General features: G+C 47.8%; 4 protein-coding genes across 7 annotated transcripts; 1 reads left to right on the top strand and 3 right to left on the bottom strand.

Moving 5' to 3' along the window:
- Positions 1 to 30,295: 30,295 nt before the first annotated feature.
- LOC542053 (potassium channel 4) lies at positions 30,296 to 33,865 on the bottom strand. The gene is given in 11 exon segments (NM_001111691.1): positions 30,296 to 30,408; positions 31,013 to 31,532; positions 31,627 to 31,812; positions 31,887 to 31,919; positions 32,012 to 32,110; positions 32,211 to 32,450; positions 32,669 to 32,986; positions 33,080 to 33,137; positions 33,206 to 33,361; positions 33,453 to 33,668; positions 33,750 to 33,865. Coding segments are annotated over 11 exon segments (2,055 nt in total).
- On the top strand, positions 31,811 to 42,368 carry LOC100272783 (uncharacterized). 4 transcript variants are annotated; one of them, XM_035965720.1, is made up of 9 exons: positions 31,811 to 36,063; positions 36,159 to 36,739; positions 38,841 to 38,918; positions 39,008 to 39,222; positions 40,499 to 40,806; positions 40,902 to 40,966; positions 41,046 to 41,239; positions 41,630 to 41,838; positions 42,047 to 42,368. In XM_035965720.1, the coding sequence occupies exons 5-9, from the start codon at positions 40,615 to 40,617 to the stop codon at positions 42,227 to 42,229; spliced, it is 843 nt and encodes a 280-aa protein (XP_035821613.1). In that variant the 5' UTR covers positions 31,811 to 36,063; positions 36,159 to 36,739; positions 38,841 to 38,918; positions 39,008 to 39,222; positions 40,499 to 40,614; the 3' UTR covers positions 42,230 to 42,368. The 4 variants fall into 4 exon arrangements, with proteins under 4 accessions (XP_035821613.1, XP_035821612.1, NP_001140708.1 ...); XM_035965719.1 differs by having other exon boundaries at positions 33,657 to 36,063; positions 40,356 to 40,806; NM_001147236.1 differs by lacking the exons at positions 31,811 to 36,063; positions 36,159 to 36,739 and adding an exon at positions 38,263 to 38,393 and having other exon boundaries at positions 42,047 to 42,366.
- Positions 42,369 to 45,257: 2,889 nt separating this feature from the next.
- On the bottom strand, positions 45,258 to 47,289 carry LOC107305676 (Cytochrome P450 710A1). The gene has a single exon (NM_001320794.1). The coding sequence runs from the start codon at positions 46,907 to 46,909 to the stop codon at positions 45,359 to 45,361; it is 1,551 nt and encodes a 516-aa protein (NP_001307723.1). The 5' UTR covers positions 46,910 to 47,289; the 3' UTR covers positions 45,258 to 45,358.
- A 7,715-nt stretch (positions 47,290 to 55,004) lies between these two features.
- LOC100194309 (uncharacterized) lies at positions 55,005 to 56,834 on the bottom strand. The gene is made up of 4 exons (NM_001317240.1): positions 56,099 to 56,834; positions 55,916 to 56,006; positions 55,674 to 55,800; positions 55,005 to 55,519 (listed from the first exon to the last, which is right to left on the bottom strand). Exons 1-4 carry the CDS (start codon positions 56,584 to 56,586, stop codon positions 55,359 to 55,361), a joined length of 867 nt encoding a protein of 288 aa, NP_001304169.1. The 5' UTR covers positions 56,587 to 56,834; the 3' UTR covers positions 55,005 to 55,358.
- Positions 56,835 to 70,942: the final 14,108 nt, after the last annotated feature.

The following is a 70,942-nucleotide window of genomic DNA, read 5'->3' as shown; positions in this document are numbered from 1 at the left end:
TCGAACTTGTTGAGGTCGTTGTAGATCCGCGGCTTGAGTCCTTGCAGAATCATGCCGTTGGCACGCTCTACTTGCCCATTCGTCATGGGGTGAGCTACGGCGGCCCAGTCCACCCGGATGTGGTGATCCTCGCAGAAGTCCAGGAACTTTCTGCCGGTGAACTGGGTGCCGTTGTCGGTGATGATGGAGTCCGGGACCCCAAAGCGATGGATGATGTTGGTGAAGAACGTCACTGCCTGTTCGGACCTGATGCTGTTTAGGGGTCGAACCTCGATCCACTTGGAGAATTTGTTGATGGCGGCGACCAGCAGGTGCGTGTAGCCCCCGGGTGCCTTCTGTAAGGGACCGACGAGGTCCAGACCCCACACAGCAAACGACCAGGTGATGGGTATTGTTTGCAGAGCCTGAGCGGGCAGGTGTGTCTGCCTTGCGTAGAATTGACATCCTTGGCAGGTGCGTACAATCCTAGTGGCGTCGGCCACCGCGGTTGGCCAGTAGAAACCCTATCGGAAGGCATTTCCAATGAGGGCTCGAGGTGCTGCGTGGTGATCGCAAGCCCCCGAGTGTATTTCTTGTAATAACTACTGACCTTCGGCGATGGATATGCATCGCTGGAGGACGCCTGAGGGGCTGCGATGGTAGAGCTCCTTCCCGTCACCCAGCAAGACGAACGACTTGGCGCGCCGCGCCAGTCGCCGAGCTTCGACTCTGTCGAGGGGTAGCTCTCCTCGGTGGAGATATTGCAGGTACGGGGTCTGCCAGTTTCGATTAGGCGTGACCCCCTTCCGCTCTTCCTCGACGCGCAGTGCCTCACCCTCGGGGGTCGAGGGTACCTCGGGCTGAGCCGAGGGCGCCTCGGGCAGGGCCGAGGCCTTCTCGGGCTCGGGCGTGTTGTCGGTCTTGACTGAGGGTTGATGTAGGTCTCAGGAGAAGACGTCCGGGGGAACCGTTGTCCACCCGAGGCTATCTTAGCCAGCTCGTCTGCAGTCTCGTTGTATCGTCGGGCGATGTGGTTGAGTTCGAGCCCGAAGAACTTGTCCTCCACGCACCGAACCTCATCGCAGTAGGCTTCCATCTTCAGGTCGCGGCAATGGGAGTTCTTCATGACTTGGTCGATGACAAGCTGCGAGTCGCCACGAGCGTCGAGGCGTCGGACCCCTAGCTCGATGGCGATGCGCAACCCGTTAACCAGAGCCTCGTACTCGGCCATGTTGTTGGACGCTGGGAAATGGAGGCGCAACACGTAGCGGAGGTGCTTCCCGAGGGGTGAGATGAAGAGCAGGCCCGCGCCCGCTCCTGTTTTCATCAACGACCCGTCAAAAAACATTGTCCAGAGTTCCGGTTGGATCGGAGCTGCTGGAAGCTGGGTGTCGACCCATTCAGCCACAAAGTCCGCCAAGACTTGGGACTTGATGGCCTTCCGAGGGGCGAACGAGATTGTCTCGCCCATGATCTCCACCGCCCACTTTGCGATCCTACCCAAGGCCTCTCGGCACTGGATGATCTCTCTCAAGGGGAAGGATGACACCACAGTCACCGGATGAGACTCAAAGTAGTGTCACAACTTTCGCCGCGTCAGAATTACCACGTACAGTAGCTTCTGGATTTGCGGCTAGCGGATTTTGGTCTCGGACAGTACTTCACTGATGAAGTAGACCGGCCTCTGGACGGGCAATGCGTGCCCCTCTTCTCGTCTCTCGACCACGATCGCGACGTTGACCACCTGAGTGGTAGCGGCGACGTAGATCAAGAGGGCTTCTCCGGCAGCGGGGGGCACCAAGATGGGTGCGCTTGTGAGGAGCGCCTTTAGGTTCCCGAGGGCTTCCTCGGCCTCGGGGGTCCAAGTGAAGCGCTCGGTCTTCCTCAAGAGGCGGTACAGAGGTAGGCCTCTTTCGCCGAGGTGTGAGATGAACGGCTCAGAGCCGCAAGGCATCCCATGACCCTCTGTACTCCTTTCAAGTCCTAGATGGGGCCCATGTTGGTGATGGCCGCGATTTTCTCCGGCTTGGCCTCGATGCCCCGCTCGGAGACGATGAACCCCAGGATCATGCCTCGGGGGACTCCGAAGACACACTTCTCGGGATTGAGTTTTACGCCTTTCGCCTTGAGACACTTGAATGTCGTTTCAAGGTCAGAGAGGAGGTCAGAAGCTTTCCTCGTCTTGACTACGATGTCATCGACGTAAGCCTCGACCATTCGACCAATGTGTTCTCCGAACACGTGGTTCATGCACCTTTGGTATGTCGCACCCGCATTCCTCAAACCGAATGGCATAGTAACGTAGCAGTACATGCCAAAGGGCGTGATGAAAGAAGTCGCGAGCTGGTCAGACTCTTTCATCCTGATTTGGTGATACCCTGAGTAGGCATCGAGGAAAGGCAGGGTTTCGCACCCAGCAGTGGAATCTACGATTTGATCGATGCGAGGCAGAGGGTAGGGAACCTTCGGACATGCTTTGTTTAGACCAGTATAGTCTACACACATCCGCCATTTCCCTCCTTTCTTTCTCACAAGCACAGGGTTGGCAAGCCATTCGGGATGGAATACCTCTTTGATGAACCCTGCAGCCATCAGCTTGTGGATCTCCTCGCCTATGGCTCTGCGTTTTTCTTCGTCGAATCGGCGCAGAGGCTGCTTCACGGGTCGGGCTCCAGCTCGGATATCCAGCGAGTGCTCGACGACATCCCTCGGTATGCCAGACATGTTCGAGGGACTCCACACAAAAACTTTGGCGTTCGCGCGGAGAAAGTCGACGAGCACTGCTTCCTATTTGGGGTCGAGCTCGGAGCCGATCCGGATCTGCTTGGAGGTGTCGTTGCTGGGGTCGAGAGGGATGGACTTAACCGTCTCAGCTGGCTCGAAGTTGCCGGCGTGGTGCTTCGCATCTGGCGCCTCCTTGGAGAGGCTCTCCAGGTCGGCGATGAGGGCCTCGGATTCGGCGAGGGCCTCAGCATACTCCACGCACTCCACGTCGCATTCGTACGCGTGTCGGTATGTGGAGCCGACGGTGATGACCCCGTTGGGGCCCGACATCTTGAGCTTGATGTAGGTGTAGTTGGGGACGGCCATGAACTTGGCGTAGCATGGTCTCCCTAGTACCGTGTGGTAGGTTCCTCTGAACCCGACTACCTCGAACGTGAGGGTTTCCTTTCGGAAGTTGGAGGGAGTCCCGAAGCAAACGGGCAGATCGAGTTGTCCGAGGGGTTGGACGCGTTTCCCGGGGATGATCCCGTGAAAGGGCGCCGCGCCGGCCCGGATCGAGGACAGATCGATCTGCATGAGCCCGAGGGTCTCATCGTAGATGATGTTGAGGCTGCTGCCTCCGTCCATGAGGACCTTGGTAAGCCTGATGTTGCCGATGACGGGATCGACAACGAGCGGGTACTTTCCTGGGCTCGGCACGCGGTCGGGGTGGTTGCCCTGGTCGAAGGTGATGGGCTTGTCGGACCAGTCTAGGTAGACTGGCGCCGCCACCTTTACCGAGCAGACCTCCCGGCGCTCTTGCTTGCGGTGCCGAGCCGAGGCGTTCGCCACATGCCCACCGTAGATCATGAAGCAGTCGTGGACCTCGGGGAACTCCTCTGCCTTGTGATCCTCCTTCTTGTCGTTGTTGTGGGCTCTGCCACCTTCCGCTGGTGGCCCGGCCTTGTGGAAGTAGCGCCGAAGCATGACGCATTCCTCAAGGGTGTGCTTGACAGGACCCTGATGATAGGGGCATGACTCCTTGAGCATCTTGTCGAACAGGTTGGCGCCTCCGGGAGGTTTCCGAGGGTTCATGTGCTCGGCGGCGGCGACAAGGTCCGCGTCGGCGGCGTCGCGTTTCGCTTGCGACTTCTTCTTGCCCTTCTTCCTCGCGCTGCGCTGAGCGGACGCCTCGGGGACGTCTTCCGGCTGGCGCCCCTGAGGCTGCTTGTCCTTCCGGAAGATGGCCTCGACCGCCTCCTGACCAGAGTCGAACTTGGTGGCGATGTCCATCAGCTCGCTCGCCCTGGTGGGAGTCTTGCGACCCAGCTTGCTCACCAGGTCGTGGCAAGTGGTGTCGGCGAGGAAAGCGCCAATGACATCCGAGTCGGTGATGTTGGGCAGCTCGGTGCGCTGCTTCGAAAATCGCCGGATGTAGTCCCGGAGGGATTCTCCCGGCTGCTGGCGGTAGCTTCGGAGATCCTAGGAGTTCCTAGGGCGCATGTATGTGCCCTGGAAGTTGCCGGTGAAAGCTTTGACCAGGCCGTCCCAGTTGGAGATCTGCGTAGGAGGCAGATGCTCCAGCAAGGCTTGGGCAGCGTCGGAGAGGAATAGGGGAAGGTTGCGGATGATGAGGTTGTCATCGTCCGTCCCACCCAGCTGGCAGGCCAGTCGGTAGTCCGTGAGCCACAGCTCCGGCTTTGACTCCCCCGAGTACTTGGTGATGGTAGTCGGGGTTCGGAACCGGGTCGAGAACGGCGCCCGTCGTATGGCCCGGCTGAAAGCTTGCGGACCGGGTGGTTCAGGTGAGGGGCTCCGATCCTCCCCGCTGTCGTAGCGTCCCCCACGCCTGGGGTGGTAGCCTCGGCGCACCTTCTCGTCGAGGTGGGCTCGACGGTCGCGGTGGTGGTGCTCGTTGCCGAGGCGACCCGGGGCCACGGGCGCTGAGTTCCGCGTTCGCCCGGTGTGGACCGAGGCTTCTCACATGAATCGGGAAGTCGCGGCGCGATGCTCCGGGGGGTAACCCTGCCTTCGGGAGGCAGAGCTCTCGGCCCATCGGACCGCGGCATCTTCTAGGAGATTCTTGAGCTCTCCCTGGATACGCCACCCTCGGTGGTGGATGGTTCTGGCATCGGTCGGAGTAGTATCGCTGCTGCAGCCAGGTTCTGACCGACCCCACTGGAAGCCGGGGGCAGCCTTGCCCTGTCATCGTCAGCGATGCGATGCTGGACGTTCTGGGCCAGATGACGCGCTTCTCCGGCCGGTGCTCGGCCTACCCACTCCTGCCCGATATTTTGCCGAAGCTGCACAAGTTGTCCTGCTTCCTTGTCGAGCCTGGCCTGTACCTCGCGGATTTGCTCAAGCTGTGCGTCCTAACCCCCCGCAGGGACTGAGACCACAACTAGCTCCCGAAGGATGTCAACGCGAGGCGCAGGCCTAGGGGGATCACCGTCCTCCGGCATACCAAGATGGTTGCCTTCGTCGAGACCCCCTAGATCGACGTGGAAGCATTCGCGACTTGGGCCACAGTCCTCGTCGTCGAGGCTATGGCTGCTATCGGAGCAATCAGAGAGGCAGTAGTCACATGCGGACACGAAGTCCCGCATGGCACTGGGGTTCTCGAGTCCGGAGAAATCCCAACCAGAGTCGGGCTCATCATCTTCCTCGGAACCCAGGGGCCCGTTGAAAGGGAATTAGGCTTACACCTAGTTCCTATATAATTTTGGTGGTTGAATTGCCCAACACAAATCTTTGGACTAACTAGTTTGCCCAAGTATATAGATTTTACAGGTGTTAAAGGTTCACTTTCAGTCAATAAAAAGACCAAGTATTGGATTCAACAAAGGAGCAATGAGGCAACCGAAGGCACCTCTGGCTGAAGGCACCGGACTGTCCGGTGTGCACCGGACAGTGTCCGGTGCACCCAGAGGACATCAACTCAAACTCTTCGCCCTCGGGAATTCTTGGAAGCCGGCGCACTATAATTCACCGGACTGTCCGGTGTGCACCGGACATGTCCGGTGCTCCAAGGAAGCGCGGTCTTCGGAACTCGTCAGCCTCGGGTTCGCGCGGCAGCCGCTCCGCTAAAATTCACCGGACTGTCCGGTGTGCACCGGACTGTCCGGTGTGCCAGTGGAGCAACGGCTCCCTGCGGCGCCAACGGCTCCCTGCGGTGTATTTAATGCGCGCGCAGCGCGCGCAGACGTCAGGCACGCCCATACCGGTGCACCGGACATCAAACAGTACATGTCCGGTGTGCACCGGACACCCAGGAGGGCCCACAAGTCAGAAGCTCCAACGGCTAGAATCCAACGGCAGTGATGACGTGGCAGGGGGCACCGGACTGTCCGGTGTGCACCGGACTGTCCGGTGCGCCATCGAACAGACAGGTTCCCAACGGCCACATTTGGTGGTTGGGGCTATAAATACCCCAACCACCCCACCATTCATTGCATCCAAGTTTTCCCACTTCTCAACCACTTACAAGAGCTAGGCATTCAATTCTAGACACATTCAAAGAGATCAAATCCTCTCCAATTCCACACAAAACCCTAGTGACTAGCGAGAGTGATTTGCCGTGTTCATTTGAGCTCTTGCGCTTGGATTGCTTCTTTTCTTTCTCACTTGTGATCAAAACTCCATTGTAATCAAGGCAAGAGGCACCAATTGTGTGGTGGCCCTTGCGGGGAAGTTTTGTTCCCGGCTTTGATTTGAGAAGAGAAGCTCACTCGGTCCGAGGGACCGTTTGAGAGAGGGAAGGGTTGAAAGAGACCCGGCCTTTGTGGCCTCCTCAACGGGGAGTAGGTTTGAGAGAACCGAACCTCGGTAAAACAAATCCGTGTGTCACACTTCATTATTTGCTCGCAATTTGTTTTGCGCCCTCTCTTGCGGACTCGTTTATATTTCTAACGCTAACCCAGCTTGTAGTTGTGTTTATATTTGTAAGTTTCAGTTTCGCCCTATTCACCCCCCTCTAGGCGACTATCAATTGGTATCAGAGCCCGGTGCTTCATTAGAGCCTAACCGCTCGAAGTGATGTCGGGAGATCACGCCAAGAAGGAGATGGAGATCGGCGAAAAGCCCACTACAAGCCACGGGAGCACTTCATCGGAAGAGTCCCGCACCAAAAGGAGGGAGAAGAAGAAGAGCTCCTCCAACAAAGGGAAGGAGAAGAAATCTTCTTCTCACCACAAAGAGAAGAAGGAAAAATCTTCTTCCCACAAGCCGCATCGGAAAGGCGACAAGCACAAGAGGATGAGGAAGGTGGTCTACTACGAGACCGACACTTCATCAACTTCTACCTCCGACTCCGATGCGTCCTCCGTCACTTCTAAGCGCCAAGAGCGCAAGAAGTATAGTAAGATCCCCCTACGCTACCCTCGCATTTCCAAACATACACCTTTACTTTCAGTCCCATTAGGCAAACCACCAACTTTTGATGGTGAAGATTACGCTAGGTGGAGCGATTTAATGCGATTTCATCTAACCTCGCTCCACAAAAGCATATGGGATGTTGTTGAGTTTGGCGCGCAGGTACCATCCGTAGGGGATGAGGACTATGATGAGGATGAGGTGGCCCAAATCGAGCACTTCAACTCTCAAGCAACAACAATACTCCTCGCCTCTCTAAGTAAAGAGGAGTATAACAAAGTACAAGGGTTGAAGAGCGCCAAGGAGATTTGGGATGTACTCAAAACCGCGCACGAGGGAGACGAGCTCACCAAGATCACCAAGCGGGAAACGATCGAGGGGGAGCTCGGTCGGTTCCGACTTCACAAAGGAGAGGAGCCACAACACATGTACAACCGGCTCAAGACTTTGGTGAACCAAGTGCGCAACCTCGGGAGCAAGAAGTGGGACGATCACGAAGTGGTAAATGTTATTTTAAGATCTCTCATTTTTCTTAATCCCACTCAAGTTCAATTGATTCGTGGTAATCCTAGATATACTAAAATGACCCCCGAGGAAGTTATCGGGCATTTTGTAAGTTTTGAGTGCATGATAGAAGGCTCGAGGAAAATCAACGAGCTTGGCGACTCATCCGAAGCCCAACCCGTTGCATTCAAGGCAACAGAGGAGAAGAAGGAGGAGGCTACACCAAGTCGACAACCAATCGACGCCTCCAAGCTCGACAATGAGGAAATGGCGCTCGTCATCAAGAGCTTCCGCCAAATCCTCAAACAAAGGAGGGGGAAAGACTACAAGTCCCGCTCCAAGAAGGTTTGCTACAAGTGTGGTAAGCCCGGTCATTTTATTGCTAAATGTCCTATATCTAGTGACAGTGACCGAGACGACGACAAGAAGGGGAGAAGAAAGGAAAAGAAGAGGTACTACAAGAAGAAGGGCGGCGATGCCCATGTTTGTCGCGAGTGGGACTCCGACGAGAGCTCAAGCGACTCCTCCGACGACGAGGACGCCGCCAACATCGCCGTCACCAAGGGACTTCTCTTCCCCAACGTCGGCCACAAGTGCCTCATGGCAAAGGACGGCAAAAAGAAGGTTAAATCTAAATCCTCCACTAAATATGAATCCTCTAGTGATGACAATGCTAGTGATGAGGAAGATAATTTGCGTTCCCTTTTTGCCAACCTTAACATAGCTCAAAAAGAAAAATTGAATGAATTGGTTAGTGCTATTCATGAAAAGGATGACCTTTTGGATTCCCAAGAGGATTGTCTAATTAAAGAAAACAAAAAACATGTTAAGGTTAAAAAGGCTTATGCTCTTGAAATTGAAAAATGTGAAAAGTTATCTAGTGAGCTAAGCACTTGCCGTGAAATGATTGACAACCTTAGACATGAAAATGCTAGTTTAAATGCTAAGGTTGATTCTCATGTTTGTGATGTTTCAATTTCCACTCCTAGAGATAATAATGATGATTTGCTTGCTAGGATTGAAGAATTGAACATTTCTCTTGCTAGCCTTAGAGTAGAAAATGAAAAGTTGATTACTAAGGCTAAAGAACTAGATGTTTGCAATGTTACAATTTCTGACCTTAGAACTAAAAATGATATGTTGCATGCTAAGGTTGTAGAATTAAAATCTTGCAAACCCTCTACATCTATTGTTGAGCATGTATCTATTTGTACTAGATGTAGAAATATTGATATTGATGCTATTCATGATCACATGATTTTAATTAAGCAACAAAATGATCATATAGCTAAACTAAATGCTAAAATTGCCGAGCACAACTTAGAAAATGAGAAATTTAAATTTGCTCGTAGCATGCTTTATAATGGGAGACGTCCTGGCATCAAGGATGGCATTGGCTTCCAAAGGGGAGACAATGTCAAACTTAATGCCCCTGCTAAGAACTTGTCTAACTTTGTTAAGTGCAAAGCTCCCATGCCTCAGGATAACGAGGGTTACATTTTATACCCTGCCGGCTATCCTGAGAGCAAAATTAGGAAGATTCATTCTAGGAAGTCTCACTCTGGCCCTAATCATGCTTTTATGTATAAGGGTGAGACATCTAGTTCTAGGCAACCAACCCATGCTAAGTTGCCTAAGAAGAAAATTCCTAATGCATCAAATGATCATGCCATTTCATTTAAAACTTTTGATGCATCTTATGTGCTTACTAGCAAATCCGGCAAGGTAGTTGCCAAGTTTGTTGGGGGCAAACACAAGGGCTCCAAGACTTGTGTTTGGGTACCCAAAGTTCTTGTTTCTAATGCCAAAGGACCCAAAACCGTTTGGGTACCTAAAGTCAAGAACTAAAATTGTTTTGTAGGTTTATGCATCCGGGGGCTCAAGTTGGATACTCGACAGCGGGTGCACAAACCACATGACCGGGGAGAAAAGGATGTTCTCCTCATATGAGAAAAACCAAGATCCCCAACGAGCTATCACATTCGGGGATGGAAATCAAGGTTTGGTCAAAGGACTTGGTAAAATTGCTATATCTCCTGACCATTCTATTTCCAATGTTTTTCTTGTTGATTCTTTAGATTACAACTTGCTTTCTGTTTCCCAATTATGTCAAATGGGCTACAACTGTCTTTTTACTGATATAGGTGTCACTGTCTTTAGAAGAAGTGATGATTCAATAGCATTTAAGGGTGTGTTAGAGGGTCAGCTATACTTAGTAGATTTTGATAGAGCTGAACTTGACACATGCTTAATTGCTAAGACTAACATGGGTTGGCTCTGGCACCGCCGACTAGCCCATGTCGGGATGAAGAATCTTCATAAGCTTCTAAAGGGAGAGCACATTTTAGGATTAACAAATGTTCATTTTGAGAAAGACAGGATTTGTAGCGCATGCCAGGCAGGGAAGCAAGTTGGAGTCCAACATCCACACAAGAACATCATGACGACCGACAGGCCGCTTGAGCTACTCCACATGGATCTATTCGGCCCGATTGCTTACATAAGCATCGGCGGGAGTAAGTATTGTCTTGTTATTGTGGATGATTATTCTCGCTTCACTTGGGTATTCTTTTTACAGGAAAAATCTCAAACCCAAGAGACCTTAAAGGGATTCTTGAGACGGGCTCAAAATGAGTTCGGCTTAAGGATCAAGAAGATAAGAAGCGACAACGGGACGGAGTTCAAGAACTCACAAATTGAAGGCTTCCTTGAGGAGGAGGGCATCAAGCATGAGTTCTCCTCTCCCTACACGCCACAACAGAATGGTGTAGTGGAGAGAAAGAATCGAACTCTATTGGACATGGCAAGAACCATGCTTGATGAGTACAAGACACCGGACCGGTTTTGGGCCGAAGCGGTCAACACCGCTTGCTACGCCATCAACCGGTTATATCTACACCGAATCCTCAAGAAGACATCATATGAACTCCTAACCGGTAAAAAGCCCAACATTTCATATTTTAGAGTTTTTGGTAGCAAATGCTTTATTCTTGTCAAAAGAGGTAGAAAATCTAAATTTGCTCCTAAAACTGTAGAAGGCTTTTTACTTGGTTATGACTCAAACACAAGGGCATATAGGGTCTTTAACAAGTCCACTGGACTAGTTGAAGTCTCATGTGACGTTGTGTTTGATGAAACTAACGGCTCTCAAGTAGAGCAAGTTGATCTTGATGAAATAGGTGAAGAACAGGCTCCATGCATCGCGCTAAGGAACATGTCCATTGGGGATGTGTGTCCTAAGGAATCCAAAGAGCCTACAAATGCACAAGATCAACCATCCTCCTCCATACAAGCATCTCCACCAACACAAAATGAGGATGAAGCTCAAGTTGATGAAGAAGAAGATCAATCAAATGAGCCACCTCAAGATGACGGCAATAATCAAGGGGGAGATACAAATGAGGAAGATAAGGAGGATGAAGAGCAAAGACCGCCACACCCAAGAGTCCACCAAGCAATCCAACGAGATCACCCCGTCGACACCATCCTCGGCGACATTTATAAGGGGGTAACTACTCGATCTCGGATTGCACATTTTTGTGAGCATTACTCTTTTGTTTCCTCTATTGAGCCACACAGGGTGGAGGAAGCACTTCAAGATTCGGATTGGGTGATGGCGATGCAAGAGGAGCTCAACAACTTCACTAGAAATGAGGTATGGCATTTAGTTCCACGTCCTAACCAAAATGTTGTAGGAACCAAATGGGTCTTCCGCAACAAGCAAGATGAGCATGGTGTGGTGACAAGGAACAAAGCTCGACTCGTGGCCAAAGGGTATTCACAAGTCGAAGGTTTGGATTTCGGTGAAACCTATGCACCCGTAGCTAGGCTTGAGTCAATTCGCATATTATTGGCCTATGCTACTTACCATGGCTTTAAGCTCTATCAAATGGACGTGAAAAGTGCCTTCCTCAACGGACCGATCAAGGAAGAGGTCTATGTTGAGCAACCTCCCGGCTTTGAAGACAGTGAGTACCCTAACCATGTCTATAGGCTCTCTAAGGCGCTTTATGGGCTCAAGCAAGCCCCAAGAGCATGGTATGAATGCCTTAGAGATTTCCTTATTGCTAATGGCTTCAAAGTCGGCAAGGCCGATCCTACACTCTTTACTAAAACTCTTGAAAGTGACTTGTTTGTATGCCAAATTTATGTTGATGATATTATATTTGGGTCTACTAACGAGTCTACATGTGAAGAGTTTAGTAGGATCATGACACAGAAATTCGAGATGTCTATGATGGGGGAGTTGAAGTATTTTCTAGGATTTCAAGTGAAGCAACTCCAAGAGGGCACCTTCATCAGCCAAACAAAGTACACTCAAGACATCCTAAGCAAGTTTGGAATGAAGGATGCCAAGCCCATCAAAACACCCATGGGAACAAATGGGCATCTCGACCTCGACACGGGAGGTAAGTCCGTGGATCAAAAGGTATACCGGTCGATGATTGGTTCATTGCTTTATTTATGTGCATCTCGACCGGACATTATGCTTTCCGTTTGCATGTGTGCAAGATTCCAATCCGACCCTAAGGAATCCCACCTTACGGCCGTAAAACGAATCTTGAGATATTTGGCTTATACACCTAAGTTTGGGCTTTGGTACCCTCGGGGATCCACGTTTGATTTGATTGGTTATTCGGATGCCGATTGGGCGGGGTGTAAAATTAATAGGAAGAGCACATCAGGGACTTGCCAGTTTTTGGGAAGATCCTTGGTGTCATGGGCTTCAAAGAAGCAAAATTCAGTCGCTCTTTCCACCGCCGAAGCCGAGTACATTGCCGCAGGACATTGTTGCGCGCAATTGCTCTGGATGAGGCAAACCCTGCGGGACTATGGTTACAAATTAACCAAAGTCCCTTTGCTATGTGATAATGAGAGTGCAATCAAAATGGTCGACAATCCCGTCGAGCATAGCCGCACTAAGCACATAGCCATTCGGTATCATTTTCTTAGGGATCACCAACAAAAGGGGGATATCGAGATCTCTTACATCAATACTAAAGATCAATTAGCCGATATCTTTACCAAGCCACTTGATGAACAATCTTTTACCCGACTTAGGCATGAGCTCAATATTCTTGATTCTAGAAATTTCTTTTGCTAGCTTGCACACATAGCTCACAAATGTACCTTTGATCGTGTCTCTTTTATATGCTATGACTAATGTGTTTTCAAGTCCATTTCAAAACAAGTCATAGGTATATTGAAAGGGAATTGGAGTCTTCGGCGAAGACAAAGGCTTCCACTCCGTAACTCATCCTTCGCCATCACTCCAACCATCTCTCTATTCTTTGGGGGAGAAATGAGCATCAAAGAAAAGGACTTCGTCTTTGGTATAATCTTAACTCATTTACTTATGACCAAAGGGGAAGAAATTACTTCGAGGGCTCTAATGATTCCGTTTTTGGCGATTCATGCCAAAAAGGGGGAGAAATGACCCCAAAGCAAAAGGACCGCACCACCACCAAATTCAAAAACTTAGTGCTTTCCAAAAGTATTTATCAATGGGTATCCTATTGTGTTCAAAAGGGGGAGAAAGTAGTATTTCAAAAATAGTATATAAAAACCCTCTTGAACACTAAGAGGTGGATCTCTTTTAGGGGGAGTTTTGTTTAGTCAAAGGAAAAGCATTTGAAACAGGGGGAGAAAATTTCAAATCTTGAAAATGCTTTTGCAAACTCTTATTCATTTACCTTTGACTATTTGCAAAAGATCTTTGAAATGGATTTACAAAAGGATTTGCAAAAACAAAACATGTGGTGCAAACGTGGTCCAAAATGTTAAATAAGAAAGAAACATTCCATGCATATCTTGTAAGAAATTTTATTGGCTCAATTCCAAGCAACCTTTACACTTACATTATGCAAACTAGTTCAATTATGCATCTCTATATTTGCTTTGGTTTGTGTTGGCATCAATCACCAAAAAGGGGGAGATTGAAAGGGAATTAGGCTTACACCTAGTTCCTATATAATTTTGGTGGTTGAATTGCCCAACACAAATCTTTGGACTAACTAGTTTGCCCAAGTATATAGATTTTACAGGTGTTAAAGGTTCACTTTCAGTCAATAAAAAGACCAAGTATTGGATTCAACAAAGGAGCAATGAGGCAACCGAAGGCACCTCTGGCTGAAGGCACCGGACTGTCCGGTGTGCACCGGACAGTGTCCGGTGCACCCAGAGGACATCAACTCAAACTCTTCGCCCTCGGGAATTCTTGGAAGCCGGCGCACTATAATTCACCGGACTGTCCGGTGTGCACCGGACATGTCCGGTGCTCCAAGGAAGCGCGGTCTTCGGAACTCGTCAGCCTCGGGTTCGCGCGGCAGCCGCTCCGCTAAAATTCACCGGACTGTCCGGTGTGCACCAGACTGTCCGGTGTGCCAGCGGAGCAACGGCTCCCTGCGGCGGCAACGGCTCCCTGCGGTGTATTTAATGCGCGCGCAGCGCGCGCAGACGTCAGGCACGCCCATACCGGTGCACCGGACATCAAACAGTACATGTCCGGTGTGCACCGGACACCCAGGAGGGCCCACAAGTCAGAAGCTCCAACGGCTAGAATCCAACGGCAGTGATGACGTGGCAGGGGGCACCGGACTGTCCGGTGTGCACCGGACTGTCCGGTGCGCCATCGAACAGACAGGTTCCCAACGGCCACATTTGGTGGTTGGGGCTATAAATACCCCAACCACCCCACCATTCATTGCATCCAAGTTTTCCCACTTCTCAACCACTTACAAGAGCTAGGCATTCAATTCTAGACACATTCAAAGAGATCAAATCCTCTCCAATTCCACACAAAACCCTAGTGACTAGTGAGAGTGATTTGCCGTGTTCATTTGAGCTCTTGCGCTTGGATTGCTTCTTTTCTTTCTCACTTGTGATCAAAACTCCATTGTAATCAAGGCAAGAGGCACCAATTGTGTGGTGGCCCTTGCGGGGAAGTTTTGTTCCCGGCTTTGATTTGAGAAGAGAAGCTCACTCGGTCCGAGGGACCGTTTGAGAGAGGGAAGGGTTGAAAGAGACCCGGCCTTTGTGGCCTCCTCAACGGGGAGTAGGTTTGAGAGAACCGAACCTCGGTAAAACAAATCCGTGTGTCACACTTCATTATTTGCTCGCGATTTGTTTTGCGCCCTCTCTTGCGGACTCGTTTATATTTCTAACGCTAACCCAGCTTGTAGTTGTGTTTATATTTGTAAGTTTCAGTTTCGCCCTATTCACCCCCCCCTCTAGGCGACTATCACCCGTAGGTCGAGACGGCCGTCAGTCGGTCCCAGGTTGACCGCATATGATACCCCAAAGGGTTTGGACATGCCTTTATGAAAGCGTCCACCGAAGCGGGGTCGCTTGGTGGGTCGCAGCTGAATCTAAAAGGCATGGGATGGGAAACAGACGGTACCTCTTGATCGACGGGTGGTGACGAAGTCGCGTCAGGGACGGACTGCACCGTTATCTCAGGTACGAGGCTAACGCCCAGCAAGTCCTTCACGAGCGTTCCGGCGTCGTCCGTCTGCTTGGGGTTGGCGTGTTGCGGGGAAACGACGCTCGTCTTCGTCTCAGACGCGAGGTCAACGCCCGACGTGTCCCCCGTTGGGGCACCGGCGCCGTCGACTCGCTCGACAGCCGACGAGGTGCCGCCTCCTGCTTGGCCATGCCTGCCCCGCCTCCTCCTCCATCGGCGGGGAAGGTGACGGGACAGACCCGGATGTTGCTCTTCCGTCACGTGGGGAAGACATCGTCGATTCCGCCACCGGCGGGCGGGCTGACGACCGCCATTGTCGTTGTCACACGGCGGAGGAAGGAGTATCATGTCGTAGCTGCCATCGAGGGACATGAACTCAAGACTCCTGAAACGAAGCATCGTCCCGGGTTGGAGAGGTTGCTGGAGACTACCCATCTGGAGCTTGACGGGAAGTTGTTCGTCAACACGCAGCAGGCCCCTACCTGGCGCGCCAACTGTCGTCGTTTCGACCCCGGGGGGTCCCTGGACCGACGAGTAAATTGTCGCTGCGTGTCCCAGCCCAGATGGGTCGGCGCGAGACGGAACACAAAGGGGGGAGAAACAGCAAAGGGGAACCCGCGACCTTCGTGTTGTCCTGCGCCCAGAGCGGATGCGCTTGCAGTAGGGGGTTACTAGCGTTCGCGTGGGAGAGAGAGAGAGAGCGAGAGCCTTGTGCGTCGGCCCGTTCTCCCGCGCGGCCAACCTTATCGTACGAGAGCCCTGAACCTTCCTTTTATAGGCGTAAGGAGAGGGCCCAGGTGTACAATGGGGGGTGTAGCAATGTGCTAACGTGTCTAGCAAAGGGGAGCCAGAGCCCTAAGTACATGCCGACGTGGCTGTTGGAGAGGTTTTGGCGCCCTGTTCATGTGATGTCGTGGCCATCGGAGGAGCGCTTGAGCCCCGTGGAAGTACAGCTGTCAGGGCTGTCGGATCCTTGCTGACGTCTCCTTGCTTCTGTAAGGGGCTGAGAGCCGCCGTCGTCATGGAGCACGCGGGGTGCTGAAAGGGAATTAGGCTTACACCTATTTTCCTAATTGATTTTGGTGGTTGAATTGCCCAACACAAATAATTGGACTAACTAGTTTGCTCTAGTCCTTAAGTTATACAGGTGCCAAAGGTTCACACTAAGCCAATAAAAGACCAAGAAAAAGGGTTCAAACAGAGAGAGCAAGGGATAACCGAAGGCACCCTGGTCTGGTGCACCAGACTATCCGGTGCACCACCGGACAGTGTCCGGTGCAACAGGGGACTCCAAGCTGAACTCTTCACCTTCGGGAATTCTCAGAGGCGCTTCGCTATAATTCACCGGACTGTCTGGTGCACCACCGGACAGTGTCTGGTGCCCCAGGGAAAAGCGACTCTGAACTCGCCAGCTTCGGGAATCCGCTCTGCTATAATTCACCGGACATGTTCGGTGCACACCGGACTGTCCGGTGAGACAGCGGAGCAACGGCTACTTCGCGCCAATGGTCGACTGCAACGCATTAAATGCGCCCCTGCGCGCGCAGAGGAGCAGTGCACGCGCGGGTGGCACACCGGACAGTCTACAGGACTTATCCGGTGCACCACCGGACAGCCAGGCGGGCCCACAAGTCAGAGCTCCAACGGTCGGAACCCAACGGCCTGGTGACGTGGCTTGCGCACCGGACAGTGTCCTGTGGCGCACCGGACTGTCCGGTGCGCCATGCGACAGCAGCCTCTACCAAACGACTAGTTTGGTGGTTGGGGCTATAAATACTCCAACCATCCCCACATTCAAGTCATCCAAGTTTTCCCACTTCAACTACTTACAAGAGCTCTAGCATTCAATTCTAGACACACCCAAGTGATCAAATCCTCTCCCAATTCCACACAAAGCTTTAGTGATTAGTGAGAGAGATTTGCTTGTGTTCTTTCGAGCTCTTGCGCTTGGATCGCTTCTTTCCTTCGTTCTTACTTGCGAACAACTCAATTGTAACCGAGGCAAGAGACACCAATTGTGCGGTGGTCCTTGCGGGGAAGTTTTGTTCCCGTTTGATTGAGAAGAAGAAGCTCACTCGATCCGAGGGACCATTTGAGAGAGGGAAAGGGTTGAAAGAGACCCGGTCTTCGTGACCACCTCAACGAGGAGTAGGTTTGCGAGAAACGAACCTCGGTAAAACAAATCCGCGTGTCACACTCTTTATTCTCTTGCGATTTGTTTTTGCACCCTCTCTCTTGGACTCGATTATATTTCTAACGCTAACCCGGCTTGTAGTTGTGATTAACTTTGTAAATTTCAGTTTCGCCCTATTCACTCCCCTCTAGGCGACTTTCAATTGGTATCAGAGCCTGATGCTTCATTAGAGCCTAACCGCTCGAAGTGATGTCGGGAGATCACACCAAGAAGGAGATGGTGACCGGCGAGAAGCCCGCTACAAGCCACAGGAAGGCTTCATCGAAAGAGTCCCGCAACAAAGGAAAGGGGAAGGAGAAGAAACCCTCTTCTCACAAGTCACATCGGAGTGGGGACAAGAAAAAGAAGATGAGGAAGGTGGTCTACTACGAGACCGACACCTCATCGCCATCTACCTCCGGCTCCGACGCGCCATCCATTACTTCTAAGCGCCATGAGTGCAAGAAGTTTAGTAAGATTCCTCTACGCTACCCTCGCATTTCTAAACATACTCCATTACTTTCCGTTCCATTAGTCAAACCGCCAACCTTTGACGGTGAAGATTACGCTAGGTGGAGTGATTTGATGAAATTTCACCTAACCTCACTCCACAAAAGTATATGGAATGTTGTTGAGTTTGGAGCATAGGTACCATCCGTAGGGGATGAGGATTATGATGAGGACGAGGTAGCCCAAATCGAGCACTTCAACTCCCAAGCCACAACTATACTCCTCGCCTCTCTAAGTCGAGAGGAGTACAACAAGGTGCAAGGATTAAAGAGCGTCAAGGAAGTTTGGTACGTGCTTAAGACCGCGCACGAGGGAGATGAGCTAACCAAGATCACCAAGCGGGAGACGATCGAGGGGGAACTCGGTCGCTTCCGTCTTCGCCAAGGGGAAGAGCCACAAGACATGTACAACCGGCTCAAAACCTTGGTGAATCAAGTGCGCAACCTCGGGAGCAAAAAATGGGATGGCCACGAAATGGTTAAGGTTATTCTAAGATCACTTATTTTCCTTAACCCTACTCAAGTCCAATTAATCCGTGGCAATCCTAGATATACACTAATGACTCCCGAGGAAGTAATCGGGAATTTTGTGAGCTTTGAGTTTATGATCAAAGGCTCAAAGAAGATCAACGAGCTTGACGGTTCCTCCACGTCCGAAGCACAACCGGTCGCATTTAAGGCGACAGAGGAGAAGAAGGAGGAGTCTACATCAAGTAGACAACCAATCGGTGTCTCAAAGCTCGACAATGAGGAAATGATGCTCGTCATCAAGAGCTTCCACCAAATCCTCAAGCAAAGGAGAGGGAAAGATTACAAGCCCCGCTCCAAGAAAGTGTGCTACAAGTGTGGTAAGCCCGGTCACTTTATAGCAAAATGTCCTATTTCTAGTGACAGGGGCGACGACAAGAAGGGGAGAAGAAAGGAGAAGAAGAAATACTACAAGAAGAAGGGTGGCGACGCCCATGTATGCCGCGAGTGGGACTCGGACGAGAGCTCCTCCGACTCCTCCTCCGACGAGGACGCCGCCAACATCGCCATCACCAAGGGACTTCTCTTCCCCAACGTCGGCCACAAGTGCCTCGTGGCAAAAGACGGCAAAAAGAAGAAGGTTAAATCTAAATCCTCCACTAAATATGAGTCCTCTAGTGATGATGATGCTAGTGATGAGGAAGATAATTTACGTACCCTTTTTGCTAACCTAATCATGCAGCAAAAAGAAAAGTTAAATGAATTAATTAGTGCCATCCATGAGAAGGATGACCTCTTGGACACCCAAGAGGACTTCCTAATCAAGGAAAACAAAAAGCATGTTAAGGTTAAAAATGCTTATGCTCTAGAAGTTGAAAAATGTGAGAAATTAATTAGTGAGCTAAGCACATGCCATGATGTTATCAACAACCTTAGAAATGAAAATGCTAGTTTAGTTACTAAGGTCGATTCAAATGCTTGTAATATTTCAATTCCCAATCTTAAAGATGATAATATTGATTTACTTACTAAGGTTGAAGAATTAAATGTTACTCTTGCTAGCCTTAGGATTGAGAATGAGAAATTAATTGCTAGGGCTAAAGAATTAGATGTTTGCAATGTTACAATCTCCAACCTTAGAAGTGAAAATGATATATTGCATGCTAAGGTTGTAGAATTAAAATCTTGCAAACCCTCTACATCTACCGTTGAACATACTTCTATTTGCACTAGATGTAGAGATGTTGATATTGATGCTATTCATGATCATATGGTATTAATTAAGTAACAAAATGATCATATAGCAAAATTAGATGCTAAAATTGCCGAGCATGAACTTGAAAATGAAAAATTTAAATTTGCTCGTAGTATGCTTTATAGTGGGAGACGCCCTGACATTAAGGATGGCATTGGCTTCCAACAGGGAGGCAATGTCAAACTTAATGCCCCTCCTAAGAAATTGTCTAATTTTGTTAAGGGCAAGGCTCCCATGCCTCAGGGTAACGAGGGTTACATTTTGTACCCTGCCATTTATCCCGAGAGCAAAATTAGGAGAATTCATTCTAGGAAGTGTCACTCTGGCCCTAATCATGCTTTCATGTATAAGGGTGAGACATCTAGTTCTAGGAAATCAACCCGTGATAAGTTGCCTAAGAAGAAAACTCCTAGTGCATCAAATGATCATGACATTTCTTTTAAAACTTTTGATGCATCTTATGTGTTAACTAACAAATCCGGCAAAGTAGTTGCCAAATATGTTGGGGGCAAGCACAAGGGGTCAAAGACTTGTGTTTGGGTACCCAAAGTTCTTGTGTCTAATGCCAAAGGACCCAAAATCGTTTGGGTACCTAAAGTCAAGAACTAAAATTGTTTTGTAGGTTTATGCATCCGGGGGCTCAAGTTGGATCATCGACAGCGGGTGCACAAACCACATGACAGGGGAAAAGAAGATGTTCTCCTCCTACGAGAAAAACCAAGATCCCCAACGAGCTATCACATTCGGGGATGGAAACCAAGGTTTGGTCAAAGGATTGGGTAAAATTGCTATATCTCCTGACCATTCCATTTCCAATGTTTTTCTTGTACAATCCTTAGATTACAATTTGCTTTCCGTTTCTCAATTATGTCAAATGGGCTACAACTGTCTTTTTACTGATGTAGGTGTCACTGTCTTTAGAAGAAGTGATGATTCAATAGCATTTAAGGGAGTGTTAGAGGGTCAGCTATACTTGGTAGATTTTGATAGAGCTGAACTCGACACTTGCTTAATTGCTAAGACTAACATGGGTTGGCTCTGGCACCGCCGACTGGCCCATGTTGGGATGAAGAATCTTCATAAGCTTATAAAGGGAGAGCACATTTTAGGATTAACAAATGTTCATTTTGAGAAAGACAGGATTTGTAGCGCATGCCAAGCAGGGAAGCAAGTTGGTGCTCATCATCCACACAAGAACATCATGACGACTGACAGGCCACTGGAGCTCCTACACATGGGTCTATTCGGCCCGATTGCTTACATAAGCATCAGCGGGAGTAAGTACTGTCTAGTTATTGTGGATGATTATTCTCGCTTCACTTGGGTGTTCTTTTTGCAGAAAAAATCTCATACCCAAGAAACCTTAAAGGGATTCTTGAGACAGGCTCAAAACGAGTTCGGCTTAAGGATCAAGAAAATTAGAAGCGACAACGGGACGGAGTTCAAGAACTCACAAATTGAAGGTTTCCTGGAGGAGGAGGGCATCAAACATGAGTTCTCTTCTCCCTACACCCCACAGCAAAATGGTGTAGTGGAGAGGAAGAATAGAACTCTATTAGACATGGCGAGAACCATGCTTGATGAATACAAGACGTCGGATCGGTTTTGGGGCGAGGCGGTCAACACCGCCTGCTACGCCATCAACCGGTTGTATCTACACCGAATCCTCAAGAAGACATCATACGAACTCCTAACCGGTAAAAAGCCCAATATTTCATATTTTAGAGTCTTTGGTAGCAGATGCTTTATACTCATTAAAAGAGGTAGAAAATCCAAATTTGCTCCTAAGACTGTAGACGACTTTTTACTAGGATATGATTCAAAAACAAGGGCATATAGAGTCTTCAACAAGTCCTCTGGACAAGTTGAAGTTTCTTGTGACGTTGTGTTTGATGAGACTAACGGCTCTCAAGTAGAGCAAGTTGATCTTGATGAGATAGGTGATGAAGAGGCTCCGTGCATCGCTCTAAGGAACATGTCCATTGGGGATGTGTGTCCTAAGGAATCCGAAGAGCCTCCAATTGCACAAGATCAACCATCCTCCTCCACGCTAGCATCTCCACCAACTCAAAATGAGGATGAGGCTCAAGTTGATAAAGGAGAAGATCAAGAAGATGAGCAACCTCAACATAACGACAATGATCAAGGGGGAGATCCAAATGACCAAAACAAGGAGGATGAGGAACCAAGGCCGCCACACCCAAGAGTCCACCAAGCAATCCAACGAGATCACCCCGTCGACACCATCCTCGGCGACATTCATAAGGGGGTAACCACTAGATCTTGTGTTGCACATTTTTGTGAGCATTACTCTTTTGTTTCCTCTATTGAGCCACACAGGGTAGAAGAAGCACTTCAAGATTCGGATTGGGTGGTGGCGATGCAAGAGGAGCTCATCAACTTCACTAGGAATGAGGTATGGCATTTAGTTCCACGTCCTAATCAAAATGTTGTAGGAACCAAATGGGTGTTCCGCAACAAGCAAGATGAGCATGGTGTGGTGACAAGAAACAAAGCCTGACTTGTGGCCAAAGGATACTCCCAAGTCGAAGGTTTGGATTTCGGTGAAACCTATGCACCCGTAGCTAGGCTTGAGTCAATTCGTATATTATTGGCCTATGCTACTTACCATGGCTTCAAGCTTTACCAAATGGACGTGAAGAGTGCCTTCCTCAATGGACCAATCAAGGAAGAGGTCTATGTTGAGCAACCTCCCGGCTTTGAAGATAATGAGTACCCTAATCATGTTTATAAACTCTCTAAGGCGCTTTATGGGCTCAAGCAAGCCCCAAGAGCATGGTATGAATGCCTTAGAGATTTTCTTATAGATAATGGCTTCAAAGTCGGAAAGACCGATCCTACTTTATTCACTAAAACTCTTGAAAATGATTTGTTTGTATGCCAAATTTATGTTGATGATATCATATTTGGGTCTACTAACAAATCTACATGTGAAGAGTTTAGTAGGATCATGACACAGAAATTCGAGATGTCTATGATGGGGGAGTTGAAGTAATTCTTAGGATTTCAAGTGAAGCAACTCCAAGAGGGCACCTTCCTAAGCCAAACGAAGTATACTCAAGATATTCTAAGCAAGTTTGGGATGAAGGATGCCAAACCCATCAAGACACCCATGGGAACAAATGGGCATCTCGACCTCGACACGGAAGGTAAGTCCATGGATCAAAAGGTATACCGGTCGATGATAGGCTCCTTACTCTATTTATGTGCATCTCGACCGGATATTATGCTTTCCGTATGCATGTGTGCAAGATTCCAAGCCGACCCTAAGGAAGCTCACCTTACGGCCGTAAAACGAATCTTGAGATATTTAGTTTATACTCCTAAGTTTGGGCTTTGGTATCCTAGGGGATCCACTTTTGATTTAATTGGTTATTCAGATGCCGATTGGGCGTGGTGTAAGATTAATAGAAAGAGCACATCGGGGACTTGCCAGTTCTTGGGAAGATCCTTGGTGTCTTGGGCTTCAAAGAAGCAAAATTCCGTAGCTCTTTCTACCGCCGAAGCCGAGTACATTGCCGCAGACCATTGTTGCGCGCAACTACTTTGGATGAGCCAAACCCTTAGGGACTACAGTTACAAATTAACCAAAGTTCCTCTTCTATGTGATAATGAGAGTGCAATCCGCATGGCGGATAATCCCGTTGAGCATAGCCGCACTAAACACATAGCCATTCGGTATCATTTTCTAAGGGATCACCAACAAAAGGGAGATATCGAGATTGCATACATTAATACTAAAGATCAATTAGCCGATATCTTTACCAAGCCACTTGATGAACAAACCTTTAACAAACTTAGGCATGAGCTAAATATTCTTGATTCTAGGAATTTCTTTTGATGTCTTGCATGCATAGCTCATAAATATACCTTTGATCATATCTCTTTTATATGCTATGACTAATGTGTCTTCAAGTGAATTTCAAACCAAGTCATAGGTGTATTGAAAGGGAATTGGAGTCTTCGGCGAAGACAAAGGCTTCCACTCCGTAACTCATCCTTCGCCGCCGCTCCGAGCATCTCTCCGACTTTGGTATAATCTTCACTCGTGTCTTATTTACCAAAGGGGAGAAAGTAGTTAGTCAAGGGCTCATATCTCACTCAAGTATCCGTTTTTGGCGATTCGTGCCAAAGGGGGAGAAAGTATTAGCCCAAAGCAAAAGGACCGCACCACCACTAATTTTAAAAAGAGTTTTTCAATTGGTATGATTTTCAATTAGATATCTCCTTGTGTTCAAAAAGGAGAGAGAGTAGTATTTTCAAAATCAATATCTTAAAACCCTCTTGAACACTAAGAGGAGAATTTCATTAAGGGGGAGTTTTGTTTAAGTCAAAGGAAAAGCATTTGCAAACAGGGGGAGAAAATTTCAAATCTTGAAAATGCTTCGCAAAGTCTTATTCATTTACCTTTGACTATTTGCAAAAGGACTTTGAAAAGGATTTACAAAAGAATTTGCAAAAACAAAACATGTGGTGCAAGCGTGGTTGAAATTAAAGAAACAATCCATGCATATCTTATAAGTATTTATATTGGCTCAATTCCAAGTAACCTTTGCACTTACATTTTGCAAACTAGTTCAATTATGCACTTCTATACTTGCTTTGGTTTGTGTTGGCATCAATCACCAAAAAGGGGGAGATTGAAAGGGAATTAGGCTTACACCTATTTTCCTAATTGATTTTGGTGGTTGAATTGCCCAAAACAAATAATTGGACTAACTAGTTTGCTCTAGTCCTTAAGTTATACATGTGCCAAAGGTTCACACTAAGCCAATAAAAGACCAAGAAAAAGGGTTCAAACAAAGAGAGCAAGGGATAACCGAAGGCACCCTGGTCTGGCGCACCGGACAGTGTCCGGTGCACCACCGGACAGTGTCCGGTGCACCAGGGGACTCCAAGCTGAACTCTTCACCTTCGGGAATTCTCAGAGGCGCTTCGCTATAATTCACCGGACTGTCCGGTGCACCACCGGACAGTGTCTGGTGCCCCTGGGAAAAGCGACTCTGAACTCGCCAGCTTCGGGAATCCGCTACGCTATAATTCACCGGACATGTCCGGTGCACACCGGACTGTCCGGTGAGACAGCGGAGCAACGACTACTTCGCGCCAACGGTCGACTGCAACGCATTAAATGCGCGCCTGCGCGCGCAGAGGAGCAGTGCACGCGCGGGTGGCACACCGGACAGTCTACAGGACTTGTCTGGTGCACCACCGGATAGCCAGGCGGGCCCACAAGTCAGAGCTCCAACAGTCGGAACCCAACGACCTGGTGACGTGGCTTGCGCACCGGACTGTCCAGTGCGCCATGCGACAGCAGCCTCCACCAAATGGCTAGTTTGGTGGTTGGGGCTATAAATACCCCAACCACCCCCACATTCAAGTCATCCAAGTTTTCCCACTTCAACTACTTACAAGAGCTCTAGCATTCAATTCTAGACGCACCCAAGTGATCAAATCCTCTCCCAATTCCACACAAAGCTTTAGTGATTAGTGAGAGAGATTTGCTTGTCTTCTTTCGAGCTCTTGCGCTTGGATCGCTTCTTTCCTTCGTTCTTACTTGCAAACAACTCAATTGTAACCGAGGCAAGAGACACCAATTGTGTGGTGGTCCTTGCGGGAAAGTTTTGTTCCCGTTTGATTGAGAAGAAGAAGCTCACTCGGTCCGAGGGACCGTTTGAGAGAGGGAAAGGGTTGAAAGAGATCCGGTCTTCGTGACCACCTCAACGGGGAGTAGGTTTGCGAGAACCGAACCTCGGTAAAACAAATCCGCGTGTCACACTCTTTATTCTCTTGCGATTTGTTTTTGCACCCTCTCTCTTGGACTCGATTATATTTCTAACGCTAACCCGGCTTGTAGTTGTGATTAACTTTGTAAATTTCAGTTTTGCCCTATTCACCCCCCCTCTAGGCGACTTTCAGGTGCCATCATTACTTGTTTACCGGGGCGAGCCGGATGGGACGCTGGTCTTGTTCCCCATAGCCTGAGCTAGCTAGGGGTAGGGTAATGATGGCTCCCCTGTGACGTGGTTGGTCCGAGCCCGGGGTCGGGCGAGGCGGTGACTCCTCCGAGGTCGAGGCTGAGTCCGAGCCCTGGGTCGGGCGAGGCGGAGACCGTCGTCCAAGGTCGAGGTAGAGTCCGAGCCCTGGGGTCGGGCGAGGCGGAGTCCGTCGTCCGGAGTCGAGGCTGAGTCCGAGCCCTGGGGTCGGGCGAGGCGGAGTCCGTCGTCCGGAGTCGAGGCTGAGTCCGAGCCCTGGGGTCGGGCGAGGCGGAGTCCGTCTTCCGAGGTCGAGGTTGAGTCCGAGCCCTAGGGTCGGGCGAGGCGGAGCTTCCTATGGCGCCCGAGGCTGGACTTAGTTGTTGTCAGCCTCACTCTGTCGAGTGGCGCAGCAGTCGGAGCAGGGCAGGCGGCGCTGTTTTCCTGTCAGGTCGGTCAGTGGAGCGGCGAAGTGACTGCGGTCACTTCGGCCCTGTCGACTGGGGAGCGCCCGTCAGGATAAGGTGTCAGTCGATCCTTGCATTAAATGCTCCTGCGATACGGTCGGTTGGCGTGGCGATCTGGCCAAGGTTGCTTCTCCGCGAAGCCTGGGCCTCGGGCGAGCCGAAGGTGCGTCCGTTGCTTGAGGGGACCCTCGGGCGAGACGTGAATACTCTTGGGTCGGCTGCCTTTGCCCGAGGCTGGGCTCGGGCGAGGCGGGATCGTGTCCCTTGAGTGGACGGAGCCTTGACCTGAATCGCGCCCATCAGGCCTTTGCAGCTTTGTGCTGATGGGGGTTACCAGCTGAGATTAGAAGTCTTGGGGTACCCCTAATTATGGTCCCCGACAGAATTTGACATTCCACCACTTTCTAAAGTTCAAAGTTCAGATATAAGTTTATCTCAAATTCATGAGGTGAAGGATGAGAAATAATTTTATACATTAGTTGAATTTGTTTCTACTTTATAATTTACATGACACTCTTCGTCTCACTCTTTCACAATAAAAATGTAGCACATAAATACCTCCGACATCTTATTAATAATAGTATATAAATATATTTTACATAAAACCAAATTAGTTTAATTAATATATGCTTAAATTACTATTATTAGAATGGAATTCAATTTCAATGATCAAAACGAGACGTTATGGTAAAAGATTGAGAAGGTAAAATTCAAATCTAAACCAAAACTTCTCTCTATCGATCACTCAAGTAGCCACCCTTCGTCCGTTCCGACGCTGCCACCGTTGAATCCATCGCTATGGCACGCTCCTGGTCCTGGCTCCGCGGCGCCACCAGGCAGCCAGCCACCACCCTCAGCTCCGCGCCTTGCTCATGCCGCCGTCCGCCGTTCCCAGGATCCCAGCTCCTGCCGTCGGCCGCCGCGCGTGACCAAGCCTCGCCGCGACGCTGCCTCCCCTATCCGGCCGCCCGAGCTCGTCCGCGCCTGCGCCTGAGTGTCTCGCTAGTCGCCGCCTCGGCCACTCGGAGGCTCGATGCCTCCCCCGGGTGCCCCATTCGGCCCCTCCGTAGTCCAATGACCACTGACCAGGAAGGTTGTCAGGCTCAGCGCTCAGCCTGTGTGTGCACAGGCAGTAGCACAGTGCCTGTGTGTGCTGCGCAGGTCTGTCCAAAGTTTCTCTTTTTCATGCCAATTCACTTTTGCTCATTTTGACTTATCTTCCTATAGTTCCTTAGCACTTAAACAAATATGATTAGTATCTAAAACAATTGACTAAGTGCTAGAAACATACCTTTTTTACTTTGAACCATACAAATTTGTAGTATGCTCATTTTCAAGCCTAAGAGTGTTTTTTTCTCAATTTGCTTTAACTACCCGTGTTCATGCTCATATAAGATGATGTTAATCCAAAACAATGTGGTGAGCATTTAATCACCAAAACTAAATAGAAATGGCCCAAGCCCAAGGGCACATTTCTATTTTAGATTCACCATTCGGAGCGAGTCCGCGCTAGCATATCCGCCGAACACAAATCTTATTGTCCCCATTCCGAAACCACGACATGTTGAGACACAATACCCAAACTTTTGATGAGGACAAACACGTTCCCGAACTTTATATGAGAGCAGGGGATAACTCGATTTAGATATGTTGTTGTTCTTGGTGTGCCAAAGAACAACCCCGAACCTACAAGCAAATCGAAGAACAAGCAAGATTGAATGGACAAGCAAACAGTGTATAGACCTTGCCCAAAGGATGAATCTCACATTCACGAAGTCGGGGTTCTAAATCAAGTAAAACGGGTGCTCTAGCCAAGTCACACGATTATAATGAAGTCGGACGATTTGCTAGTCGTTCTGGCTGACCAACTAGGGCGATTAATCACGATTAGTCGGACGACTTGGGTGATTAATCGCGATTGGTCCAAACCGACTTGGACGATTAATCGCGATTAATCGGACGACTTGAAAACAGTGTAATGAAGTAGTCGTGGCTAAACTTCAACAAAAAAAACTCAACCTTCGAATAGCGGCTGCATCAATACTTATATACTCCCTCCGGTGCAGTAAAAGAAGTCATCCTGCGCGTGACCGAGCGTGCACAAAAAGAAGTCATAGCGCGCGTGGGTCTGGGATTTGGACGTTGTTGCCCCTAGTAATTGCACAAAAAAGATGCATTTAAGAGAAATCGAACTTGAGACCTCCAGTCTAGAATGCCTTGGAGCTGCTGCAGCAACCAATCAAGCCTGATTGTTTTAGTGACGTTAATGCACCCATATCCCTATTTAATAGGGGCAAACAGGGAAAACTCTATGATAATTAATCACTCCTTGGTATGCACAATCATGTCCTAAACGACTACCTTTACTGTACTGGAGGGAGTATGTTAGGCGGCCAGGGTAACTAAAATCCTAATCCACCCCTCCTAAGAGGTCTTTGGGAAATAAGGCTAAAAGGGCCAAGTTTAGGTGCTCCAAACTAATGTTTCCATCCTTTAAACCTTTGTTCCACAACCAAGTGAATTCTCTCCACCATTTCTAATAATAAGATAATCATTTCAAGAATCAAGACTTTAGTAGCATCCCTTCTTAAGAAGAGTAAATGGTTTGTTAGGAACGATTGTAATTGATAATTAAGTTGATGAGCGTGAGCATGAGTCGTTGGTCCTTGTTGTTTATGCATCGTGGTGTCATTGGAAGGGGTGAGGGCAGATGGCCGAGGTGCCCTGGGGTCGGGGCAAGAGGTGCCCTAGTGGTCAGGGTAGGAGGTGCCTTAGGGGTCAATGCATGAGATGCCCTAGGAGTCGGGGCAGAATGTGCTCTAAGAGTAGATGCTTGAGGTGTCCTAGGGGTCAGGGCCAGAGGTGCCTCGAAGGTTGATGCGCTAGGTACTCTAATGTTCGGAGCAAGTGGTGCTTCAAGACGCGAAGGGCCCCTAGGGTTGTATCGTGAGAGGGGTGTCATCATTCTCTTTCCCTACTTGCATTTGAGTCATCCTCGACTCAAGCTCATCCTCATTAATGATAAATGGCCGCAAATATAATACGTTAAATGTGAGGTCGACCCTGAAATCCGCAGGCACCAAGCAACTCAAGTGCCTTTGGAGTTTCTATCCTGTCCCAATATCATCGTGGATTGATCTCCACTCTGTCCATGATCATGTAGCCATCAGGGATCTTCGACTTCTCCACGCTTCGATGACTTCAAAATTCGCCAATATCTTCATTGAAGGCCTCCCCTCAGTGTTTTCAGAGTTTCTATCCGGTCTCAATACATTGTGGCTAGAGTTCCGACTACAAGGAAGGACATTAGACTCTCTATTGTATCTATGGGTCTAGAACCTGGCCCATGTGTCCTATTAGGGTCTTAGGGATAGGCTGAGGGATGTAACCCTAGGTTTTTTAGCGTATATATTGTACTATTCCCTAAGCAATTAATCATCCAATTATTCTCCTTTAGCAGTTATCGTCTCCGCCTGCTGCTGCTTCAGTCCGATGTCCTTGCTTTTTTGCAAGGTGAAACACTGATTGTTTTGCATCTGATCTTGACTAAGTAAATCTAGATTGAATGTTTCCTCAGAAGTAATAGCAGCTCATCTAATCATTAGAGACTTTGTATTTTGAAACACTAGTACATGAAATTTTTTTAAACAAACGTCTTAGATGACAAAGTTTGTGGTTGTTCGGCAGTGCTATGTTTGAGGAAGCGAAAGAGCCTTTTTGTTCATACAACATGGATAAACTGGATACCTCGTACACTGTTGTAATAGTTATGGTGCATTGCCTCGTAGAGGAAAAAATACAAGATGGCCCTAGGAACTTTTACGTTGGCCACATGCCATCTATGAGATCATCAAACTTCTGCATGGACTTGCATCAGTCAGATCGCTAGAGTTCTGTGAAGTCTAGGACTTTTAAGGAATGTTGGATAGGCAACCATGTTCGGTAGGCCTACTGTACTCTTTTATTAGAGGTTGGAGGACTAATATTTTTTTCGATAAAGGAAGCATTTTATAGATACCAAGAACAGTACACCAAGAAGATACAAAGCCTCGATACAACTTCCGGCTTTTGTTTAGAACACACAACTAACAACATAAGAAAAGTTTAAGATAAACACAAATTAGTAGCCTTCAGTCCTGAGACTAGACTGCCACCTATGTGACTGGAAAAAAAAGTGTCGTGGCTGCCCACATCAAGAGTCGTAACCCCTCTGGCACCACCGCCTTCAACTCCTCTCGCTGAAGTATAGCCCAACTCAAGGACTGATCATAGCGAGCCTCTGTGGTCATGGCTCATAAATCGGCGCAAGGGAGCTGATCAGGAACCATTCTAGTGATTGGTTTTCTAAAGGAATAGGAATTCTTACTCTTTTCTTAGTTGATGCCTTGATGATATTGAGCTTCCGTAATCAAGATTCCATAAGAAACAAACGGTCACCATCTCGAATAACTGTAACATCATCAATTTCTGCAAATTCTTGATTGAACACTTTGGTTGGGCAATAGCCAGAGAACTTCTGACCTGCACCAAGAATTGTAGGATAAGACAGTGGTATCGACTGCCTTTCCTTTATTTTCTCACTAATGGTATGTGGACTAGTTATGGGCCTCTATCACACTTAAACCAATGCAAATACAGTTTGATATTCTAATGAAACAATAGATAAACTGGAAGGTCAATAGGTCATAAATCAATATTTATTCATATAATGTCCGTACAACCAATGCTGAATATTTCAGTGATTATAACTCAATCTTGGACAACTTAACCTTCTAATGTTTTCTTTTCAGGCAAGCACAATTTCTGCAGTATTAAATGTCCTGATGGACTGCAGGCTGGCAGTGTTTTTGCTGATCAATACTTTGTTTTACCCTTTATTTTCACTTCATTCAGGAAGATTGTTTTGATTTTTTGTATAAAATGGGATGCAAAGTACTCCAGCAATAAGCAATTTGAAACCTAGGCTCTTCGTGACATATTGAAGCCAGAAGGACTTCTCAAGGAAGCTTGCCCTGTTTTCTACATCGAAGTCGAAGCTTCTTTGGGACTTCTCTGTGAAGGTTGCTATACTCTCACATAGATGCCTACAATACCTAATGATGTGAATGAGTTAAAGAATACTTACAAGCTATGTTGAAAAGTTCATCCAGAGATCCTGGTAGTTTTATAACTTTTGCACAGGGCACATATTTTTTGTTCTGCTGTGGATATACATGAATTGTCACTCTCTTTATTTCTAAAACCACAGAACTGCCATCCTCTTCAGATCTTGTCAGGCTACTGTCAGGTAATATTTGTCGATGAACATCTGCCTCTCCTCTGTACACAGACTCCATAAACATCAAATTTGTGAGAATATGTTTTTCCTTGCTTTCACCTTTAGCAGGAAAACTATTGATTATGTTGAAGTCATCCTGTTTTGCAGTTTTGTGAATAGTTACATGATTGCATCTCTCTGATTCGTTGAGTTCTTTACAGCGCTCATTTCTGCAACATGATGTTACTCTTCCTTTTGCTTCTGATTCATTTTCTTGACCGACTTGATTGAAGGCTGAATAGTTGTTGGGCTTTCTGAATTCTTGATTGAGTTTTCCAAGAAATTTCCCGCTAACCTCAGTAGAGAATCTTTGATCTTGGGCTGTTTTCTGCCAAATAATTAATACTAAAATTAGTTCCCCTTTCTACATACAACAAGTACATTATATAACAGAATATCATTTTATATAAAACTATAAACACCTGGAAAATATTGTTAAGTACAATTTGTTCGTCGTCTTTGTTTTCCTCTATAATATTTTTTAGCACAGTTGTGCTCACCCTCAGGAGTTGTGAAATTTTGGTTGTACAGATTGTAAATGGCTGGGGAACACTGCACAGAGCCCCAATTTCACCAAATATTTCGCCAGCGTACATTACTCCCTGGACCTGCATTTTCTAGTGATGCATTTCAGATTCTGAAATATCATTTTTTTATCAATATGCATGAGCATATGACTCACGTTTTCAACCCCATCAATCACGAATCGTTCTTCCTGCGGAAATACATTTCAGAATGATAGCATATATGCTTGGATGTTAGAACCTGTAGAAAAATTATGAATACTAAAATTATAGATGCACTAACCACTGCTCCGGAAACTAATATGTAAACATCTGTCGGTGCTTCATTTTGTAGTATCACAAGTTCTCTCGGTGGAAAGTACTCTGCTTCCATTGCAGTGACCTGCGAAGATAGATCACTTCATTAGCATTGAGTTGTTTTTGGTATTTATTGTATACATTCTTCAACTGTCATAGCAGAGAACTATTTTTCTTGTTCATACCAGTTGGAGCATGCAAGTATAAGAAACACCACGAAAAAGGTACACTTTTTCAATGACAGGGAAGAATAAGTGGTATGCTATGCCTGATCGGATTCCCTTGGGGAGACTGTCCAAAGTTTCCTTCTGTTTCAGACTCTCTGTCTTATACCTTAGGCAAATATGAGATAGCATTTCATCCCTTATGTATTCAGGTAACTGATTTCTTGAGGCAAACTGGGAAGCTGCATGGATTGTGTCCCTCTGCATCATGCAAGAAAGGAAAGATCACATAATTCTCTGAACAAAGGTATATCCTGAGTTCCTGACATATAGTACTTGAGGGCACATGCCTCAATTTCCCCTTAAAATACCCCCTTCCCTATTTTCTAGTTCTGTCCTGTTTAACTGTGCAAAGCAGTAACATCGACATTAGCAGAGCTATACAAACATTAGCTGCGGGTATTTGGAAGAGAACTTACGAAATTTCTGGTACGGCAACTTCCCTGGACAACCAGATTTGTCATGTTTCCTATGAGGTATGCTGTCAGTCCCAGATTAAACAGCATGTAGCATATACTGAATAACATCTCTCTTGGATTCTCTGCATGCAAGTCTCCATAACCAGTTGTTGTAAGTGTTGTAATAGACCAATAAATCGATGTAACATATCGAACCCATAGGCTCTCTGATCTGTAGTCTGGTCTTGCTGCTCCTATCCAGGTTCTTGCTGGATTGGGGTATCTATCAGCTATCAGGTAATTGAAACATCCTGAACAATGTACTGTAAAAAGAGTAACCTGCAGAATTTACTCGAAAATATAGTAAGTTTATTCTATTGAGGTACTACATATTTGACTTGTTTTATGTTTGAAGGAAACACACAAACTTACAGATATTAGTTTGATGCACCTTATCCAGTAGTAGTCCAACCTAATATCCTTTTCTAGTCTACAGGAGATGCTTTACCCTATTAGTTTCTGGCTATCTTATTTTTAAGTTTTGAAAAAAACACTTACCTGGCAAATAGATCACTGAGGCGACGAAGGCGCCATAACCGTAGCATGTTAAGAATTCTGTAAGCGAGGCCATTTGCATGCTTTTTAAATAGTAGACCAAACGCTTGATATGGAATTGTTGAGCAAACGTCAAAAATGAACCAAGAGGAGATATATCTGCATACATGCTATTTATCAGTTTCATGGTAAATCTTTCTAAATATGCTACTACCTTTGAGTACAACATAGTTAAGGTCGAGGTGCCAACCTTGCTGCAATCCTTTTCGGATTATCCACTAGAAGATATGATTTTTTATCAAGGTATGCCAGGAAAAAGGTTAGGATGATATCTATAGCAAAGAAGCTGTTGACAATGTTCTCAACCAGAAAAAGCACCCATGAGAGATGTCTCAGAAATGCTAGCTCAAATGGACAGATCCATGCTGAGTAAACAACAAGCACAAGCAAGAACGTCTCCCAGGTTCTGATAAGGCATGACAAACAAGCAAGGTAAATACTTATATTTTCTTTCGCAGTATTTGAAAGCAAATACTATGAATTTTACCTGTAACACGAATCATAAGGAGAAATGATGAATTTCCTCAACTTGATTGACTCGTTTGCTTTTGCTCCTAGAGATGGGAGCAGGTCATTGTGAAATATATTGCTAATATCTTCCATTGGTGTGTTTGACTAGAACAATGATAGTACCAAACTTGATATCATTGTATGCGCTCCTATAAATGTTTTCGGTGTATGGAGAGCTTTCTGGATTGTTTGGCAGTGAATCTTTGCATGCCTTTGATGGGCAAAGGATGGTTGTGTTTCTGTTCCAAAATGACGGCTGCGGATGCTGCATAAATAAGAGTTTGGTTTGGTTCCAAGAAGGATTGGAAGAGGATCAATGAGACATGAAAGTAAGATATTTGATGTGGACTTCAATGGAAAGTGACATTTTTTTGGTCTCTTTGTTTCTCTGCAAACGAATGGTCTTAGTTTTCTGCTCGTGTTTTTTGGTAGGTTAGCTACGAATGGTATCTGCTAGCTCATTGTGTTGTATCGCCTTTTTAGACTCAATGCAAAATTTTCAGTGTCAGATGGAAATAATCAATCACTAAAAGTTTTTGAAATTTCTTCTTAAGATATAGAAAACTATATTCTTAGTAGCAAGAAAAGGTCGCTCCTAAGATATATAGTTTGTCATGATTTTCTGTCTAAATGAAGCCATACCATTTTATGACCTATGGGACATGAAATTTATGCAATGAGTGAATGTGCAAAACTTCAGCTGCCTTCTGATAGTGTGAATTAGATGAAATATATGCAGTTGAGATATTGATATGAAAGCTTAGCATGGCTAACTTATTGTTATTAAATTGAGTGAAATGCATAAGAGGCTCATGAACTTGTCGCACGCTGTCACTTAGATTCCTGTAGTTTAAACATGTATTTGTAAATATCTAAACTTGTTAAATATTACACCAAACTAAATGATATACACCGCAGCTTCGTACTTATCACACAACTGCAAGGCCGTCAAGGATGTGGTCGACGAAGGTATGTTTGAATGCACTAGAGCTTATAGTTAGTTGCTAAGATTAGCCGCAGGAATTCAAACACCCTAGCTAATAGTTCAGCTATTAGCTACTTTTAGCAAATCAACTAATAGTTAGCTAACTATTTGCTAGCTAGCTAATTCTAGTATTCTACTAGTAACTTTTTAGCCAGCTTGGCATCATTACTCTGCCATCCAAAGCAAACAGTTCGGCATCATTGGAAAATGCAGCAAAGTTGCTGAAGATTAAGGCCATATTTGAATGCACTAAAGCTAATAGTTAGCTGTTAAAATTAGTTGAAGACATTCAAACAGTCTAACTAGATATTTGTTAGCTAGCTAATTTCACTAGCAATTTTTTAGTCAACTAACAATTAGCTCTAGTGCATGCAAGCACCTCCTGATCAATATTTAGTATTCCCGTTCAATTGCACACATTATATTACACATGTTGCCTAGATTATACCTGCATTCATGTGCCTTTCTTGCAACACATGACTGTTATTGGAGAGGTATATTGAAAATATCGTCCTTGTTTTTCTTTGCTGATGTACCAATGCAGGCATACAGCAGGAACCCTCCAAAAGGCTTCGCCAATGAAGTTGTATGGACAGATATATAAATAAAAAGGAGTTTACTTAATCCGTTGTGAAGAAATATAAATATTCCGATTGCGGGGTTCAGCTTGGCCTTTCTTACAATGCATTCGTTGCCTTCCAGATGCTGAACTTTTGTCACATGCTGCCTGTGAGTTTGCACCTTCGCTAGAACTAGAAGCCTGTATACTGGGCCGCCAACATCTGTTCTAGTACCTTTTAGCTTCATCACATGTATCCATTTGGTTGCTTTTGATCCCTGCATCACTCTCAGCTTTGCTAACTCGTGACCCTTGTTCGAGAGTCTGAGCACCTGGAAATATATACGTTGATTCATGAAGAGTGGAGATAACTCACGGGGTACTTGCCTTGTTATTACATAGACATGCATCCTTCTTTCACACCACACTGTGTTACTCTTCTGCAAGTTGGATTCTGAATTTCTGATGGGACTCTTGAAAACGATTTGTAACTGCCTATTGGTAGAAGACATGTACTGCTTCTGCTTTCTGCTCCTGGTGACAATAGTTGAATCAGAGAGAAACATGAAACCCTTTTGGGCAGATATGCGTCAAGTGAGCGCAAACAAGACACCGCCGTTCCCTGGCAATAGCCATCTTCAGAACAGAAGCTTCGTAGTTTCCAGATTTTGACAGGTTTGGGTATACACCTAATAAAAATCTGGAGACGTGGCCATTGTTGCAACATTGTTTTGAAGATTTTGACAGGTTTGTGTATACACCAAATAACAATGTTGCAATATTGTTTTGAAGTTGTGATCCATTTTGTTGTTGTTAATTCTTGTTAGTTTTCATGTCTACAGATTCCGTGGCCAAACTTTGGTGGTTTCAGACTACGGAAGGTCCAAACGGCTACTAGGGACTGCTGATGCCAAATTCTTGCGAGCTTGTCCTGGTTTCAACCACGGGTTGTGATTTGGTTTGGCATCCAATGGAATGGAATGGAATGGAAAGTGAGACCAGGTTCAGGAATGGAATACAAAAATATCTGCTGTGCTCTCTTGTTTTTCTCCCTTTTTAACAAGAAAACGAAGATTGCTATACAGCTACTAGTGAGCTCTGTTCTTGCGTTGCTCTCTCAAGATCTTACCCCTGGACGCAGTAACAGAGAGGTCAGTGGCAAATGGAGTGGATGCGTGATCGTCGGATGAAGTGGGACCTGAATTCTCCGTTCACCTGTTTGAGCCCAAGAAGATTGTGTCGAAATCGCCTCAGTTCTTCCGTCCAAGGATCTCGGTGCGAACCCTGACCAGGCAGTCAGGCACCCACCCCAATGCTATGTCCAAACTTCAGTCAGAATGTCAGATTCGTCAAGCAAACCCACCACATCTTGGCTTCTTCGTACTTCTCGAGGAAAAGCAGCTAGCGTTTCTCCTTGGTGGCGGTGAGCTTGAACATGTTGCTTTTGTCAGGTGTCAGAAACAATTAGGTTGTTCTTTAACTGTCGTTTTGCTCGCATGGTTTGGAGTTAAATTCGCTTAGTTTTTGGCATTTCTAAGCCTTCTAGTGTTTCTAATATGTTTGGGAGCTGGCTTAGGGGTTTTGGAAAAGATCTTAGAGATTTATCCTTATTAGGGCCGCAACTGTTTGTTGGGTGATTTGGCTAAGCAGAAATGGCATAATTTTTGAAAAAAAAAATTATTCTCCTTTGCAGGTTATCCATACTATCTTCCATTAGCTTCGCACGTGGACTGTACTGTAAAAGTCAGATTCTCGTCTTTTTATGGTGGAGGCTACGTAACGTTTGATGCAAGTGGTTAAGGTCTTTTTTGCTCAGGATCATGGGTGACGGTCTAGTCTTCGGATTGATAGTCACTAGAGTGTACGTAAGTGTGTGTGATCGTTCTTCTAAAAGTTGTGTGCTTTCATTAACAGAGGCTGGGAGAGGTTGCAAAGACTTGTATTTTCTCGATGTAATGTTTTTGAAATTAATAAAGTCTTCCTTATAAAAAAACTTTAAACATATTCGCTCGTATTTCTTTACCCATTTCAACATCTCCAGTGAACGGGCTTATCGTTTCAACTTTCAAGAAAAGTGTTTTTTTTTAAATAGACATAATAGGACCAATGTAGGCCCTTTTTATGATCTAGGATTTGGAATATTTTCTAAGTTTCTTCTTGGCACAAAAGCCGCCATTTCTAAAGTTGGAGAGAGTTTCATATGATTTTCTAAAGTTTTCTCTATTTTTCTCATGCAGAAGGTAGCCCTATATTTCTTCACTCGAATAGGACTTGTTATAATTTTTCTCTGGTGCTATACTATTTAGCCATCCTAAGAAAAATATGGTTGTTGTCTGTTTCTAAAAAATGGACATAAGCACTTTTTGAGGGTTAAACTCCACTTATACTTGTGATCCAAGATGTTCAATATTTTTGTATGATGTTACTGTTAATCAAGCATCTACTCAATTTTTTAACCCTAGCATAAAAGTTTTTACTATTTCCCCTCGTTTTTAATGGTTTAGCCATTTTTCTATTTAGTGGGCTGAATAGACTGGACCAAAATTATCAATCTATTCAGGTTTGGTTTCTAAAATTATTTAGATTCGATCCTATTTTTAGAACCCGATATTTTAAATAACCAAACCTAATAAACTAAATACCCACTCCTAAAGAATCGGGGATCGGGTACACCATCTCTACGTCCGATGATGAGCCGGTCAAAAGACACCCGTTCAAGAATTTCGACTCGATGCGATTCAAATAATTCTAACTTTGAAAAAAGAAGGTTTCACACAGTCACACCAAACACTGTGAACCCACCCAGAAAGGAACACAGACACAGGGCAGCCCGAGTCACCGGTCTATGCACCCGAGTCCACAACGGTCCCCCACCTCGAACCCACCGATCATCGGCTTCGCCGTCGCTGTAGCCGTCTAAAAATACCTCCCGATCTCCGACGAGTTGTCGAACTATGGCATCTCCCGCGCACCGGGCGCCTCACCGCTTCCGGCGGCCTCTTCGCGCGCCGCTGCCGCCGCCGCCGCCGCGGCTGCCTACTCCCTCTTTATACTCCCGCCGTCCCTCCGCGCACCAGGTGAAGTCCCAGATCTCTCGCCACCTTCTTCCTCCCCACGGCAGAGTTCTCCTCGTGATTGTCGCCTTCCTGGCTTTCATGGAGGTGCTTGCGTGAATGCGGGAAGCTGAGTGATCTCCGATTTTATGCCCTGTTTCACGTGCCAGCAGCATTTTTGCGCGACTTCGCATAGTTCGATTCGATGCCGTTTTATCGGGAAATTCGCTCGGAATGGCCAGTGGTTTTGTACTTTTGTAGCAACGTAGGTACCTGCATGAACATTACTAGGCTTCTGGCGTTGTGCGTGGGGTACGATTTGGGGCCTTCAGCCCTTCACGATATGATGAGTTGATCGGCTGTATATTTTACTTTAACCCAATGTTTGTCCCTATGATTAACTTTTCGTTTTGCCAGACGGGAGTCTGCCGAAGTTCTGTGATTAGTCTCAGTCGCCACTATCTTCTGCAGGTATCCCAATTAAGAACCATCGTGCCAAGACCTTCAAGGAGGCGTCATGCCATTCAAGTTGTCACGGCATTTGATGATGTACTGTGATGCCTCTCCACTTTTAGTAACCATATTTCACTTTGTAGTAGCTTGTATTATGATTTATATTCGACAGTGATTTGGTGCAGGATCCTGGGGATTTCTCGCTGGTGCACGATGACGGGGACGAGCAGTTTGGTGTTCCTCAGTATTCAAGCGAGAGTGAATGGAGCGATGATGATGTCATATTGACGGCATTCACAGATGTTGAGTTACCGATGGCAGTCAAGAGCCGGGCCGAGGGTGCACTAACTATAGCTGCCCATAGGTTCGCCACGATTGACAAAGGGCATAAGAAGAGCAGGTAAGAGTGTTAAGACAATCACCCTTTCCAAACAATCCTAAAATCTAGTGGTTAAGGTGTGTATTTTAGTTTGCCTTCTATTTTCTATATGGGAAAAAAGCGAAAGGGCCTATAGCGTAATGGTTAAGGTTACCGAGTAGCACCTCTAGGGCCTTGGTTCGATCCCCCTCGAGGACAAATTTCTTGCTTGGTTACGTACTGCGCGCCAACCTCCGGCTGGGCCGTTGCAGAATGGGCGGTGACCAAGGTTATTAAAACGATAAAACGTTGGAACGCTCATGAGTGAAATTTTGACTTTTAAACGTTTAAACTTTATTTAAACGTAGTTTTAAACAACATAGGAAAAATACCAATACATCATAATTTCAGACAATAATATGAAGTTAAGTACCAAAACAGAGAGGTTAGTGGCTTACCAAAACTTCACCCATGAGCTGGATTGAACTCCAAAAGTAACTAATAGTCTGGGCCCAAAAGTAGCTAATGGTCTAAAATGCATAAAACACTGCATTTTACAGTTTAGAACGCCAAAACGCTAAAACGTGGTTTCAACCTCTAATTAGAGTTTTGACGTTTAAACGTAGTTTAAACATCGTTTAAACGTAGTTTTAATAACACTGGCGGTGACGGCTCGCTAGTGATGGGGGGCCAGGCTTTGGGGATTTTCTCGGTCGGGACTATGTTTCGGTCTCTTTTTAATATAATACCGGGAGGACGGTCTTTCCTTTCCTGACCGAGTTTTTTTCTGTACGGGAAAATGGGGGTGTAGAACAGCAGCTTTGCATCTTTTGCTTGGTAGTGCAGGAGGCATATATGTGCAATTAGCCTAGGTGCTTATATGAACAGAATAATGTACCAAATTAGGATTATGTTTATTTGTTAATTTCTTTTATGAATTTGAAGTACTAGTAGTAGTTTTTTTTACGAAAGTGAAGTACTAGTAGTAGTACAATAAGAGCATAAGCTACAATCTTCCCGGTTTAATAATTAATACTATGTCTCAAGGAAATTATGTAGTTCTTGTTTGTCATGGTAAATGAAACAGAAATAATGCCATACTACTATGGATAGATAAGCTTTTTTCCATCTGACTTAACTAGGTTCTAACAAAAGTTCTTTACATCGCTTCCCAGAACTCAACAAGGGCTGATGAATAATGTTGGACTGGTTGCTTTCTTAGTGATGTTACTTTTCTTTGTCGACTGGTGTTCTTGGAAGATTGTTAGACTACCACTGGACTCTTTTTACTTGACACGTCCTTTTTTAACATCGGCAGTTTTATCAGCACTTGCTGGATTCCTTTTTGCACCAGTCGCTGATAGTCTGAAGATCCACCATTTCCGGAGGAGAGGAAAGTCTGTTTCTCCATCAAGTAGAAAGCCAACCCCTGGAATGGGAGGATTATTCTTTGTTCCTGTTGGTATTTTTGTTGCAAAAAGAGAGGTTGGTTCCAACTCGAATGGAGTTAATGGAGCAGCTATGATTACCCTCATATTTGCGATGGTTGGGTTGCTTGATGATATTTCTAGTCTAGCAGTAGATCACAATTATAAAATACCGCGATGGATAAGGTTCTTGGTTCAAGTGAGTTATTCTTTTCCAAAGTGTGAATGTGAAAATATAGTGTCCTTTCCTATTACACTGAATTGAACTTTCTGACTACCTTGTGTACTTTGCAGATTGTTGCTGGCATTTACTTCTCTAACTGGTTGGGTTCTACAGATATTTCAACACCATATAGCATGTAAGCATTCATGTAGCTTATATATGCCTTACTCCTTCAGTCCTTCTACAGCTTGATTGATTGCAGTTTATCAATGAAGGAAATATCTGGTTCCTCTGCCGCCTCCTTTCGGCCTTGCACTCATTGGAAAAGTATATATGGTTCTGGCTGCTGCATGTTCACTTTCCATGGGTCCGGCAGTAACACTCGTTGATGGTCTTGATGGTTTGGCTGGTGGTATTGCTGCTTTGGCACTCATAGCACTATCTGTTGCAGCTCTCCCGATTTGCTCTGGTAAACTATTCAGCTTCCTAAGCTATTTCAGAGTTTATCAATTCAAATTTTATTTTTTTTATAGCATAGTAGCTTCTCCAAAACAAATATGATGGATACTATCTTTAATTTTGTCTAGAGATTTTTAAGGTCGTGTATTCCAACAACAAAAAACAGTTAGTTTAGACTGCACCTCTGTGCCTTGTCATTCACATGCCTAGTATTAGTAGCTGCACCAAAAATCAAGATCAGAAATAGTCCTATTTTGTCAAGCTGTCATACAATTTTTGAGCTTTTCCTTGGACAAAAGGGCTATGTGGATGGGAACTATCATTTTGAGCTTTTTAATTCGTCATGTGATGGTAGTTTTTTCAAAGTTGTAACATAGTTAGATTTTCATGATTTCTGCAGAATTCAGTGTTTTTGGAGCATCAATGTCAGGTGCTTGCATTGGGTTTCTTTTTCACAACAGATACAGGGCCTCCGTGGTTATGAGCCGGGTTGGTTCTTTCGCACTCGGAGGAGCAGTTGCCACAATTGCATCATGCAGTGGAATGTTTCTTCCAATGTTAATAGCATGCAGTCTCTTCTTTGTTGAGCTACTGTTTGCAATATTGCAGGTGCGTCATTCTGTTGTCTACTTCACTTCAGTGGTTGCAGTTCCCAAAAAGTGATATATGCTTCAAGTTATGTTTGCGGTCTGCTTAGGATCACCCTGTCAAAGTTGAACTAGCATCCATTTCATATGTTTGCGCTGTTGTAGGGCCACGACCTTCTTCTCAATTCAGAATATTAACCCATGTGGTCTAATTTCCTTTTGCTGCCCAGGTTCCTTTTCACATGGCTAAAAACTCTTTCCGCGGAACAAGCAGACATCCCCTGAAAATCCGCCCCTCGCATTACTACCTCAGACTTCTAGGGATAAAGGAACCTTATATCGTGGCGGGCGCATACATGATATCATGCTTCCTAACTCTGTTGGCAGGATACCTTGGCCTTGTCTCAGCGTAGATGAACTCTCGTCGCTTCCTCTCTTTTTCTTTTCAGTTGTGGTACATGATAAAATCCAGGCAGCCATTATTGCTTCATTTTTATGCCAGGTCTGTGTTTCAGTGACACAGAGAATTTAACAGATGTAGTCGTTCTTTAATGTTATGTTATATATTAGGTGTAGACGTAGATTATACGGTGTTTCCATAGGTAACAGTGCTGCCATCGCGTCAAAGGCACTGTAGGCGGTAGAGTAGTTTATCTGTTTGTTTGTTGTATTTCATTTCGCGTGAAAGGAGACTTTGCAGATCAGCAGATGGGGACGGGGTGTTGCGACTTGGTCGACGTGCATCCCGACCCTACTTGCAATGCGAACAGGAGGAATTCCTGCGAGCAAGCGACCACGCTTTGTTTAAGGCTGGGAGTGGCGTTTATCTTACCCCTAACGATACGCATAGATGATGCTTTTGCCCGAGTACAGCAAGCTAAACTATGAGGTTCGTGGAGTTACTTATTAAAGGAAAATGCAGATGCGTGTTGTTAGTGGGTGAATAACAGAGCAAGTAGCTGCATCTGATTGGTTCCAGAATGAACGAGTCTGTCTACTTCTGACCACTTGGCTCTTGTGTCTGCCAAATTTCGTCCATGAATCCCAACATCATCTGAATAGCAGCACCTTCGGCCACATTGGTAGTGTTCGGTCTTGACAAGCAACGTAGGCAGGAAGCCATGTTTTCCTCTGCGTTGACATTGATAGTTTTATCCTTAATGGTTGTACCTGGCAGCTGTTAATCTGCAGCTGGTCGCGGGGATTTCAGGGTTCTCTCTTCTCTGCGATGCATACTGCAGTTGAGTTGTGTTGTGTGGGATCGGCTCTCGTTGTCGCGTCAGAAACCGTTCTACTCCTTGTCCCTCCCCAGTCGTCGCCTCGCTGTGGTGGGCCGCCGGAGCGGGCCCAAGACCGGGCCGGGAATGACGTGGGTGCGTGCGTCCAGCGGTCCAGGCTGCTAGCTGGGTAGTTTATCTGGATGGAACGCGGATCTGGCAGGTCAGCATGGAGATTGCGATGCAAACAAGAAGCGTCGAAGCGAGCGGCACAGACAGGGCACAGCAGTGTGTCTGGCTGGCTGGTCGCAGCCCGAGCGCTGGCACGGAGAATACTGTAGGAGTACTACTACTAGACAGGAGACAGCGACTCGTTCCTGGCGGCCGTTTCCGTGCGCGGCACCGGTACTGACCGTGCGGTAGTTGTACGTGCGTGCGGGAGAAAGAGCTCCAACCGCACCCCCAAACCTCCCTGCACGGCTGCACCCTTGCTACCGTGTACTATGGAGGGAGAAAGAGCTCCAACAGCTTCCCCCAAGCCACACCCTCTATAGGGGAGAGGAGAAACTCCCAACATATATAGATGAGTTCTAATCTCGCCCTATTTTTTAATTATTCTATTTTATTTTAATAATCACTCTTTTTAAGTACCGTAATATGATAGCAATGTATACTAGCACAGTACAAACAGTCTATTATTTTTAAAATTTCAAAAAACTGATGAGAATATGTTAAATAACTGAATTATAGTATATAGGGGAACCTGTACATGGTTAATGGATGGCGAGTTGCACCTTCGCTTGGTGGTCTGAAACTGAAGCTGCACTTGGGTAGTTGGGTAGGTTGGGCGCGCGAGCCTCGACTCCGCACCGGGACGGATCGGGATCCCCGACACAAAACAAGGTGGGGCCTTCGACCGCGGCGCGCGCAGGCACGCAGAGCCACCGGCACCGCAGACCACCCACCAGACCACGGGACCCGCGCCGCACTACTGCTGTGTTGTGTGCACACTGTACATATCGTACTACTTGCGAAACAAACAGTCCGTCTCTTTGTCTCACCTTCCGGGCAACCCATTCATGCGACGCAGGGACAGTCACACAACACAGTGCAGTTTGTTAATAAATCTGATGTTACAACACACTGCCGTTTGTTAATAACTCGTGGAGGATCCCTTTGGTGTTACGTTTTCTAAGTAGATGAAGGTAACATAATTAAGATATTGATTATGCAGTGGCGGACTCAGTTGCTATGCTTAGGATGTGCCAGGAAAAATATAAAAAAACAAACAAAAAAATAGACATTATCAAGACTTGAACATTGACCATCATCAAGTTTAAAATATAACACTTACACCACTATGCTAACTACTCTTATGTAATCTTAGGATGTGTCGTGGCCTATATAGACCACTCGTTAGGTCCGCCCATGTAATTATGTCTCTTAAAAGGTCTCAGTTAAACTATCAAACTATCAGTATAACTTTTCATCTATTTATATTACAGTTTATGAATTTTTTAACCTGCTTTTTAAATTTAAGACTTATTATTCACTAGTAAATTGCTCGCGCCTCGGTCAATATATTTACACATTTAAAAGATCGTTGTTTTAAATATGTGGGAGCCACAAAATATATAGATATACATAAAGCTGATAGAATTAGATAAACAGACAATTGGCCGCAGCAGTAGAATAGTTCAGTGTACAAATGTTCGCGAGGTCCCTTCCTAGCTTAGTCCCTGAGGTTATGTACGTGATCTTTTGACCGATGAAAATGAAATCAACCCAACGCCGCCCTAGACAGATAATATGACAACAGCATCACAGAATGATGAAACGAGGCGGTTTTTTTTTGCATTTCTGGCCAAATTTACCGACGAATCCTCCAGCGCACGCACTGGTCACACAGCACAGTACAGCACTACACATGCGGTCACCAACCCACTTGTACTCAACAGCTGTTCATTCAGGGTACTATGCTAGAAGGAATTAATAATAATAATAATATTACTATTATCGCCTGGCCTCGCCGATCAGCGGCCAGTCCAACCCGACCCAATTTGTTTTTGTTTGCCAAGAAAATAATTGAATGGACCATCCCGGCCGGCCTGAGAAGGAGGAGGCACGAGCAAGCCAACACCACAACCTACAAATAAATCATCACACCACCAACAACACCAAGCACCACGGGAGGGAGATGGCCCCCGCCAAGGAATCGAAATGAAAAAAAAAATGTGGGAAGGAGCAGGCAAGAACCACGAAGCGGCAGCGGAACCGAGAGACAGAGGCAGGAGCGCAAGAGGACAAGAAGGCAGCTCAGGATTCTCAGAACGACGGCAACTTGGCGCATCGCTGCTTGAGGTACACGGAGCAGCCGTCCTTGGGCACGATGGTGGGCATGTACACCGGGTCGTCGCACCCGGGCGTCCTCTCCCGCCGGAAGTCCACCACCGACACGAACAGCGCCATGAACAGGACGAGGTGGTTCAGCGCGTACCGCTGCCCCACGCACTGGTGCGGCCCGGCGCCGAATGCCAGGAAGTTGCGCCTGTACGCCACGTCCTCCCGCCGCGCCTCCGAGAAGAAGCGCTCCGGGTCGAACGCCTCCGCGTCCGGGAACCCCTGGAACGACGACTCGTACACGGACGGGAACACGATGGCGCCCTTGGGCACCGTGTACCACTCCGTCAGCTGGAACGCCTCGCCCGCGATGTGCGGCACCAGCGTCGCGGGGGGCCGGTGCCGGACCACCTCGCGCGCCACCGCCTGCGTGTACCGCATCCCCTGGATCGTCTCCGCCGTCATCGGCTCGCCGGAGTCCGGCGACCAGGCGGCCGACACCTCGGCGCGCACGCGGGCCAGCACCTCCGGGTGGGAGTCCAGCGCCGACACCGCCCAGCAGAGGGACGAGGTGGACGCGTCCTGCGCCGCGAACAGGAAGTCGAACATGAACCCGCCGATCTCCTCGTCGTCGGTGTGCGCGGGGGGCGGGCGCCCCGCCGCCGCCGCCTCGTCCATCTCCCGCAGCGTGTCCTGCATCCAGAAGTCCACCAGGCACTCGGGCTCGCCGCCGGCGCGCATCCGCGCCTTGCTCTGCCGCGCGCACTCGCCCAGCGTGCGCACCAGCCGCGCCACGCCCTCCCTGGCGCGCCGGAACGCGAAGCAGGGCAGGTCGATGGGCAGCGCCATGAGCCCGACGTTGAAGAGGTTGTAGTCCCGCTCGAACCGCCGCCGGGCCTCCCCGGCGAGGTACGGCCCCACGAACACCGTCTGCGAGGTCTCCAGGTTCATGTCGCGGCAGGGCACGCGGATGGGGAACGCCCCGCCACCGCCGCCGCCGCTCCGGTCGAGCCACCGCCGGAGGTGCGCCAGGATGACGCGCTGCTGGAGCGCGGCGTAGGTGGACAGCGCGCGCGGGGTGAAGTTGGGCGCGATCCGCCGCCGCAGGTCCTTGTGGTCCTCGCCGAACATGTAGATGAGGTTGTGGTCGCCGAACAGCTTCTTGCCGAAGGGGTGGCCGATGAGGTGGAACGCGTCGGGGCGGACGTTGGCGAACACGCGGTGGGACAGCTCCGAGTCGCGGATGAACACCACGAACCGCCCCACCAGGAAGTCGGCGGCGAGGCCCGCGCCGGACCGCTTGGCGCGCGCCGCCTGCGCGTCCCAGAACCCCGTCGGGTCGCGGATCATGTGCGCTACGCTGCCGAGGAACGGCACCACGAGCGCCGGCCCGGGCAGGGGCCCCTTCTTCCGGTGGTAGGACACCTGCTCCATCAGGAAGTACAAAGCCACCGCGGCAACCAGGAACGGCGCCGCCGCGCGGAGGTCCAAGGAGCTGGGCATGGGCACGGGCACGGACAGAGACTGCGCCGCCATTGCGCTATGCTCTGGCCAAAGGCTGGCCACGAGCAGCAACCGCCCTAGCCGCCGCCGCCGCCGCCGCTTCTGCTACAGGTCAACCGTGAGGGCTGAGGCTCGTGGGGAGCTCTCTCTCTCTCCCTCCCTCTCCTTTGACGCGCCGCGCGGATGGTGTTCCAAAGAGGTCTATTTATGCGACGCGAACGCGAACGCGAGCGATGGACTGGAAGGGAAACGAACGAAGGTTGGAGCGGGAATCTGAGGTCAAAGGCTGGCTGCTGGGAAAGGGAAAGGGAAATTGCAAGGGAAAAAGGAGGTGGTCTTTTCGCCTGGCTGGCACGGCCGTGGCGGATTGGCTGATGGCCGCGGCCCGCCCCGGGGTGGAAGAAATGAGGCCGAGGAGGACGACGGAGCCGCACGGGGCTCTATCTAGGTCTAGGTCTAGGTCTAGGCTTTCACGGAATGAACAAGTGGGGAGGGGGGCGGAGGAGGGATCGGGATCCCCATCCCGCATCGCATCCCAGTCGCAGGTTATGACACGGTCACAGGGTGGAATGGAACGGCTGACCGCCTAGGTCAGAGAATTTGGAAGCCTGTTTCTTCCTGACCAATTTTCATCATGCTCGTCTTGGTTTTTTTTCTTTTCTTTTGTTTTTTCAACACTGAAATTATGTGACAGGGGATTGCTTATTGCCGCTCACAATTAAGGGCATGTTTGGTCAACCCAATTTTTAATAAACTAGTTTTTATCTTTTAGTTAGGAGAGGTCAGTTTCTTGGTTTTTAAGAAATTTAGAATAACTGAGTCATAAACTGGTATATTTGAATCCACCACAAAATTTCTATAAACCAGTTTTTTTAAACTGGGTGCTTACCTACAGACTAGAGAAAGAAAAAACCCGTAACGTAAGGTGACGGGTAGATTACTAATCCACCTTCAGTAAATCATTGGTGTTTATTCATGTGGACGTATATATACCTTTTGCTGCTGCGAGTTTGAACAGCAGAAGATGGATGGTGTTTGGTCCCTACTTATCCCCGTAGGACAGCACAAGCCTCATTTTGGACCACATGCATCATAGAATCAAACAGAAAAATCCCAATAAAATATGGTGCATGCATATATTACATTGAATTTAACCATTTGTGTACTAGTATAAACATTGCAGTTTACAGTTTGAGCGTAGGGAAGAAAAAAAACAGAGAACTCAACGGTGACTGTACCTTTGACTTTGAGTTAACACAGGCGGCGTACTACGTACAGAAGTACCGTCCCTATCATTAATTTGTACGGTAAAGTAAAGTAGATTAAACAAGTGTGTTTAACCCAAGATAACGCCAAATTTCCTTAACGAACTCAAGGTAAAAATAATGTCTTTTTGACACAATTAATATTACAGTTTAGTACTTCTGAACCGAACCACAGAGGGGGTTTTTTCATTCAAAAGATAAGATAGAACGAGAGGTGGCCAGCAAGCAAGGTTTCCTCTTAGCTGACCGTCGACCTTCTGGAATATGCATACCCTCTAGCCCTTTTTTTTATTACCCCTTCCTTAAGACGGATTAGGATCTCCAAGAAGGGGCTTCAGAAGTCACTTCAAAATCCAAACGAAGCGAGTCGAACGTTCTAGAGTGGCGGCTGTCCGGCGGCTTTTGCATGAGAGGAGAAAAGGTCAATGTGACCGACCGAACGTTCAAGGTGCTAGCTTCCACTATTCAAAAACAGGGTTACTCTACATAGAGATGGTTTAGCCTTTTTAGACTATCCATAAAAAAAATTGAAGTTTTTTTTACAGGACTTGGTGATCGGCTTTGGTTTCTCTCCGTATTATTTGTGTTAAGCTGGATTTGCTAGCTCGTCGTGTTAACTGGACTTTGGATTGATTGTCCAGGGATACGTACACGCCATTTTTTGGTCAAGCTCTGTTTAAAAACAGCGTAAGCAATGGATCTGTATCTATTTCTAAAATAGAATAGTTGTGTGGACGCGACGTACGTTTTAGTTCTTTTTTTCCGTGCATCGGACATTCATGCGGTCCGCATGTATAGTATACTACTAATATATTGCTAACTTGCATGGAGTATCTAGCGCTCGGTCTAGTTAATTAAACTCATTTTGTCACATCGATTCGTGAGAATTACATTTACTTGCGTAGTGCATGAACACGAGCTGAATATGAATACCAAACTTTGACCTCAGCCGGTCCCATTTATATGCATGTTTGACTTGTTAAACGATCTGTGACAAGTTTGAAACGACTTCGGGAAGAGGAGAACCTTATTGCGCGCGGGAATACAAATCTAAACCCAACTTTTTTTCTTCTTCCTATGGAGCCTTCCCAAGTAGGAGTATTACGCATATACTGTGCTTGCTACTACAAGACTGATTGGATGTCATGTGCTACAGCTTGGACGATCCTTCTGTTCTAGTAGATAAATTACGAAGCCACCTTCTTAGACTAGCTAGCCTGCACGATTTCCCCTTCTCGTGCTCAAATAATTTTCTTCTCGCAGAATAGTTTAGTTTATACATGTGCTCCGTTAATTTGACCAATCTGATATGTGTGTGCAAGCTATGTTTCCTTTTTTTTTTTTGAAAAAAAAAAACAAACTCAATCGATCCGCAGCCGGCGGTATGGGCCTCCTTACGCCATTGTGTTTTCTTAAGGCAGCATAGGGACATGACGTGCTAGCTACTAATGAAACAATGTACGTACGTACCCACAGCACTATAGAAAAAAAATACTTAAGGGCTGCTTAGAGACGCATGATTCTTAAAATAAACACTGGGTTAAAATGTTCATGCCATTAGAATTCTACGTGAATTTATAACACAGAAAAGTCACAAAAACATATATAAATTGAATCCTCTAAAATTCCTTTAACGCCCCGTTTGGATCATTGGAATTGAATTTCATTCTAATAATAATAATTTAGGCATATGTCAATTAAGCTAATTCAGTTTTATGTAAAATATATTTATATACTATTATTAGCAAGATGTAGGAGATATTTATGTGCTAAATTTTTATTATAGAGGAGTAAGATAACGAGTGTCATGTAAGTTACAGAATATAAACAAATTATACTAATGCATGAAATAATTTCTCATCCCTCACCTCGTGAATTTGAGATAAGCTTATATCTGAACTTTGAAAAGTGGTGGAATATTAAATTTCAAACTAAATAAGGTACTTTATTGAGTGGATTTTAATTCCTCTAAAATAAAGAGATCCAAACGCCCCGTAATTTCTTTTCTCGGTTCCAAATGAGGCCTTATTAGCTGGTATTGTCAATCCAACCAAACGGACAACACAGCTGGTATCGTTCGATCCTATCCTCAAACCAAACACGCCTACAGCCCTACAGCAGTAGCTCTGATATATTTTCTGGATCGGGAAAAAGGGCCAAAAAAAAAAGAACTGATCTGCAGTGGGGAGGCAGCTGGCCGGACGGCGATCTGCAGCGCTGCGACGACGCACGACGTGCCGTCGGTGGATCGTTGCAGCAGATGACGCGCGCATCTGATCTGAATCCGAGTCGCTAGCAAACTGATCTCGTTTTTTTTTTCTTTCCCTTCACCTCCATGAACTGGATCGGACCATGTGGCCGTGACGAGAAAATGAGATGGCGTCATGTGCGCCCAGACGCCCAGTGACCCGTGAGTGTTCGTCTGCTACGGAGCCTACAGGTCTCCTAGCAGCTGCTGGCTGCTGGTTTTTGCCATGTTGCGGTTGCATGCAGCCGGTCGGAGACGGAGAGCAGGATTGTTGCCAACTTGCCACGCACGCGGGAAACGGAGTTGGCGTGCGAACAACAGACACGGCGCGTGAGCGTGGTGGTGGCGACACCGTTAGCCTGGCACGGGATTCGCGTGCCTGTCGGCGCGCGCCACCCGGACCCCAGGGGCAGGGCCCAGTCGCCCTAGTACACCCTACCGCCTTTGGCCCTCCGCGGCAGCACCAGGCCGCCGGTGCACAGTGCTCCGCGCGCGCGCAAAGGCAGCTGATGAGATTTTCTGGCCGCGTCGCCTTGGCAATGGCAATGGCATGCATGCGCGGCAAGGTTCACGAGGAGTGGACTGACATGGCCTGGCGCCCAGGCGGGCTACCTGAACGAGGGAGTCTCGTCTCGGGCGGAAGGGGCATGCATGCGCCGCAGGCCACGTTGCGACAGACCAAACAAAAACGGCAGTAGCAGTAGTAGCACACTCCCTCGTTCCGGCTGTGCAGTGTGTGTAGTGCACAGCTAGGAATGCACCTGCCAGCTCTATCTATGCCCTGCTGTTCATGACTAAGGCCTGTTTGTTTCCGATTATAATCTCTCTAGATCAGTGGCGGACGCAGAATAGAATTCTAGGTAGGGCCGACAGTGAAAGAGACAAATCACCCTACTAGACCATAAATATAGATTAATGATAATATTTAGTGTTTCCAAAATGATATGAATACCAAAAAATCTTTTTGGCTACCAAAAGGAGAGCTAGAGAGAGAAAATAGGTGGACTGACTGAGGACGAGGCACTAGGGCGGAGCAGCCGCATCGGCGCGTCGTTCTGGCGAGTCATCGAAATTGTCGTGAGATGGCGTTGGTGAGATGACGACGGCTAGGAGGAGCGAGTGCAAGAAGTAAGGCAGCGATAGATGACGGTGACGACAAGTGACACCCATTGTCGTGTTGCAACGGCGCGGTGAGACTCTAATGAGTTAGCGAGGGACAGGTGACGCCACGGTCCCACCAACAACTTGCCCATCTGCTGGTGCGAACTAGCTAGGAGGCAAAATATCAACGTTGTCTGCAGGATCCCGACGAGTCGACGAGTTGATGAGTGATGAGAAGGCAAGGTGCGCTGCAGCGGGCGGGTTAGGTCACCGACTTACTGGTCATTCGATGACCGAAGAAGCGAGTGAGCCACGACCGGGCTTGCGCTAGGGAAGAGAATCAAATGGCTCAGGTGAAGAGTGGACTGAGCAGTGAAGCATCGACAGAAAAAATAGATCAAAACCTAGTTTTCATTAGATTTGTCCATGTTAACTATACAAAAATTTGTTTATTTTGGTGTGTACCTAAACCTAGGTATAAGGGGCTAAAAATTTGAGGTGGGGCCATGGCCCACCTTGCCCACCCCTTGGATCCGCCCCTGCTCTAGATTATATAATCTAGTGTAAATAATCCAACATGCAAATAAACACCTAGATTATGGGTCCAGATTATATAATCTAAAGCCCAGATTATGATAATCTCATAATCTCCTTAATAGTAGCTTATTTGATATTATTTTGGCAAAAGACCCACTACCCATGTTTATGTAAATAGAAATTACAATATATGACATCCTTCTTTCCTTACCTCAAATAAATAAACAAGGGTACTACTGTCTTTATGAATAATCTATACTTGTATAATTTAGACTACCAAACAACTATATGTGGATTATAATATGTCTAGATTATAATCTACATTATATAATTTAGATTATAATCCAGATTATATAATCTATAAGCTGAAACAAACATGCCCTAAGGCTATCTTCTTCGATAGCTTACTCATTCTTGTACCTATATTTAAACTTCACTCAAACAGACAGTATAGTATACAGTTTGGAATAATATAAAACAATGAATTTGATTAAACTTTAGTTAGACTACAGCAAACGGCCTAACAGAATCATGCGGTGTCAGCAGACAGGGCATCTCACCATGAAATGCACCATCATCCCATTTATTTTCACCCCGAAACCAAATGACACCAAACAGCCGCTGGCCTAATCATGGATATGTTTGGTTCAGCTTTTTCTGACCATTTTTTATGAGAAACTAGTTATGGAGAGAATCTAACTGTGGAAAAAAAACTCGAGTATCATGAGAATTATGTGCTGAAGAAAATAAAGTGGTCCAAAGGGTTTAGGATCTAGAAAGCGACGGATTCATATTATCATAACTCGATCGATTCTATATTCATGTTAATATTGGACAATTTTTATCAAAATGATTCTTATAGAAATAGGCTGAAAAGATATATCATTTAGTATTCCGCAACAGTTTCGATGACAAGAAGTTAAAAAAAGCCCAAACAAATTTAGCCCATATCCCGCTTGAGCAGCAGCAATTCGGGATGCCCATTGCCCTCTGCTGCCGGCAGCTTTGGAAGCGGCGCTAGCCTGCGAGAAGGAGGAGATTGCCGACACGCAAAAAGACAATAATCAATAAGGTCCTGTTTGGAACTGTAGTATTTTTGTAGTTTTGAGATAATACTATAGTATTAAACACAAAAGGTGTTTGGTTTGTACAGTCAAAACATAATTTTAAATATCATAGTTTACCTAAAACCGTGGTATTTTTTGGAGTTTTCGAAACTCCACTCAAAACCTTAGTTTTCTTCTCTTCTCTCTACATATACTTTGTTTTTCCAATGGAACTAAACATATCTCGGTTTTGAGTAATACTGTGGTTTTACTGAGGTAGAATAATACCGTAGTATTTGTGTCATATACAATTGTAAACTATAGTATCTCAAAACTACATCATTTCAAAACTGCATTTACAAACAGGCCCTCAACGGTCTCAAGTTTTTTGATTCAGCAATGTGTACCACTTCAATTAACAGTGGATCTGTTTTCTAAGTACAACACACATCAAATAGATTGCATAACATAATTCTAAACCTCTGGTCCATAAATATAGTTAAGAGACAGATTTTTTAACTCCTTAAATATCCCTGAAGAGACTTTATATTAAACGAGATTTTATATACCCTTAGACACCGATCGATTGTAACTTATATCCTGACAAGGCTGGTTTGGAGGCAAAATCTACGAAGGCATTGTTATAAATAAATACGACACAAAGGGGATCAATCACAGAGAAGACACAGATTTAACGTGGAAAACCCCTCTAAAGCGAAGGGGAAAAACCACGGGCACCGGCCAGTAACTTCTCACTATTTTCGGGTGGTTGCAGATCGCAGGAGATTTACAATTGAGATAATTATCTCCTATGGCTTACAAAGATATTTATAGAGGTGAAACCCTAAAACAAGTAGGGAAACGATCCGTACCACGAGGGGCTCCACCCCTTCAGAACTTAGATCACAAACTCAACAGGCATTCCGCTTCCCGTGACAACCCGTAAAGACATGTTTAAAAGCGAGATGCTTCTCATTTGATATAGAATAAAGCTCCCATTGAACGCCCCGAGTACTGACACAAGATGAAGACCCCTCTTATCATGACAAGACTAGTCGAAGGACCGTGCATTGCTACGACTTCTATATATCATATGAATAAACTTTGTTTTAATAAAAACATAAAATTATGTGTTTTGCTTGATTAGTTGGACGTGAATATAGAGCCAACAACCAAAAATTAAAAACCCATTTATATATAATTTTACCTTATTTTTTTACATACAGTATATAATAGAGATGTCCCGCCCCTTCTGTTTGTCACAATTGTCGATTGTCATGCCATAACACATCTTCCTACAACTACAGCATCGAACAACAAACTGCACCAAGGTTTTGCCAATTGCCACTGTCTTTGTAGGCAAGCCCAGCCCAGTGGTTCCACCTGATAGCATCATCTGATCACTGGGCCCTACCGCAGTCACAAGCCGTTGGGCCATTGCTTGCAGGCCTAGTTCCGGCAGGCTTTGCCTCCGCAACTCCGGCCCAGACAGAGCCCATTGGGAGGACATCTTCTTCTAGTTTCGCTCTGGTGTTCGTGTCTTGGTCTCTTGGACATTACATTAACACGCGAACGAACCTGTAACCTTCTTGTGTCAAGAGCAAGGGGGGATATCTTGTAGCGGCCGGCGGTACGGGTTTGGCACGCACATGCGCGTGCTGCCACTGCAGGCGCAGAGGAACATGCCTATCCCTTGCAGCGTAAGGAAGGTAAGGTACCTTGTGTTCTTGCGCCCGGCCACTGTTTTAAGGATCATGCATGTCACGAGACAGCAGGGAATGCAATGTCGCCGGCTGGTTCGTTCACGCCTGCTCGGAAGTCGCATGGCATGTGATGGCGTTACCACCTTGCATGCCCTTGGGTTGTAAAGCATGGTAGCCTGCTGTTCGACCATACACGCACGGTAGTAAAGTAACACGAGTGCATATTTCACTCTGAATTGCTTTTGGTCCTTTTTTACCTACAGCCTTGGCCCAAAATGCTCGAACAAAAATTACAAATCAGGGGAGGTGGTGGAAGGCAGCAGGAGAGGATGCAGATGCATATGCATGCAAGGATAAACAAACCAAACCAAACCGATGCAGTTCCTCTTCTCTTTACATCACATCACGTTACACACCCCCAAAGAATGCACACACGGACACGCACACGGCACACACACACCAATCCTAGCAGCGGCAGCGGCAACCTCGCTGTGATGGGCTGCAGGGCGGGCGACAGGGCCATCCCCGACTACAGCGACCGACTCGGATGTCTGGACGTGTCGCCCCACCACCTCCTCCTCATCACGAGGGCGGGCCGGGCGCGGCGGTCCCCTCGCTGCCGATCATGTCCTTGTCGTCGCGGACCGACGGGGCCGCGTCGGGCTCCCTGCCGCTCTTCAGGCTCTGCTGGTGGTAGATTTGCCTCAGCCTCTCGATCTCCTTCCTCAGTGCCTCCTGATGAGCTGCACACACACACACAATGTCAGCCAGCGGCGGTGGTGGCGTCTTGCGCTGCATGCATAATTGCATATATGCATGCGGCGCGAATTGAATTGCGACGACGGCGACCGGCGAGGGTCGTAGTCGGGAGGAGCAGGGGGCGGCAATGGCGGTCACCATCTTTGAAGATCTTGTCCTGCGCGAGCGCCGCGATCCGCTGCCTCAGGTGGCTGTTCCCCAGCGTCAGCAGCGAGCGCTGGTGGTCGAGGAACGCCACGCGCGGGGACAGCGCCGACACCTCCGTCTGCACACATTTGTTCGTTCGGGCAACGGAATTCAGGCCAGATCCATCCATCCGCGGACACTAGCTATTCGCTCAGGCGAAATTCAGCTCGTTTGGCCGCATCGCATGCACGCACCTGGAGCGACGTGACGCTGCGCTCCAGCTCCGAGATGTACTGCAGCTTGCGCACGCGCGACCGCTGCGCGGACTGCCGGTTCGCCAGGATCCTGCGAGCGACGGAAGGGGTTGTTGCCGGGATGAGAATTCTGCGTCGCGAAGGGCGCGCATTGCCGGAATTTGAGCGACGGAAGATCGTCACCTCTTGACGCGCTTAGGATCCACCGCGGTGGCGGTGGCGGCGGCGCCGTGGCACTTGCTCTGTGCCTCCTCGGCGTCGCCCCTATCCGTCTTCTCGTCGTTGATGCTGTTGTGGTCGGACGGCGACGACGAGCTCGCCACCGGCGCGGGCGCGGCCTGCGTCTGCGGCTGCGGCGGCGGCGGTTGGAGGTCGTCGGAGAACATGGACAGGAGCTGATCGTCGTCGAGGCGGTCGAAGTCATGCGCCCCGGCATTGCCGTCGCCGGGGCCGGGCTCGGGCTCGAGGAAGGCCACGGAGTCGCTGACGGAGCGGCGGTGCGCGCCGCGCTTGGCGGCGGAGAAGTCGAGGAACTCGTCCACCCACGACGGCTGCATGGGCGCGGCGGCGAGGAACGTGCCCACGGAGGGGCTGCGCTGCTGCTGGTGCCCGCCCCCGAACTCCGGCCACGCCGGCGCCACGGTGGGGATCTTGGGCGGCAGCTGCGCCATGGCCGCGACCGGGACCCCGCGCCGCGCGTTGGTTCGACCCGAGGAATCAACGCAACACGCGGGAACGGTGGCGCAACGCCGGAAACCTTCCCCCCCCGGCCCAGCCCCTTAGTGCCCGAGACCCTGGGCGACAATGTAGCGAGGGCGCGCGTGCGGTGCAGGCCGGGGATTGCGCGCGTGGCTCCTCGCGTTTTTGTTGCTCGTCTCGTTTCTGCGCTAAATTGGGCAATGTCGCGACGGGAATGGCAGGGACGGGGGTGGAAAGAGAGAGAGAGAGGATCGAGAGCCTGAGAGAGAAATAGGAGAGTGAGACGGAGGTCACATGACAAGAGGAGAGAGACAGCTAGCACCAGCTGGTGAAGGAGCGCGGGAGGGGACGGGGAGGGTGGTGGGAAGGGAGGGGAGGACTCGCTCGGCTTGGACATGGGACACGCCTACACCTTTGGTCGGTGCACTTTGTCCCACTGACATGCGGAGCCTACGCGTGCCTTTGCTGGTCTTTTTTTTCTCTCACTGAAAGCATCTCACAATAGAAAAAGCGGAATACCACTGGTAACGAGGGAGAGCCTATCACAGTTCAAACAACTTTCAGAACTAGGCTAGATAATGGTGTAAAGAACTTTTGGAGCTAGAGGTAGCTATAACATGAACATCCTATATTTAGCTAGTGACATTATAAAATATCAATTATAAGAAATCAGCACTACATATTACATAATAAACGGTGTTTATTTTATCAAATGGGAAAAATGACAAATCCTGTACCTCCAAGTAATGGCTTTACCCTGGGAAGAACGTTTGGTTTTAGGCTTGCCTTACGCCTCCTTCCTAAGGAAGCCACTGTTGACTGACCTCTCTTCGAGCCTATAAAAAGGTAGGGGATTGACCCTCATGTAATGGGGTTGGACTGGTGGAGTTTACTTGGATACGTACCCAGAAAGATGAGCCCTAGACGAACAGAAGGAGGAGCGCGACGAGAACTAGGAGGCCGGACTGACGAACTGTTTGGATATCTTTCACTAATTTTAGTAGCTAACTATTAGCTCTAGTAGATTTAAATTCCCTAAGTATATTATTTTTAGGTGGTCGAAATCATAATTGTACCTTGGAGCACCGATTTCAAAAATATTATATAGGTGTTCGAACCAAAATTGAGCGCGGACGGTCCGGCCCTGAGGCCGGACGGTCCGCGGTCCGGACGGTCCGCGCCTGTGGGCCGGACGGTCCGCGCGTGCGCAGAACAGATTAGGGTTCCGAGTTTTGTGCTACGGTTGTTAGCTAAAATCATGGGATAAGCTCGGAAATTAGTTTGTAAAGGGTCCAGCCCCCCTCCTCTATAAATAGAGAGGTATACGGCCGATTTGTAATCATCATCAATCGAATCAATACAACTTTTATTCGCATTTTATCCTAGGAGTAGTTCTAGTCTAGTTTAGGTTTAGCCTCTCAATCCCAAATTCTTCGCCTCTCTTCGACTCTACGCCGATTGGAGGAGTCTAGGTCGGCCGGCCCGAGCCTAGACAACCCCTAGGATCTCTCCTCCCCGACGGGGTCCCTCCCGGGAGCGAGATCCAGGCCGCCGCCGGCGACTTCCGCCGCCCCTGCGTACGCGCGGACCGTCCGGCCCCAGGGCGCGGACCGTCCGATCGTCAGGCAGAGAAGCCCTAGCCGCGCACCAGGTCGCGGACCGTCCGGCCCCAGGCCGCGGACAGTCCGCCCCTGACCAGAGAGCACCACCGCGCCTCGCACCAGGCCGCGGACCGTCCGGCCCTGCGCGCGGACCGTTCGCCCCTGTGCAGAGGGCACCGCCACGGTTCTTCTTGAGTAATTGACGCCTCCAAAAGGCGTCAACATACTTTTTGGCGACTCCGCTGGGGAAAACACATCTAAGCTCATCAAATCGGCCCTCAATGGCCGGTTCAAAGGATAGCTCTGATATTTCTCTAAACAACATCATAGAGCCGACTTGGGAAACCTTGCCGGCTGACGAGCAGCTCCAGTTTGAGGAGAACAAGGAGCGGATGATCCAGGAGGCGAAAGCAAAGTTCTTGGCCAACTTCAAAGTGGATAGGAACAACAAGGTCGTCCGACATCGGGCGACGGATCCGGCTTCGCTCCAACCCACGCCAGATATCCCCAATGTAAGTAATACCAACGATCTGCAATCTCTTAGAAATTATGTAGAAGATCAGCGTGAACAAATGCAGAACATCATAGGGGGTATGCAAAGCGATCTTAAGAGACTAGTACGTGCATTTGATAAATCTAGTATAGCAAATTTTCCTTCACACGAGGTTGAATTAGGAGATAATACACGTAATACATCGGTTAAAGGTTGTCACGACCAGTCACAACCCCCTTATGGGATGTCGATGGACATGTACCCTGAGCAAACGCAAATCGGCAGTAAACCAGCCGACCTACACATGTCCGGACCGTCCGCTCGCGAGCGCGGACCGTCCGGGTCAGCCACAGTCGGGCCCATTTTTAATGAGTTACCTAGACACACACCCGAGCCACCACATAGGGCACCGAATTTAAACTATCCAGTCGGACGGTCCGCATACAACGACGGACGGTCCGCATATAATCACGGACGGTCCGGGTACGTATCCGGACAGTCCGCGCATGAGTCTTTTGAGGGGGATTATTACCTGAATCCTCGCCCGTCCCAACAACACTTCCCATCACATTATGCAATGCACCAGCTCATTAATTCAGGATCCAGAGCCCAGGAAAGCTTCCCGGCCCCACCTAGAAGGCCGGAAAGAAACGATCAAACATATGAGCCATATAGCGCAAATGGAAATGCACCATGTAGCTCAAACCAATGGGGGAACGACAACATACTAACATGCAACCAACCCCACCTATGTTTGACCAGAGAGCCGGTGGTCTTGCACCGGCTGCCATTGGTATAGTGAGGGAAGAAATAGCCGGGGCGTTCCGAGATAAGCTCGGAGTAAGCATGATCCCTGGGGGGCAATCGTATCGGAAGCCTTATGACAGCCGATTTGATCACCACCCATACCCACAGGGAACTAGGATACCCGAGTTTGCAAAGTTTTCGGGTGACCAAGGAAAGAGCACGCGTGAGCACATAGGCCAGTTCCTAGCACAATTAGGAGAATTGGCTGACACCGAAGCATTCCGTGTGCGTTTATTTTCATTATCCTTAACAGGGACTGCATTCACATGGTATGCCACGCTCCCTCCTAACTCCATTTTGTCATGGGGAGACTTAGAGCAAAAATTTCATGAACACTTCTTCTCTGGTGATTATGAGCTAGATTTAGTAGACTTAGTGACCCTACGACAAGAAAAGGATGAATCGGTTAGTGATTATATCCGGAGATTCCAGGATACGAGAAACCGATGCTTTCAAATTCATCTAACAGATAAACAACTGGCGGGAATAGCCTTTGATGGATTGCGCTATTATTTAAAAGAGAGATTAGAAGGCATCCAGTTCTTTACTCTAGCACAATTACATCAGAGAGCTTCGGCTTGTGAAAGCCGAAGCAAAGAACTAGTCAGAACGGTTCATCATAATGTCCCTATAGTAGAACACAATCAAAGTAGTTCGGACGATGAACCAAAGAAAGTTTACACTGCCGAAATAGTTTGGCCCGAGCAGGCCAAATCTTCGGCTTGCTACTCCTTGCAGTCAGTTCAAAAGGAACGACAAGAGGAGGTTAAGTTTACATTTAATGTCGGCAAATGTGATAAGATATTCGATGAATTACTAAAAAATGGCAACATTAAAATTGATTATATCGTTCCACCTGCCGACGAACTAAAGCGTCGCGCATACTGCAAGTGGCACAACTCATTTTCACATGCCACTAATGATTGTAATGTGTTCCGACGACAAATTCAATCGGCCATTAATGAGGGACGATTGAAATTTCAGGAGGACACGGAGCCCTTCCCAATGAATGTGATCGACTTTAATGGCAAAAAGGTCCTAATTCGGCCCAACACAGCCGATAAGGGCAAAGACAAAGAAGTCATCATCGGCAACGCACGGGAGGCCGATGGAAACAACAAAATTTCTTGCAGGAAAGTGATGGCCGAGAAGACTCCTGATGGAGGGGAGACACGGAAGGTAACCATCACAAACTCCAGCGCTGGGGGGCAAGCACAGACAAGGGGATATGCGCGAGAACCCATACTACGCATCGCGGACGGTCCGGTGTCTAGGCGCGGACGGTCCGTAACATCACCGGACGGTCCGAAGCGTTCCGACGGACGGTCCGGCAACGTCAAAGAGCCGCGGCAACCACGTACCTTCAAACCACGACGACCAGAAATAGGTACGTGGAAAACTAACACATTCAAGGCAACTGGTCGGTTGGTAAAATCTAGCCCGACCTTTGATCAATTATTGTCTAAATATGTGAAAAAGAAGGCTGGCTCCAGTGACCGGCCACCAAAGGGACCTCGCTTACCCACCCAGGTGCGACGGCAGGTTAGGCCGATTGGACCACCACACCAATCGGAAAGGACGGAAGGTCATAATGTTCAATTAAGACCTAACGTACCTGCATGGACACCTCCACCACCATATCCACCTATGCCATATCCATACACATACATACCTCCACCATATGTCCCAAATCAAATGTGGGGCATGCCACCATATCCATTTGGGATGCCACAGTACCCCGCTTGGGGGGCACCCCAAACATCTGTATTCAATAGGTTGACACCTCCAGTACAAGACCGATTGAGAGCCCCTCAATCTGGTCCACGAGCACAGGCCCAGCAAGATTGCCGAACAACTCAGCCCCAAAGGCTGACTAATCCGGCAGGGGGACATACAGCTATAACCTCCAACAGTACGAAAAAGGGAGAGGTCATTAAAATAGGAGCGACAGATGTCGTCGTACAACAAAATAACGAAGGGCCGATGATTTTTGGTGAATCGGCCAACACAAACAAAAAAGAAAGTACGACTGTCAATAAAATAGCCGATCCAAAATACTCCATGCCCCGATGGTGTCCATCGGGATTGACACGATCGCAAAAGCGAAAATTACAGCGCCTCAGAGCAAAGGAGAATCAGGAAAAAGAGGCAGAAAGAATATTCAATGACACGCATCCGCAGTATCCGCCACCGCAAAAGAGATGGAGACCAAAGGCCGTTGAGAAAAGTCAAACGGCCACAAAGATAGTAAATAAAACAACAACTGTGCATCTCTCTGCAGGTATGGTAGACTGTCCGGCTATAAAGGCCGGATCATCTGCACAGGACGCGGACCATCCGACCCCTGAGGCCGAACCATCCGCACTACACCAAGACACCTCCGACGACGTACCGACGCCCATGGAGGAAGACGACCTGCAAGGAGAAGACCTGGTCGACTACGGAGCTACGCCAGAACACTTAGAGAATTAGGAAGGCAAGGTGACGAATTGGTCAGGACCAGTATGACGCTCGGCGATGTTGGGACTGACAGTTCGATCAAATCTAAAGGGATCACGTCCGTTGAGTCAACCATCGAGACCAAGGCCACTGCGTACCATCCTAGTAAGTGGCAAGATGCCTAAGAAAACCGATGTGATAACATCGAGTTAGTTGCTTTTGGTTCGCTCAGCTCCACCAAAAGGCAGGGGGGCATATGTTCGAACCAAAATTGAGCGCGGACGGTCCGGCCCTGAGGCCGGACGGTCCGCGGTCCGGACGGTCCGCGCCTGTGGGCCGGACGGTCCGCGCGTGCGCAGAACAGATTAGGGTTCCGAGTTTTGTGCTACGGTTGTTAGCTAAAATCATGGGATAAGCTCGGAAATTAGTTTGTAAAGGGTCCAGCCCCCCTCCTCTATAAATAGAGAGGTATACGGCCGATTTGTAATCATCATCAATCGAATCAATACAATTTTTATTCGCATTTTATCCTAGGAGTAGTTCTAGTCTAGTTTAGGTTTAGCCTCTCAATCCCAAATTCTTCGCCTCTCTTCGACTCTACGCCGATTGGAGGAGTCTAGGTCGGCCGGCCCGAGCCTAGACAACCCCTAGGATCTCTCCTCCCCGACGGGGTCCCTCCCGGGAGCGAGATCCAGGCCGCCGCCGGCGACTTCCGCCGCCCCTGCGTACGCGCGGACCGTCCGGCCCCAGGGCGCGGACCGTCCGATCGTCAGGCAGAGAAGCCCTAGCCGCGCACCAGGTCGCGGACCGTCCGGCCCCAGGCCGCGGACAGTCCGCCCCTGACCAGAGAGCACCACCGCGCCTCGCACCAGGCCGCGGACCGTCCGGCCCTGCGCGCGGACCGTTCGCCCCTGTGCAGAGGGCACCGCCACGGTTCTTCTTGAGTAATTGACGCCTCCAAAAGGGCGTCAACAATAGGCCTATGTTTCCAGTTTCTTTCAAAACGGGAAATACATTTTATAATATATATAGTTCATACATTATATTACAACAGAATATATTACTATATATTATAATACGCGAAGGGCCTTGGATGAACTCATGAACCGCACAACCCACGGCAAAACTCAACGGGTTCGGTGGGTGCACGGGAGCATCCATGAACGCGGTCGATCGGGCGGGGGATTAACGCTTAACGGCGGCGCCTAAAAAGTCGCCGGGACCAGCAGCCACGTGCTGACGTGACCCGGAGGTTTTCCCTTTCCGGTGGGCCCCTCCTCCCCTCCCTCCTCCGCTGGGTTTCTTTCTTCCTTCATTTGCCTGCCCTGGATCGATCTCCTTTTCTTTTTCACCATGGGCCCCGTCCCGTTACTCTCCTTCCTGTCTCAGCTCACCTACATGCCTGGCAGTTTCGTATTTCTCTCGCTATAATTCTCGTCCGTAGACTGAAATTGCATGTTCATATACACGCTCGCTCTGCTGGAGACAGCCTACGTAAGCTCCCGTTCCGTAGTCACGGTTTGCGGGGCCCTTTTTACGTTTCAATGGCCGCAGCTCGCGCATGCAAGGCTCGGCCGGCCTGCCGGCCGGATGAAGCTGGAGCCTGGAGGCACGCATGCAGAAGCAAATAGCTGCTACGGGCACGGCGGTAGCATGCATTCATCGATCGGTCCACCGGCGCGCGCGCGCGGCGGCAGCAGCAGCAACTCGCATGGGACGGGGGTGTGCAGCGTGCGGTATCCGGATCGGAGTCGGAGCTTCTTCCATCATCAATGCCGCGTGCCGGGCGGACCCGAACGTACACCGCGCGCGACAGCGTATTGCTCCTCGATCTGCGTCGAGCCGTCGACTCACCTCCGCCCGGAAGGCACAGCACTTGCTAGCGTAGAGATGGCTAGATGGGCCGGGTCAGTCGGGCCGGCCCGAGGCCCGGCACGTTTCATCGTGCCTAAGCCCGACATGGCCCGATGGTAAACGAGCTAGTGCTAGCTTGACACTATGCCCGTGCCGAGCTTGGGCCGTGATCTAGGCACACCATGCCGGTCCGGCACGACCCGATTGGTCCGAACCCTAAGTCTCTAACCTAACTACACACTCACAATCTTACACGACCCGACTGCCAGTCGCCCCCTCGTCTCGTCCCCTCCGCTCCGCCCTCGCCCGGTTGCCCCTCGGCTCTCCCCTCGGATCCCTCGCGCTCGCGACCTCACCGCATCGCCCCTTCGACCGTCCACCCCCCTCATGGCCTCAACGAGGCAAAGAGGCACCTAGCTTCCGTCAACGTCGAGGCGTCGACCATCGGCCGCCGTGCTTCCTGGATGCTCCGTCCTCGGCACGTCGTCGGTAACAGTATCCCCATCCCCTAGCGCTTCCCCTCCTCTTCTATGGACTCCAGTGTACTGGATTTGTGGATCTGCCTCTCCTCTATCCTCTCCATCGCTGATGGTCTGCGGATCTGTCTCCGGCTCTAGATCTGATCTGGTAAAGTAAAGCTTTACACCTCCTCTAGATCTGATCTGCCTCTCCTCCGTCGACTTGGCTCAGGAATGGTGGAGATGCTTTCCTTGCTAAAGGACTGGGAGACAGCAGATGCAAGAATGCAGCACACAACAGAAGATAAAACCCTGGAAGAGTCCTTAAGAGATTCATTCATTGATTAGTATGTTGTGGACATGTAATGTGGGTTTATGTCACGTGGTTCTGGACATGTAACTTAAGTCTGTAATGAACTAAGTGATGAAATAATGAAATTGTTGAGCTGGGTTGTACTCTTTTCCTATCTAGAGTTTCTCACGAGGTGTGAGTTTTACTTAGATAGGTTTTTAACGAGGCAGCCATTGCACCAGCTCAAACTTAATAATGTGTTATGTGTTGTGATTGGTCTGTAAAGTGTAAACTATGAATCTGTGACGTGTATATTTTGCTGCTAGACATGTAACTTAATTTCTATTATTGTGTTCTGTAAAATATAATGTGTTATATTTTGCTGGTTGTCGGGTACCATAATTAGGGGTACCCCCAACGCTCCTAATCATGGCTGGTAAACACCCTCAGACCAACTGACGGGTGCGGTTTAGGTTAAGACTTCGTCTACCCGAGGGACGCGATCTCACCCGAGCCCAGCCTCCGGTGAGAACAGTAGTCCCAGACAAGTTCACGCCTCGCCTGAGGGCCTCCTCAGGCAGCGGGCGCCCCCTCGGCTCTCCTGAGGCCCGGCTCGGGCAGGCTTCGTTGTGATTTGTGAAGCAACCTTGGCTAGACCGCCTCACCAACCGACCGCTTCGCAAGCGCATTAAATGCAAGGGATGCCTGATGCCGTATCCTGACACACGCGCCTCAGTCGGGCAGGCCGAAGTGACCGCAGTTACTTCGCCCCTCTTCTTTACTGTCTGATATGACAGGAAAACAGCGCCGCTCGCTCCGCTTTGACTGTCGTGTCAGCCACCCCGGCGACGACTGACAACAAGTCACGATCAACCACCGAGTTCAGCCTCGGGCGCAACACGAAGCTCCGCCTCGCCCGACCTCATGCTCCGGCCTCGGGAGGAGGTTTCCGCCTCGCCCGACCCCCGGACTCGGCTTCAACCCCGGTCTCGGGAGGAATCGTGTCCTCGCCCGACCCCAGCCTCGGCCTCAAGAGAAGTCTCCGCCTCGACCGACCCTGGGCTTGGACCGACCGCGCTAACAGGGGATACATCATTTCCCTATTCCTGGCCTGCTCAGGCTACAAGGAACAAGACCGGCGTCCCATCCGGTTTACCCCGGCGACGGGTAATGATGGTGCCCTGCGTGCACCATGACGCCGGTGGCTCTCAGCCCCTTACGACAGCAAGGAGACGTCAGCAGAATCCTCGCCGCGCTGCCAGCTGTGCTCCTACAGGACACAGGCGCTCCTCCGACGGCCACACCATCACATGTGCAGGGCCCAAGCTCTCCCCCAACGGCCACGTTGGCATGTACACAGGGCTTAGGCACTCCACTGCCGGACACGTTAGCGCATAGCTACGCCCCCCGTTGTACGTCTAGACCCTCTCCTTGCCTCTATAAAAGGAAGGTCCAGGGCCACCCTGAGAGAGGTTCGCGCGAGGGGAGCGACGGGCGAACTCTGTGTCTCTCTCTCCCTCACGCGATGCACTTGTAACCCCTACTACGAGCAGCACCCCTGGTGCAGGATAATACAAGGCTTGTCCCACCTCTTGTGTTCCATCCCGCGCCAACCCATCTGGACAGGGGCACAAAGCGATTTCATTGGTCAGTCCAACGGACCCCCCCGGGTCCGAGCCGCTGACAGTTGGCGCGTGTTGGGGACTTGTTCTCAAATGCTAGAAGCTAAGAACAAGGCAACATAGAAAATGTTAATTGCTAAAGTCCTTCGTCCCTCGAAGCATTATTTCCCTTAGGATATAATGACTCTTGGACGAAGGTAATGAAGTGCGTACCTTCATAAATTTATTATACAGTAACAAAGGATAAAATGTAAAGAATATAAAAGGTAACATAAATAATTATATATTACTATCAGACATAGACATAAATATCTTTGAGTTACAAATGTACCTCCAACTGGAAGGAGATGACAATACAAGCGTGACGCAAAAAGCGAATGACAAGTCCACGTGAACAGTACGGAGGAACTGTTCTCTTATTTATAGGCACGGGACACAACCCATACAAAATTACATTCATGCCCTTTACACTTGATAATAATTCTATAGTAATCTGTCGAGGTTTGAATAGCCTTTTCATCTATAAGTCGGTTTCACTTTTTGCTACTGCGCCGAAGCTTTCCTGCTCACACCTTCGACTCTGTATCAACCTTCGTATTACTCTGGTCTACTGTGATGCTGACTTGAATCCGAAGATACCTGTTCACACATTATACTCCAGAAATACTGTTAAATCCTGTTTTTGAGGACCTTCGGATGCCGAAGGTCCCCAACAGTAGCCCCTCGCAATATTAATTTGTTTAAAATAATAAATTTAGATTGCGACATGGACGAAGGCTTTACGCCGAAGGTCCGAAAAAACACCTTCCCTTTGCTAGAATAGCAACATTCACTGACAAGCGGGGTCTTTCAATTTTCAACGCACTTGGCGTATAAATACGGCCATACCGCAAACTCATTTGATACGCTCTCTGGCCAATTGCTCCCACTCACTCAATTTTTAGCTCTTGTGCACTAAGATTTGTTAAGCTTTTAGTTTTGAAGCTTCGGCTTTGAAAATAGTTTTTTAGCATCTCCGAAGATGTCCGAAGATAAGAAGACTGCTGCTGAGACGAAGCTGAGCCTCGACGAAGAGAAAAATTTGGGGTTTCTTATAGCGATGTCAAAGACCAACACAAAAAAATCACCAAGGAGATTCTGGAAGGTTTGTCTGAGGATACTGGTGACAGTGACAGCTATGATGTGGACAGTGGTGGTGAAGACTCCGAAGATCGTCCCTGGCGACCAAGCCATTCAGTTTATGGTAAATCAACTATCAAAGAAAATCATCTTGTCAATATGAGAGGAAGGTATTTCCGGGATTTGTCCATTGTGAGGGCGGACGAAGGGGAAAAAACTTGCCCACATCCCGAAGAGAATGAAGTCGTAGTGTACCGAAGCTTTTTGAAAGCTGGACTGCGATTTCCCTTGAGCAGCTTCGTTGTGGAGGTGCTGAAAATATTCGAAATCTATCTCCATCAACTTACCCCCGAGGCAATTATAAAGCTGAATATCTTCGTGTGGGCCGTGAGAAGCCAAGGTCTGAAGCCTGATGCAAAAAGCTTCTGTAATATACACGAATTATCATACGAGACAAAACCTTGGGGTAAGGAACAGTATCACAATAATTTTGGCTGCTACAGTTTCGTTTCTCGGTCTGGGTCAAGCTGCCCCGTGCCAACCTTTCGGAAGAGATGGCCCGGCGATTGGATGACAGAATGGTTTTATGTGAAGAATGATATGACAATACGAGAAGATATTAAAGGTATAATTATGCGCCCTATTTGGCAAAGCTTCGGCCTTCGGAGGCCGAAGGTTGAAATGAATGAAGCTGCCGAAGAATGCCAGAGGGCCTTCGGCGCAGTCTGCTCTTTCATTGGAACGAGAGACTTAGTACAAGAGCATATTGCCTTCAGGGTATGGCCGCTCGCAGAGAAATGGGAAATGCCACAAGAAACCGTAAAAGAGGCTGACGAAGGTGGACTTATCAGGTTGAAGTACACTTTTAAATTTGGAGATAAATTCGTTGAGCCAGATGATGACTGGCTAAAAAGCATTGAAAATTTAAGTGATGAACTGCTTGGGGCTTATTCGAAGGCCGAAGATACTGCAATGTCAGCAGCCTTCGGAGGCCGAAAAAAGAAGAGGCTGAATCGGGTATTTGATGCAATCGGGTTTGTCTACCCTGACTATTGCTATCCCATTCGAAGGCAGAAGAGAAAAAACACAACCTCTGCAAAAGAAGAAGCTGCAATTGCTCCTAGCGAGCCAGAACCGAAAAGAAAAAAGATAAAGGTCCTCACACATCGGCCGCGCTATATTGAACCAGCTTCGGTGCCTGAGTTTACCGGAGAAACTTCTTCGGCCACCGAAGCTGAAAAACCGACCGAGCCAACCTTGCTGCCAGAAGTCACAGAAACGGCCGAAGTGCCAACAAAGATAGAATTGGAACAATCAAAGATTTTGTTATCAGAAACGAAAGAGAAGGCCGAAGCGCCGTCCACAGAAAAAATGGAAGAGGTAAAAGAAGCAACTGAGGGATCCAAAACATCAGAAGTTTTGAGTCCTGCAGCAAACATTGAGACAGTAAAAAATCAAAAAGTGCTAGCAGTGACTCCGAAAAGAAAGAGAATGGCTAATGTGCTAGATGTACTGGAAACGATCAAATCTTCAAACACACCTCCGAAGAAGGCTGCTGTCATTCCTGAAACAACAACTGAAATTTCTGGTTCTAAAGCTCCAGAGCAAGAGACTGAAGCCGAAGCTGGACCTTCAGAGCCCGCAAAGATAAAATCCTTGGAAAGTGAGGCAGAAAAAATAACAAAGCCAACTTTTGTTGAAGAAACCGGTGTTATTGCCCCCGAAGCATCCCTCAAAGTTCGTGATTATATTGTTCGTCATGCTTCGGGGAAAAAACTATCAGAAAAAGAAGAGCAAGAGGCCCAGCACTACGCCCAAAAACTGAAATATCCAAAGGGGGCGTTAATATTCAATGGCAGTGGAGAAGAAGACTTCTTGTATTGTCTCCCCGACAGCAAGGAGATTTCTGTCTGTCGGCAGATGAGCAAGAGCTTCGGATTCCCAACTTTAGAAGACGGGCTCTCGGTGCTGTCGAAGAACGATCTGGCCGACAGCCTGGCTTACAATAGCTTAAAGGTGCGACAAATGAAATCCTTGTATTTTTTGTTGAGTCCAAAATTTTTCGTTTGTTTAAACCTATTGACGCACACATATCTCTCTTTGCAGGGCCTGATACTTAGCAATGCCCTCAGGGCACAGAAAGATGCTGAAGACGAAGGGTGTTCTATAGCCCTGAGCAACCTTCGTTCCGAAGTTATTGAACTGAGGAACGAAGGTCTCGAAAAAGATAAAATATTACACTCATTGATAAATAAAATAAAGGAAGACGAAGCTGCTTTTAAAGGTCAAGCTGAAGCTCAGAAGCGCGAAATTGAAGATCTTCGGAAACAACTGGCCAGAGCCAAGGAAGAACGCATACTTGAAGAAACAAAGCGAGAACTCAGCGACCAATGGGCAGATCACCTAGAAATAACTGTGGAAGAGCTTCGTTCGTCCAGAAAGAGATGCTATAACAAATCTATAGAGTGTGTTAAGAAGTTAAAAGCTAGCTTCGCCAGGGTCGGCGCCTTCTCAAGCGAAGAAAACTTTACGAGAGGCAATCCCGAAGGTCCCATCGAATGGATCGACCACGAAGCTGAGGCCTTCGAAGAAATTTTAAATAGCCGTGGAGATATATGCGCCTTCTCTGGTGCCAGAGGAATTGCCACCATCTTAGAGAAGAAGGGCTGCGAACATGTAAAAATTTTAGCACAATCCGAAGCTGCTTTGTCCTTTGAAGATGCAAGAGACCCTTCGGCCGAAGCTAGTATAATTGGTGGAAATTTTTTTACCGATATCTGGGATAATGGTGGCCGAGAAATGGCCGGAGAAATTATTCGAAGAAGTGAAAAGGGCATTCACGATGCTAGAGAAGTAGCTAAGGCTGCTGAAAAGAGCGCAGAGGCCGAAGGTCAATTAGGTATTAACTAATAGTTTTTATTGTGTTGTAATCTTAGGCTTTAAGATTTGTTTGCGATTTGTAATAGCAATGTAGCCGTATCCTGTCTTACTTCAGATCCTGCTAAAGCGTCTTCGGGCCCTCAGCCGAAAGGAGACGACGAAATTAAAAAGATGGCTGAAAATATTATGGACGAAGTCGTCAATCGGCTCCTGAACGAGGCTGCAGAAGTCGTTTTGAGAGAAGATTAAGTATTTTTGTAAAAAACTTCGGGAATGTAATATACTGTAACATTTTGTAACCCCAAATGTAATATACCTATTTTTGTTAGTCAATTCTTTACGATGCATGAAACTTTACACGTACCGCTTTTGAGTCTTTGACGCACCTTCCCTTCTTTTCATGCTTCGTGAAGAAGAATTTTTCTTTGTCACAACAATATCCAATGTTCTGATGAATAATATCCAGGCTTCGTGAAGATATTTTCCGAAGCTACACTTCCGAAGATCAATGATGTACCTTTTTGTGACTATGATTTCTCCCTTTTTTCAAAGCGTTCTTCTGTAGATTAATAATGTGTCCACCTCTTGTGCCATATGCAAAATGATGTATGATGCTTATGCTATGCGAAATGATGCGATGATGTTATGTTATGTGAGATGACGTTTATTCCGAAGATACATACGTATCCCTGCAATAAAACACAATCTTTTATAAGCCTCCCTTAGGAGCTTCTTCGCTTTTTACTTCAGCGGAATCAGCGTT

Source organism: Zea mays, chromosome 3 (assembly GCF_902167145.1).
Source record: "Zea mays cultivar B73 chromosome 3, Zm-B73-REFERENCE-NAM-5.0, whole genome shotgun sequence".
Lineage (NCBI taxonomy): Eukaryota > Viridiplantae > Streptophyta > Magnoliopsida > Poales > Poaceae > Zea > Zea mays.
The sequence above is the reverse complement of the archived record's forward strand: the minus strand, read 5'-3'. Positions and strand labels throughout refer to the sequence as shown.

Bases quoted from the DNA above. Each gene is read 5' to 3' on its own strand.
- LOC100272783 (XM_035965719.1), top strand. From the start codon at position 39,137: ATGGCAGTCAAGAGCCGGGCCGAGGGTGCACTAACTATAGCTGCCCAT. The intron at 40,807-40,901 runs GTGAGTTATTCT...TGTACTTTGCAG, and splicing joins GGATAAGGTTCTTGGTTCAA to ATTGTTGCTGGCATTTACTT. The intron at 41,839-42,046 runs GTGCGTCATTCT...TTTGCTGCCCAG, and splicing joins TACTGTTTGCAATATTGCAG to GTTCCTTTTCACATGGCTAA.
- LOC107305676 (NM_001320794.1), bottom strand. From the start codon at position 46,909: ATGGCGGCGCAGTCTCTGTCCGTGCCCGTGCCCATGCCCAGCTCCTTG.
- LOC100194309 (NM_001317240.1), bottom strand. From the start codon at position 56,586: ATGGCGCAGCTGCCGCCCAAGATCCCCACCGTGGCGCCGGCGTGGCCG. The intron at 56,007-56,098 runs GTGACGATCTTC...CGTCGCTCGCAG, and splicing joins GATCCTAAGCGCGTCAAGAG to GATCCTGGCGAACCGGCAGT. The intron at 55,520-55,673 runs GTGACCGCCATT...GTGTGTGTGCAG, and splicing joins GGACAAGATCTTCAAAGATG to CTCATCAGGAGGCACTGAGG.